The sequence below is a fragment of the Lolium perenne genome, chromosome 2 (assembly GCF_019359855.2).
Source record: "Lolium perenne isolate Kyuss_39 chromosome 2, Kyuss_2.0, whole genome shotgun sequence".
NCBI classification, from domain to species: domain Eukaryota; kingdom Viridiplantae; phylum Streptophyta; class Magnoliopsida; order Poales; family Poaceae; genus Lolium; species Lolium perenne.
This window is the reverse complement of record NC_067245.2, coordinates 280,366,545-280,438,317: the sequence shown is the minus strand read 5'-3', so window position 1 is coordinate 280,438,317 and position 71,773 is coordinate 280,366,545. Positions and strand designations below refer to the sequence as shown.

General features: G+C 48.6%; 2 protein-coding genes across 2 annotated transcripts; both read left to right on the top strand.

Annotated features, from left to right (window-relative positions):
- Positions 1–30,218: 30,218 nt before the first annotated feature.
- LOC139835820 (uncharacterized) lies at positions 30,219–43,979 on the top strand. Its single transcript, XM_071825691.1, has 7 exons — positions 30,219–30,888; positions 30,968–31,156; positions 32,724–32,808; positions 32,887–32,940; positions 33,029–33,299; positions 43,753–43,807; positions 43,911–43,979. The coding sequence occupies exons 1-7, from the start codon at positions 30,289–30,291 to the stop codon at positions 43,977–43,979; spliced, it is 1,323 nt and encodes a 440-aa protein (XP_071681792.1). The 5' UTR covers positions 30,219–30,288.
- A 16,401-nt stretch (positions 43,980–60,380) lies between these two features.
- LOC127329493 (protein ALP1-like) lies at positions 60,381–60,839 on the top strand. The gene has a single exon (XM_051356001.1). It carries the CDS (start codon positions 60,381–60,383, stop codon positions 60,837–60,839), a length of 459 nt encoding a protein of 152 aa, XP_051211961.1.
- The last annotated feature ends 10,934 nt before the right edge of the window (positions 60,840–71,773 follow it).

Sequence of the window (71,773 nt, the reverse complement as noted above, 5' to 3'; positions counted from 1 at the left end):
ATCTTCCACTCAACAGGCTAAACAGCGCCTCTGCTTTGATTCATTTTGCTTAACACAAAAGTACTACTCCGGTACTCCCATCGTCCGTGTGTTCTCCGCATGCTTTCGGTGCAAACGAACTGCTGCTCCTCGTGATGAGAGCTAATCTCTACTACTTAAAAAGACTAAAGTGGTTCCTTATTCTGCCCACACATCAATACGTCCTTCGTCCATTTCGTCGTCGTCGCACCCCTCACTCTGGCCCCACCTCAACCGAACCCATCTCTACTCCCGCACCCCGCCCTCCACTCTCTCCTCTCGCATCCGCCTCCTCCTCGTCTATCACCGCCACCACCACGCCGATCTGGCCGCCATTGCCATCTCCTCGGATGCCACCGCCTCCACCGCGTGGACCCGGCCGCCATCACCATGTCCTTGTCTGTCACCGAGGAGAAGAAAATCACGATCCCCTACCACCGCCTCTCCCATCTCGCATAGCGCCGCCGATCCCAACTCTCGTCGCGCACCTTCCATGACTGACTCCCCCTGTTGTGGGTATACTTCATGGGTGTACCATCGACAGTGCCTAGATCCGGCAAGCCCGGGTGGCCCACAGATGGTGATGAGGCATGTGGCCCATCGGGCGGCCCAGTTGCTGTTGATCATGAAGGAAGAAGTCCAGCCCAGGATCAGTAAGCCGGATCCGTACCGACATTAGGAGGAACCCGGATCCGCGGAGGCCCGTGAGGAACCCGGATCCAGTACGACGTATATGGAAGGCGGATCCTTGACGTACACGGCAAGACATTGTACCGTAGTTAGGCTATCTGTAATCCGGCTAGGACTCTCCATGTAAACCCTAGATCCGTGCGCCTTTATAAGCCGGATCCTGGGAGCCCTAGAGGCAGAACAACAACTCATTGTAACAACGCGAAAGCGCCCAGATAATTCCAGACAAGCAGCAGTAGGCCCTGTCATCGTGCAGGTGTTCCGAAGCTGGGTAAATCGCGTACCACCGTCCCGTGTGCACTCCGCCCTATGGCCCCTACTTCTTCTCCCCCTCGTGAGGATCCCTCCTCCGAGGTACCGTCGATTAGGCAACAACAGTTGGCGCCCACCGTGGGGCCTGTGGCGTCTGGAGGCCGGAACCGGGAGGGTTCCGCCGTGGGAAGCTACGACGACACCATCGCTGTGGGGCGCGTCCTCTACGCCGGAAATCTACCGATCGTCCCTCCGGATGAGTGTTGGATTCCGGCTAGGACAAACCCCGTCAAGCTCTCCATCGTCCCAATTGGCGGCATACACATCTTCATCGGGGAAACCGTCGATTCCGACGGAAACCCACTGGTAAGTAACGCAGACGCGACCGCCGCAGAGCTGGACGCAGTCGCGAAGATACGATCTGAGATGCAGGAGCTTCCCAAGGAAGATTCCGCCTCGGATCTGGAATTTTCAAAGCCCACCCAATCCGCCCCTGTGCAGGAAACAACGGTGGAAGACCAATGCAGATCCGCCTGGGTCTCCCAGGTGTTAGAAAAGCAGAGGTGCCACTTCGTACACTTCTTGGCCCATACCGCCGGTACCGCCCCTCAAGAAGACGGAGCTGGTCTGAGCAGTAGAGGCACCGGTAAAACGCCGCAGATCCGGATCGGGCCGAGCACTGTCGGAGAAAGCGAAGCTCCGGTTGAAGAGTCGATTTTGGGCCATATGAGCCCAATTACCCGATATAACCCCGCCATGGATACTTACGAGTTTAAACGCAACCTACGGGAGTAAGGTTTAGGTGATCATCCAGAAGTCGACACCGCCCGGCCCTAGCAGGTTCTCGCAACGGTAGCAGCGCTGGGACAAACTGGATCTGAAGAGCCAACCAGCCAATCCGACCCTCAGCTATCCCGCCAAGGATCTCCAATGTCACGGGAGCGACCCCACAGGGATTCTTCCTCGGAGGAACTCCTGTCAGCTGAAGAGATGGTTGCGCGAGCAGTTCTTAACAAACCTATAATCCCGGGCGACGCTGCAGACCTGGAGGCTCTAGAGGCCACTAGACAGGAAATGCTGGCCACTACCAAGAAGCTCGCCGATACCGAAGCCGCATTAAGGGAAGAAAGGGAACAAGCTGCAGGTTTGGCGGACCAATTCGACAGACAGGATCGCGAAATTACTGCCACACTCGAGCAGGTGAAGAGCATGGCAAAAGAGTGGGAAGTAAAGATGACTTATGCGCAGGCGGAGGCCGATCGAATTGTTAGAGAAGCAATTCCGCCTCGCAGAATCAACTTCGCCACGGCCCGCGAGCACCGGCATGGAAACCCCAAAGGACAACATGCTAAAAGCTGCGGAGCTGTTGAAGAAGAAGGACGAAGAGGTTGATATCAACTACCTCCGCACACTTGTCGCTTCAAGCAATGCAGCAGCAAAGCAAGGCGGATACTTCGCGCAGGTTGGAATCCAATCCGGATAACTGTGTATCTACCGCGCAGAAGGACGCCCGCGCCGATCGGCATCCCGATGATGAGTCACACACCGGATCCTCGGAGCGCAGAAGAAGAACCAGGGAACACCCAAATCCGATCCCTGTTCCGTCAAAGACACCTTCGTCAGATCCAAGAAAGGGAAAGGATCCAATGTACTCTGGACGAGATAAATATCGCAATCCTTCTCCTCCGCCTAATGGTTACCCGCGCCCCCCTCGCCGCCGTAGTCCAGCCGGAAACACCAGGCCCCCAGGGCATGGTGGGATTGTTATCCGCGACAACATGCTGCCAAGAAACAGAAACAGGGAGCGCTCGCCGGAACCAGAACAATGTTCGTGAGCCCGAGCCCAGGAGGAGTCGGAATGAGGAGCGCGGCCCAGAGCCTCGCCGGAGCCGCGACCCAGAGCCTCGCCGGAACGACCAGGGCAGCCAGCGCCATGGCGAAGGCAGCCACAGGAGCCGGAGCCAGCACCGGGAAGGCCGAGGAGAATCAGATGGCGGAAGCAAGAAATCGGACCGCCCACCTCGCAGGTCTCCCTCACCACCACCTAGCGGTGGCGGCGGAGGTGGAGGCGGAGGCGACGGCCGGAGATCTCGCTCTCGCTCACAATCTCCTCACCACGGCCCGCGCGACGCGCGGGATCGCCTTAACGAATACAGAACCGACTACATTGGTCCGAAGTGCTTTGGCAGGATGATTCGAGAGGAACCAAAGCCAAGGATGAACCTCAAGCTACCCGGAAATCTGAAGCATTATGATGGCACCGAAAGGCCGGATACCTGGATTGAGAACTACTATAATGCAGTAACCTTTGCCGGAGGAACCCCTAACATCGCCTGCCGCATGCTCCAGTTGTACCTTGTAGGTCCAGCCCGGATCTGGCTCAGTGACCTCGAGAAGAACTCCATCTTTTGCTGGTTTGACCTGAAGACCGCTTTCGAGAAACACTTCAGAGGCACCTACAAAAGACCTACCACGGCAAGCGACCTGCAAGCCTGCATCCAGAAGAAGGGAGAAACTTCAAGAAACTACCTCACACGATGGTTGGCATGCAGGAACGAGTGCGAAAACGTCGACCACACCACCGCCATGTACGCTTTCATTGGTGGACTGCAGAGGGGAGGATTGCTGAGGCATACGCTCACTCGTTTGGCTAACTCAAGCAAGCTGACTTTGGATGAGATGATCTTCATTGCCAGTGATCATACTGCCGCCGATGATGATGCAGGCGGTGATCTCGCAGCTACAGCAATCCCCCTACATCAACAAAAGAAGAACCGTGATAACGGTAGCAGCAGCAGCCATAAGCGCAAGAACCCTGATGACCAGAAGAGTGGCGGATCCGAGATGGTCGCCATGGCGTTTCAACGCGGAGGTTCAGGAGGCGGAAGAGGACGCGGACGTGGTGGCGGAGCCGGCAGGGGTCAGCAGCATGCCACTGAGGTCACAGCTGGCGGATCCCGCGCCCCGCAAACCTACGAGGAGTACAGAGAAATGCCCTGCCTGGCCCACCTGGATCCGGTTACAGGGAAGTCAACTCACACCAACCGCAACTGCAAGTGGGTCAATGATCTAAAGAACGACCCGGAGGCAGGATACAAGCGAGTCCGGAAGCACCGCCCACGCGGCAAGGGAGGCAAGGGCAAGAACAAAGACAAAGAGGAAGATAGTTCCGAGGCGATGGATGAGGATGATAACTCGCCGGATCCCAAGGCAGGATCCGCAGGTAAATCCAACCCATTCGATAAAAAGAGCGTGGGGGCTTACCACACTTTCCTTGGGACCCCAACAGTACGCGCCTCCAAGTCAGCTACCCGGATCCTGAACGCCATAGTCCCGGCTGTGCCGCAGTACGTCAGGTGGTCGGAAATCCCGTGCACATTTGATAGGAAGGATCACCCTGCAATTGTGCCAAAAGAATGCTACGCCTTGGTTGTAAGTCCCCGCATAGATGGGTATGACTTCTCCAAGTGCCTCATGGATGGCGGAGCCAGCCTGAACATCATGTACCTGGAGACTCTAGAGCGGATGAACCTCACCAAGGAACAGCTCAAACACAGCAACACTGAGTTTCATGGCGTGGTTCCGGGTAAGAAGGCAAATTCCCTCGGCAGCATCACACTTCCCGTGGCTTTTGGCGATGTTCATAATTTCCGCGAAGAAAAGATCACGTTTGAAGTTGTGCCCTTCAAGAGCTCCTACCACGTCATCTTCGGCAGGCCCACCTACCACAAGTTCCACGCAAGAGCGTGCTACATCTACAACAAGCTAAAGATTCCGGGTCCTAAAGGTATGATTACCGTATCCGGAGACTACAAAAAGGCTCACGAGTAAGAGTTAGGCGAAGCCGCCTTCGCAGAGTCTGTGATATCTGGAGAAGAGCTGAAAGGCTACAGAGCCGCGGTGGATCCGACTGAGATGCAGACCACCAAGAAGCAGATCTCCGAGCAAAAGACCTCCTTCAAGGCCGCGATAGAAACCAAGAAGCACGACCTCATCAAAGGCGACTCTTCCAAGCAGGTTTCGGTCGGAGCCAACATGGACCCCAAATAGGAAGACGCGCTCGTCGAGTTCCTCCGTGCTAACATGGATATCTTCGCATGGCAACCTTCTGACATGTCCGGAGTACCTAGGGAACTCGCCGAGCACTACCTCAACATAAATCCGGGGGCTAAACCGGTGAAGCAAGCTATGCGACGCTTTGGAGATAAGAAGCGCCGCGCCATAGGAATGGAACTAGCAAAGTTACTAGAAGCAGGTTTTGTAATAGAAGTTATCCACACCGATTGGGTCGCAAATCCCGTCCTTGTACCCAAAAAGAACACTGAAATACTAAGAATGTGCATCGATTACTCCGGCTTGAACAAGCATTGCCCGAAGGATCCGTTCCCCTTGCCGCGCATTGACCAAGTCATTGATTCGACGGCGGGGCGGAACTTCGTGTTTTCTTGATGCGTATTCCGGTATCATCAGATCCGAATGAAGGAATCCGACCAAAAGGCGACTTCATTCATTACCCCGTTTGGTACTTCATCGCTATGTTACTATGCCTTTTGGTTTAAAAAATGCAGGTGCCACCTACCAACGTACGATGCAGCGGTGCCTGAAGGACCAAATTGGCCGGAACGTGCACGCTTACATCGACGACATCGCGGTCATGACCCGGAAAGGATCCGACTTGATCAGCGACCTCACAGAAACCTTCGACAACCTCCGCAGGTACAAGATGATGTTGAATCCGCTGAAGTGCGTCTTTGGCGTGCCAGCCGAAAAACTCCTTGGCTTCATAGTCTCTCACAGAGGCATTGAGGTTAACCCGGAAAAAATCAAGGCAATCCTGTGCATCAAACGGCCAACTTGTCTCAAAGATGTGCAACGACTAACTGGTTGCGTCGCAGCAATCAGTAGGTTTGTTAGCCGTCTTGGCGAGAAGGCGCTACCTTTGTACAAAGCTCTTTGAAGAAAACAGACAAATTTGTGCAGGACGATGCAGCCGATGCAGCTCTTCGGGGTTGAAGGAAATACTCACCTCCCCACCTATCTTGGCAGCCCCAGCAGAAGTCAGAGCCAATGCTCCTTTATCTGGCAGCTACCAACAAAGTCATCAGCCTCGTCATCGTGGTGGAGCGAAAGGAAGAAGGTCATGAATATGACGTCCAAAGGCCTGTCTATTACATTAGCGAGGTACTGACGGAGTCAAAGCAAAGATACCCTCACTTTCAGAAGCTAGCTTATGGAGTGTTCCTAGGCAGCAGGAAGCTGAGACACTACTTCCAAGAGCACCCAGTAACAGTTGTGAGCAAGGCTCCGCTGTCAACAATTCTTAACAACGCTGACGCAACAGGACGTACGGCTAAATGGGGCATCGAATTATCCGCCTTCGACATCGCATACAAGCCTAGGACCGCGGTTAAATCCCAAGTCTTGGCAGATTTCGTCGCAGATTGGACAGAAGCTCCGGATGCAAGTCTGGAGCCGGAACCAGAAACATGGGTCATGCACTTCGATGGATCCAAGCAGCATCAAGGCTCAGGAGCCGGAGTCACCCTGAAGTCCCCTACTGGAGAAGAACTGCAGTATGTTCTGCAGATCCACTTCGAAGCTACAAACAACATGGCGGAATACGAGGCTCTACTACACGGTCTGCGCATCGCTAAGGAAATTGGGATCAAACACATCATATGTTGTGGAGATTCCGACCTGGTGGCACAACAAGTAGCCGGAACCTGGAATGCCAGAAACTCCGTCATGGCGGCCTACAGAGACGAAGTTGATGAGATCGCCAAGTGCTTCCTCGGATACGAAGTCAAGTACGTCAGGAGAGACGATAACACAGCGGCAGACATGCTATCCAAGCTCGGATCCGGCAGAAGCAAATTCCGCACGGCATTTTCCTGGAGCATCTCCGGATACCCTCGGTGAAGGGCGCTAACCCGGAAAACCCAGAAGTGGCGATGTCTCCGGCTAGGGAAGTGATGGCCATCATTCCGGCTTGGACACAGCCTTTCCTGGACTACCTCATCGATCAGAAGTTGCCAGAGGACGAGGTCCTCGCAAGACAGATCGTCAGACGAGCGAGATCCTACACAATTGTTGATGGACGGCTCTACAAACGAAGTGCAGCAGGGGTATTTCTCAAATGCGTCTCCAATCAAGATGGCATTGAAATCCTCAGAGAGATCCACGCAGGGGATTGCGGGCATCACGCCGCTCCCAGATCCCTCGTTGCCAAAGCTTTTCGGCTAGGATTTTACTGGCTCACAGCTAAAGAAGATGCTGACAAGTTGGTAAAAACCTGCCGAGGTTGTCAGTACTATGCTACTCAACCAAATGCTCCAGCCCAAGAGCTGAAGACCATACCTATCACCTGGCCGTTTGCAGTCTGGGGGCTCGATATGGTTGGTAAGTTAAAAAGATCATCTCCTGGTGGTTTTGAATACCTCCTGGTCGCTGTTGACAAGTTCAGCAAATGGATCGAGGCTAAGCCAGTGAGAAAAGCCGATGGTGCTACGGCACTAAAATTCGTCTGCAGCCTCGTGATGAGATTCGGCATCCCACACAGCATAATCACAGATAATGGCACAAACTTCGCTCAAGGAGAATTGAAGGATTATTGTGAGACAGTAGGGATTCGTTTGGACCTTGCATCTGTGGCTCACCCACAATCCAACGGTCAGGTTGAAAGGGCTAACGGCCTAATATTATCAGGAATTAAACCGCGCCTTGAAGAACCGCTGCGAAGAGCAGCCGGAGCTTGGGCTGATGAGTTGGAAGCTGTTTTGTGGAGTTTACGAACTACCCCTAACAGATCAATAGGGTTTACCCCATTTTTCCTGGTATATGGATCCGAAGCCGTGCTTCCCTCCGACATCATCCACGATTCACCGCGAGTTTCCGCCTACAATGAAGAAACAGCTGACGAGGCCAGACAGCTATCTGTGGACCTGATCGAGGAAGCTCGGAACTTAGCTGACCAGCGCTCCGCATCTACCAGCAGAAGCTCCGACGTTATCACAGTCGTCGAGTTCGGAATCGCTCCTTCATGGCAGGAGACCTGGTCCTCCGCCTTCGACAGGTGAAAGACCATAAGCTGCAATCTCCATGAGAAGGACCCTTCGTCGTTAGCAAAGTGCTTCATAACGGGTCGTACTACCTTGTTGATTTCCGCGAGCTGAGGGATAGACCTGCTAATTGACACCGGAAACGCAAGCGTGAGGATCCGGATGACATCTACGATGAAACAGATCGTCCTTGGAACATCGCACAGCTACGTCCTTTCTACACTTAGCATATTTTTTCCGAGTTACAAACTCTGTAATAGTTATACATGATCAATGAAATAAAGCTTATGGTTCACTCTTTGAGTCTTTTACCTCCTTTACTTGTTCATTTTAGATCGTGTATGTTTTTTTCGACTAAAACCGCAGAGCTGGATGTTTCCGCCTAGGCGTGTATGAAAGTTGTGATTTTCAAAATCGTCCTTTAGGACGTAAGTTTAAGTTTTCTGGTGGAAAAAAATTTCGTTGCGAACTCGTGGATTCCTGGTAGCGACTTCCGGCACCTAGGCTGGGGGCTTGTTTCCGCGGTTATGGACGGACGCCATTGGGCTTCGTCGCCGCAGGCGAGCGTTTCCGGCCAAAGGTTTTCCGGCTCGTGGAAGGTCAAATGAGTAAGCCGGAAAATTAACAAACCAGCACTTGCTTTCCAACATAAAACGAAACATGTGCATAAAATTAACGGATAGCAGGATAAGTGTTCCCGCCCCATGCATAGTCGTTTCGTTTCCTAGCTACTTAAGAATTTAAAGTCTTATTACAAACCCACTCTGGGGCCAAAATGATGCAACTTGTTTCATTGTCTAAACAGGAACTTTACTCGGAGTCCTCTTCTTCAGATTCCTGGTAGGCGGAGCCGTCGTCGCCACTGTCACCGGATCCGGCTTCAGAGTCGTCACCAGAGCTTCCTCCGGAATGCTCGACGCTTGACCCGGAGCCTTCCCCATAATACTCCGGCTCACCTTCCTCCTCCTCCTCCTCTGCATCGGAAAATCCCTTGGGCAGAGCGTGTTTGTTATACCAGAACGAGTGATTCACTCGCCTGACAAACAACTGCTCATAGCCTTGGGTTTCCGCAAGAAGGGCACCCATGTCGGAACCCTTGGGGGCTCCGCGTGCAACATTCGCAAAGTTGAGCGAGGGGATGTGAGCCTTGCAGGTGGCCAAGACCAGGGAAGCGACTCCGCGTGCTGAAGATTTTTGCCAGTCCTTGATGAAATCCGGCACTTGTTCCATAAGTTTGGTCATCGTATCGATGATTGTGGTTTTGGCCTTCTTCAGAGACAGAGTCTTGGCGATTCCGCGACAGGCTTCAAATAACGCGTCAATAGAAATCCGCGCTTCATCGTATGCCTCCGTCCTCTTCAGGTTCGACTTTTTTGACCACTCGAAGCCAAGGCTCGCTGTGGAAAAAGGAGGTCCAGTTCCATTAGAAAGAGAGCATATAAGGCAGTCGGAACAATGACATGGAAAAAAGCTTACGGAAGATAAGTTGGTCGATGGCCTCCGCCTCCGCTTCTAGAACCTTGTTCTTGGCTACCATGGAGATCACGCGACCTTGGCTCTTCTCTAGTTTTTCGTTCAGATCCGCCAGGACGCGGGCATGCTTATCGGAGAGCTCCTTCCTCGCCTCAGTCTCCTTGTTGGAGGATTCTTGGATGAAGGTTTTGAGGGATTCGTTCTCCGCCTCAAGCACCTTGACCTTGGCGGATAGCTCGTCAAACTTGGAGTGCTTGGCAGTCTCTTCTGCAGGTAGAAAGTTGCACATATTATGCATCCTGAACAACTATGGCAGCACAAAAAGTAAAGACCCGGATCTCGTACCTTGAAGGCGGGTCTCAAGCAGCTGGATATCTTTTTGGCTATTTTCCGCGTTCTGGCGCAGCCCCTCGATCTCCGCGATTTGCTCCAGCACGTGCACGCGCAGATCTTCGTGCAATTTCCGCGTGGTCTGCGAAGCAGCAAGGGGTTAGTCGGATATTAAAATCTTGGGGGCTAGCGAAGAATTCAAAGTCTTGGTATAAATTTCCGCCTAAAAGTACATTTTGGGAAAGCATCGGCTAATACATGTTACACAGAAATATATCACCCAATGCTTGGGGGCTAGTATCACCGGCCGCACTTCCTTGTGCTTGGCGAAAAACTCCTTCAGGCCGTCCTCCAGGTCAGCGAGTTCTCGCATCTCCTCGTCCGGCTTTCCCCACACTTTGTTCAGCATGGTGGAAACTTCCGCGTGACGCTGTGCAAGGGTAAGCTTTTGGAGGGACGGAGTCGGTCGAGGGTCGACCCGAGGCGCGTTGGTGACTTGAAGGAGCTTTACCTTTTGCTCCTGTTGATCTTCTGTGGGCTCCGCGAAAGCGGCGCTTGGTTGATCTTGCGGAGGAACAGATGAGGAGGTCCCCTGGGCGGAGTCGCCATGGTGAGCGGGATCTTCAGGAAGGTCATCAAGGTTGATGACATCTTTCGGATCCGGCTTGGAGGCGGATGAAGCCTTGGGCGGAACTTCAACCTCGGGAGTAACAGGAATTGAAGCCGGAGATGGCTTGGCTTTTTTCTTCGGGACCCTTGGGGCCTTGGGGGGCTGGCTTCCGGAGCTTCAGAAAAAACATAAAAGTATAAATAAGAGTTTGAGCGTGAAACCGGAACTTGGATCTCGGAAGTAGGCGCTTACCCGGAAGGCTTGAAGAAATGCTGGATGGCAGGTTGCCCCTTGTTGCTGGTATTAATCAGTGAAAGGTGTTTCTTTTCCGCCTCCGCTTTCCGGGTAGCCGCAGTGCTAAGCACTTCGCGGGCGCGTTTCGCATAGGGGCTGGAAGGAGCTGGCTTCTTCCTCTTAGCAGGGCGTGGGGCCTCGGGAGCTTCCGCCTCCGATGCAGCTTCCGGATCCGTGTTACCGGTGGAAGGAACCCGGAGGAGAGTTCCGAGTTCGTTTTCTTCAAGCGCCTCGAGCTAATGCAAAGTTAAACACTTAGACAAAAAAGTTTGAATGCGAAGAGAAACAATAGACTAAAGTCAAGACGACGTACCGCGGTTCCGGAACCATTCGTGTGAATGTCTTTGTTGCACACGTGAACGTGAAGTTCACGTGGGATTTTGATGAGGAGCCGGATCCTCTTGTCGATGGCGTCGGCGGAGAGATTGTCTTTTGTGGCGCGCATTGGGCCGTCGCGCCCTGTGTATTGGAACATCAGGCGGTCCCTGTGTTGGAGCGGCTGGATCCGCTTGGTGAACCAGGAAAGGGTTAAGTCCTTCCCCGTCAGCCCCTCCTCCGTCGGTTCTGAATCCGCCTGACGGCGCGTGAGAGCTGGGGCGATTCGGAAAGGTGGGGGCAGTGCGACCATGCCGGAAGCTCAATGGCGGGGCAGTTCTTGAATGGCGGCAGCTTTCTTTCGCTCGCGGGGTCGGAGACGTCCTTCAAGTAGAAGAAACCCCCCGACCAGTACCTCGCGGATTCGTGGCGGTCGGTGGGGGGGTAGACGCGGCCCGGGCGGATCATGAAGGTGATGGATCCGCATGTAGCTAGTTCGTTGGATTGCCGGATCCTCTCCTTCTTGACAGTAAAGTAATACTGGAACAGAGAGAGCTCGGGGGTTACCCGGAGATGGCCTTCGCAGAGGGTGATGTGGTTGCAGATTGCAAGCACGCTGTTCGGAGAAATGTTGTGGGGTTGGAGCCCATAGGTCTTCAGAATCTCTAGGAAGAAGTCTGAAGGCGGAAACGAAAACCCGCGCTCCACCAGTGCTTTCGTCAGCACCATCTCGTCGTCCTTAGGAGCTGGAGCTAGTTCATTCGGAATTGACCTCCAGCTTCCGTGTTGCAGGAAGCCCTCCGCCTCGAGGTTCTTCAGCTCCATCTCGGTGGTGGTGCAGGGCCACCATTTTCCCTTGGCCTCGGAGTCTCGTTGGCGAGCTTTCGACTTTTTAACGACCTCTTCCGCCTGGTGCTCCGTTTGATCCGCCCCGGAGGCTTTCTCCGGGTGAGCAGAGGTCCCTTCAGCCTCCTTGCTGGAATCCTTTGAAGGATCCAGCCGGATTGGAACGAAGGGTGGAGGGGCGGAGGAGATCGGGGTCGCCATGATAGGTTCTGAGGTCGGAGGCGGAGTCATTGAAGACATCTGAAGAAAAGGTTTTGGCGGAAACATTTTTTAGTCGGATCCGGCATCGTCAACCTAGCGATCATCCCTACCAACTACGGCAAAGGGTCGAAGCTCGGAGAACTTACCGTAATGGATTTCGCGGTGGTCGGAGTCGCCGGCGACGAGGTTTTCGTGCGGTGGCTCGCCGGAGTTAAGAACACGAAGAACACCACGGTGGTGAACTCGTTCCGGTGATGCTCCGGCGAACTTTCCGGCGGGTTCCGGCGCGGCGGAGGAAGAGCTCGCGAGTGGCGCTGCGTGGAGAGGTGAGAAAGGGGGGTGAATGAGGAGTTAGGGTTGACGGTGGATATTTATAGGCCAGAGGGACGAGATTCGTGCTCCGCATCCTGTGGTCGGAACGCAAGCGTCGCGCCGTTGGATGTGTGACACGTGTCCAAAATCCCTAGACGGTAAAAATGGCTAGAGATAAGTTACCGCACAAATCGCGCGAAAATGGCGTCGGAATTGGCGGAACCGTTTGAGTCTTTTAAAGATTCCGGGTAATTGCGCGAGGGAAAGTTGGTTCTCATTTGACGCAGGGGCAACCCAGAAACGTATTCAAAACGTCGATGGATGAAGTCCCGCGGAATGAGAGCATTTTTTCCGACTAAAAGTTGGGAAACGAAGAAAATGTGAAGTTGAGTTCTTCAAGTTTCTCCGCGTTACTGACATTGTCGGATCCCATGATGGACTAGCAAAGGCGGAAATAGCAGGCGAAACTCGGAGAACTCTGGGGGCTACTGTTGTGGGTATACTTCATGGGTGTACCATCGACAGTGCCTAGATCCGGCAAGCCCGGGTGGCCCACAGATGGTGATGAGGCATGTGGCCCATCGGGCGGCCCGATTCTTTGTTGATCATGAAGGAAGAAGTCCAGCCCGGGATCGATGGCCGGATCGCATCGACATTAGGAGGAACCCGGATCCGCGGAGGCCCGTGAGGAACCCGGATCCAGTACGACGTATATGGAAGGCGGATCCTTGACGTACACGGCAAGACATTGTACCGTAGTTAGGCTATCTGTAATCCGGCTAGGACTCTCCATGTAAACCCTAGATCCGTGCGCCTTTATAAGCCGGATCCTGGGAGCCCTAGAGGCAGAACAACAACTCATTGTAACAACGCGAAAGCGCCCAGATAATTCCAGACAAGCAGCAGTAGGCCCTGTCATCGTGCAGGTGTTCCGAAGCTGGGTAAATCGCGTACCACCGTCCCGTGTGCACTCCGCCCTATGGCCCCTACTTCTTCTCCCCCTCGTGAGGATCCCTCCTCCGAGGTACCGTCGATTAGGCAACGACACCCCCGCACCCATCAACCTTGGCTGGAGTCATGAAGCGCTCGCCAATTTCTGACCTCGTCAAGGTGCACTCACGCTCTTCATCGGCACTGTCGTCTCCTTCAGCTCTACGAGGCTGTACTCTGCTCGATCTGCATTTTTGTGGATCCTAGATCTGTATTTTTGTAAGGAAGCATCCAAACATAGGTGGCGTCAGGTAGGCCATGAATTGAAGATCTGCAGTCCGGCTAATCAGGTAGGCCGTGAATAAGGAATACCTCAGATCCTCTCCACGATAGTCTGATGAGGTGAAGTGGTTTGATTCCATTCACGCTAGAGTAACCCACACCCTATCCTACCACTTTACGTCTATCTTCTGAATCTTTCATTCCTTTTAATCAGGAAGCACCTTGCTATTATTTTGGGGCAATCTTAATAGTTCATCTATCTATAATCGTGCGGATGAGGTAAAGGTTCCCGTGACTCTGTTTACGGATGGGAAATCTACGATGGTCAACTCATCGGGAAAAAGAAATTGTGGGTTGCATTAGGGACGTCTCCAGGAAATTTTGGCCATGGCTTCCAGCAGGGTCAGTGCTCCTCCTCTTCCTGATCTACACAACCTGTAGTTTCTAACCCCACTATCCATGTTTCTGTCCATACGCGTATACCTGTACTTTGCATGCCTACAGGGAAATCATTGATTTTTAGCTGAATCAAGTAGCCACAATCTTACCGTGTTTCTATAGCTGTGTATTTTTCAACTACATGTCATTTACTCTTGTTGATAATTACAAGGAATGTTTCCTTAAATTTTGATGTGAACAATGACACTGTAAGTGTCAACACCCGGATTTTTAAGTCCGAATGCCTATTATGTCATACATCGCAATCCCAGGAATATTGTTGTTGCGAGGCATAATAGTTAAGTATCACAGTCATCATTCATTACAAACCATAAGTCTTACAAATTGCAATCACATGATCTATATTACACGAATAGTTGATCTATTGATCAACGAACAAACACAAGTTCATAGTTCAACATAGCGGAAGCGTAAGATACAAGGACTCTCTAGTCCACAGGCCAACGCTTGACGTCGGAAGGCGCTTAGTTGTCGTAGGCGTCCTGCTGGTCATCTCCTTGGTCATCTTCATACTCTGGCCATTTGAATAGCCAGGGACAAAGCCGTGAGTATGTTGAGTACTCGCAAACTAATACTAATGTAAGTGCTAGACATTCTAGTATGGTTTGCTAAGCTCTAGTTTATTTGCATAAAGCTAGTTTTAGTTCACAAAGTTTGAGAAAAGCTTGTTCAAGTGCTAACTAACTCAAGTGGGAACATTAGTGTCATTCCCACCATTCAAGTGGTGATTTCAATTCAATTCACCACAAGTCATTTCACCATCATCCTTTTCAACATCATTTTCAAAGATATGACATCGGTATGGCCTTTCCAACCGTCCGTAACCGTGGACGCGGCTATTCGAATAGGTTTACACTCTGCAGAGGTTGCACACTTGTGCCACAACATTTGATTTCATCCGTCGGGATTACCCCGAATCATCGTAACACAGTACGCGGATCATCAACCATAACCTTTCACTTACGAATCCTAGTATGAGCACCTCTCCCCATGAGCTTGGCCTCCCAGTGAAGACCAACTGTCAACCTGGGAACTGCACAGGGCTTGGGCCGGACATTCACCTCATTTCGCATCGTATCATATCATTTCTTTTGTGGTAGAGGCAGCTTTCGGCATAACCCCGATGACGCTTGTTTAGAGGAAACCCATACTAAGACGCATAAACTTCCAGTTAAGCCCTACCCATAATCAGGTATTGTGGGGGTACTTAATAATTGGAAAGGTATCGCATTCAAACCAACACCATTGTTTATCAAAAATCACCATCTTCTCTTGTTCATATTCACCTTCAAAATCATTCAATGGAATGCATCTTCATTCCAAGGTTTCAAAAAATCCTTCAAATTCACATTGTTCCCATCTAGAGTAGTCAAGTTTTAATTCATTAGCACTAGCTCTAATTCATGAGGGGTGCTAACTTGCTTTGCCTGGAGAAGACTAACTCACTACTCTAGTAATCAACTTGTACTTGGACCAAAGTTAACTATAAAAGTAACTCATTTAGAAAACAAGTAAAAACTTGTAAAGTACAAACTTGGGATGGGTTCATATAAGAAAAGATAAGAAACATGGTGCCTTGCCCCAAGGGGCTTTGCACTTTGCAAGAATATTAGCTTGCATTGGTAGTAGCTTGCCTTGGTAGTTCTCAAACTGTTCCTCCTCCTCCTCTTGGTAGCAACCTTCTTCTTCGGCGTACTCTCCGGTGCTACCGTCTAAATTTGAATACGAGTATAATTAATCACTAATTCAATGGCTATTCCATACATCACATAGAACACACAAACTACTCTATGCACACAAATGAATTAACTAGAGTGCATGGGTTGTGGGGTTTAAAGAGAATTCACTTCTTTGTATTTAATATGTAAATGATAGTTTCCATAGGGTTCTTGAGGAATAATTTCCTCTCATTGAAATCTTCTTAAGATTTAATTTCTCACACAATCATAGATGAACTCATATTGACCTAAGTCAAGTGTTCATCATCATCATTTGGGAAAATGATTTAAATGAGGTGGATCACCTCATACTATTTAAATAACACTACATTTGATTTAAATCTCAAGTAATTCATATAAGAGAGTTTGGGACCAGGGGTCCAAACATCCCATGAATCCATGTGAGACAAGTTTAAATGAAGTGTAATCCTCCACATAATTTAACTTTAATAGTTTTGGACAATATCAACTAGTTAAACTAGCCATAATATCCATTCATTAAACTAGGGCATGATCATGCAAAGTGACCACACCATTTTATTGCATAAACAATTAGTGTAAGTCAAATGTGAGCTATTAGAGTTGGAATTAACTTAATATCTATTTTAGTTGATTTTTAAGAATTATTTGAATAGGGAAAAGTCCCTGTCTTGTTATTTTTATCACATTTATTCTACAAAGAATCTGACCATGGGGCCAGTGGCATGTTGTAGAGAATTTCAGTAGCTTTCCAACAACATAAAATTCACTAAATTTGGTTTATCCAATTTGAAACTATTCAATTTCAAAGTTTGGGCAGTATTGAAATTCATTTGGAATTAATTAGACTAGATTTGAATTAAACAGGCCGGCGGGAAAACTAACTGGGCCGAAATGGTTTAAAACGGCCCAAACCAGCCCACCACGCGTCTGTGCCCGCGTGGGCTGCCTGACCAGGGGGTCCCGCATGTCAGCGAGTCTTAAAACCTGAAGCGGTATGGATGAATAAGATGCGTTGGATTAGAAGGGGATCGGAGGGCCGTGGTTCATCGTCGTCTCCGACGAGAACCCGACGTGCTGGCGGCGAGCCTAGGGGGTCGGAGGGCTTACGGCGGCTCCAGCTAGGGTTGGCAGTGTGCGCGAGGTAGATGTGGACGACGGCGAAGCTCCAGGTACAGGTGGCGGAGCTCGAGGTGGCCTGGATCAATGGCGATTGCTCCAGGGCTTCCGCGGCTCCGATCTTGCAATTGGCCTTGCTCCGGCGACGATCGAGGTGGCTAATGGTTCGAGAAGAAGTGGTGAAGGGTGGGGAGTGAGATGGTGTGCTCCGTTGCTTCCAGGGAACGTGGTATTTATAGAAGCGAGTGAGGGTTGCGGGGCAGGGTGGTGGTCGACATGGGCGCGGCGATTCCGGCGACTGGTCGAGCTAGGCGAGGTGGCGGCAGTGCTCTACGTGTCCAGGCGAGTCTAATGGCAGCGACAGCTTGGTCGGGGAGGGCCTGGCGGTGTCGCGTTTCTTCCATGTTCGTCGCGTCCGCGGCGGACCAGGGTTGGCTTCTCCGGCGACGGCGGGTGCGGGTCGTGGTCGAGAGCGTGTCCAACGACGTCGCGGTGTCGAGTGCGTGCTCAAGGCGCTCGCAGGGGGTCCAGGGCGTGGGCGAGGTGGCTGCGCGGCGCGTGGCCAGTGCGCGTCCATGGCGCGCATGGTCGCGACGCGAGCGGCATGCCGGGCGATTTTTGGGCGCGCGATCTCCGGCGAGGCTAGGGCATCTATGGCTACATGGCCGGTGCTAGGTGGTGTAGGAGTGTGCGGTGGCGACGTTTGGCAAGGTGGCCAGGGCAGAGGGAGAAGGGAGAAGAGAGGGGCTCGACATGGCCGGCATGGTGTGTGCATGGCCATGGCTTGGTCTCCCTAGGGTTCTTCTTAGGTCTACTATGCTGGTGTTAGTGAGAGAGGGAACCAGGGGACCAATTGGTGTAGGTTGGGGTAGGTTAGTTAGAGTAGAATCACTATTTGCAATAGTTGCAAATAGTGCCCGAATTTGGAATTTACAAAATTGTCCAAATTTGAAATAATTCAAAATATGAATGTGTTTGAAAAGTGAGTGTTGATATAAGTTGTATTTGACCAGAGGTGATTTGAGGTGGTGGTGGAATTGTTAGAATTCAAAAATTGGCCAAAATGGCTAAGTGAGGAATGTTCCATATGTTAAAAAGTGGAGACTTTGGATGAGCATTGCTCATGATCAAAGATGATTTTGGCATGGTGATCTTCACCAAAGTTGTTTACCTTGATGTTGACTTTGAAAGGGTGCAAAGAGTTAGCAAGAATTGGTTTGGGAAAAATGAATGGCAAGGGCTCAAAGTGGTGATCAGACTAGAATTGTCAAAATTGACCATTATCATATGTGAGTGGGATTTGTGTTTGAAATTCATTTGAATTGTGAAACTTTGATTCCCAAAGTTGTAATAAGTGTTTAATAACATTACTCAACTAGTGGTGAAGACCAAATAGGTCTAGGGTCAAAATTTATAAAAATGCCATAGAGCATATGTGAGGGTTTTTAGGGTTTTCTATTTTATGGATTTTCTTCCTCTTTGATTTATTTGGTTGGTGATCTTCATATGATCACATTAGGGTTTTAGAGCATATCAAATACAAGTAACAGCAATCATCATGGCATATCACTCAAATGCACAAGTCCTATGCATGGTACTATATGCAAAAAGAAAAGTTTTTGTTGGTTTGAAATTTTGCTTTCTGGAATTCTCTAACTTTCTTTTTATTGAAAAGTGGGGTGTTACAAACCCTTCCCCCTTACAAAAGATCTCGTCCCGAGATCGAAAAGAAAGTTAGGTACTAAAGAGATCTGGATACTCCTTCTTCATGAAGTCTTCGCGTTCCCATGTGGCTTCATCCTCGGTATGATTGCTCCATTGGATCTTCAGAAACTTGATGCTTCGGGTGCGGGTGGTTCGGTAAGCTTCTTCCAGGATGCGAATCGGCACTTCGCGGTAAGTCAGATCCTTGTTGATATCCACCGATCTGTGATCGATGTTCTTGAACACTTCGGTCTTCTCCGGGACTTCAAGGCATTTCCGGAGAAGTGAGATGTGAAACACGTCGTGCACAGCCGACATTTCTTCAAGCAACTCCAGTTGATAAGATACTTCACCTCGGCGACTGAGGACTTGGAAAGGTCCGACATAGTGGGGTGCAAGCTTTCCTTTCAGTTGGAACCTTTGCATTCCTTTCAAGGGGGATACTTTGAGATAGACGAAGTCTCCGATCTTAAAGGTCATCTCCCGACGTCTCTTGTCGGCGTAGCTCTTCTGTCTGGATTGCGCAGTCTTGAGGTACTCGCGGATCTTATGGACTTTCTCTTCGGCTTCCCGAAGAACGTCTGGGCCGAAAACTTGGCTCTCTCCGACTTCTGACCAGTTCAGGGGGGTACGGCACTTCCTTCCGTACAAGGCTTCAAAGGGGGCCATCTGTAGGCTGGCTTGGTAACTATTGTTGTAAGATAATTCTGCGTAAGGTAGGCAGTCTTCCCACTTGGATCCTTATTCCAGTACGCATGCTCTAAGCATGTCTTCCAGTATCTGGTTTACTCTCTCAGTCTGTCCGTCGGTCTGAGGGTGATAGGCAGTGCTGAAATTTAGGCGAGTGCCTAGTCCTTCATGCACTTTCTGCCAGAACCTTGAGGTGAACTGTGATCCTCTATCTGACACTATCGATTTGGGGGTTCCGTGCAGAGCGACTATTCTGGAGATGTACAGTTCAGCTAACTTTGGGCCTTGATAGGTGGTTTTGACGGCGATGAAATGGGCGACTTTGGTCAATCTATCGACCACTACCCATATGGAATCATTGCCTTTGCTGGATTTGGGCAGTCCGGTGATAAAGTCCATTCCTACGGAGTCCCATTTCCATTCCGGAATCTGGAGGGGTTGTAACAGTCCGGCGGGTCGTTGATGTTCTGCCTTAACTCTCTCGACGTATGTCACACTTAGCGATATAGCTACCGATCTCTCTCTTCATTCCGTGCCACCAAAATTGTTCTTTTAGGTCTTGGTACATCTTGGTACCTCCGGGGTGGATTGAATAAAGGGTGTCATGGGCTTCTTGCAGAATGACTTGTTTCAAGTCAGAGTCCGATGGTACGCAGAGACGTTCTTTGTACCAAAGAACTTCGGCTTCGTCTACGGTGAATCCGGGGGCTTTTCCTGCGGCTATCTGTTTCTTGATTCCGTCAATGCTAGCGTTGTCTTTCTGGGCTTCCTTGATTTGACCAACCAAGGTGGGTTGCAGTTCTATGCTGGCTAGGAATCCTTCACTAACAAGTTCAAGTCTGAACTGTTCAAACTCTTGGTGCAAGCTGGGCTGTTCATAAGCGATCATGGAGTTCAACTGACACGGCAGTCGACTCAAAGCATCCGCTACCACATTGGCCTTGCCGGGGTGGTAGTGAATCTCCATGTCGTAATCCTTGATCAATTCGATCCATCGGCGTTGTCTCATGTTCAACTCTTTCTGGGTGAATATGTATTTGATACTTTTGTGGTCGGAGTAGATCTCGCATCGATTACCCATGAGGTAATGACGCCAAACTTTCAGGGCTAAGACCACGGCTGCAAGCTCGAGGTCGTGGGTTGGGTAGTTCTGTTCATGTTGCTTGAGTTGTCTTGAAAGGTAGGATACAACCTTGCCTTCTTGCATAAGCACGCATCCAAGTCCAGTCTTGGAGGCGTCGCAATATACGTCAAAGGGTTTTGCGATATCTGGCATGATCAGGATTGGGGCTGTTGTCAATCTACTCTTGAGCTGTTGAAAGCTCTCTTCGCATTTGTCGGTCCACTCAAACTTTCTGTCCTTCTTCAGCAGTTGGGTCATTGGTCGAGCGATGCTCGAAAAACCTTCTACAAATCTGCGGTAGTATCCGGCTAATCCAAGAAAAGCGCGGACCTCGGTTTGTGTGGTTGGGGCTTGCCATTCCATAACAGTTTTGATTTTGGCGGGATCTACAGCAATTCCTCCTGCGGACAAGATGTGTCCCAGGAATCCAACTTCTTCCAGCCAAAACTCGCACTTGCTAAACTTGGCATACAACTTGTGCTGTCTAAGGGTTTCTAGGACAATCTCCAAATGCTGTTCATGTTCCTCTTCGGACTTGGAGTAGACTAGGATGTCGTCGATGAAAACAACGACAAACTTGTCCAAAAAGTTCATGAAGATCTTATTCATGAGATTCATGAAGTAAGCGGGGGCATTGGTCAGTCCAAACGACATGACATTGTACTCATACAACCCATATCTGGTGGTAAAGGCAGTTTTTGGAATGTCGGTGGCTCGAATCTTCAGTTGGTGGTATCCAGTTCTAAGATCAATCTTGGAGAAAACTCGGGATCCGGTGAGTTGGTCAAACAAGTCTTCGATCTTGGGTAAGGGGTATTTGTTTTTGATGGTGACATCGTTAAGCTTACGATAGTCCGTGCATAAACGATTTGCACCATCTTTCTTGTCGACAAACAAGACGGGGGATCTCCAGGGGGATGCACTTGGTCTAATCAAACCTTTGGCTAACATGTCATCTATTTGCTTCTTCAGCTCCACAAGCTCGGTTGCGTTCATGCTGTAGGCTCTCTGGGCTATGGGTCCAGTTCCGGGGATTAACTCGATGATAAACTCGATATCCCGATCCGGGGGCATACCGGGTAGATCATCCGGGAACACATCAGGGTAGCGACAAACGACCCTGATTTGATCCAGAGTTGGCTTGGATACACTTTGGTTGCAGGTAAATTTTCTGGGTAGTTTTTCAGAGACGTGCTCAACTACGATACCGGTGCTGCTAGTCATGGTTATGGCTTTCTTGGCGCAGTCTATCAATCCATTGTGCTTGGACATCCAGTCCATTCCTAGGACAACTTCCAAACCCTTGGTTCCAAGTATGATTAGATTTGCAAAGAAATCTACATCATGGATTTTGATTGGCACATTTTTGCAAAATTTTCGGGCTTTGGTGGTTGATCCGGGGATTTGGACTATCATAACATGTTTCAAACTGAGAGGTTGGATTTTACTTGTTGATGCAAAGTCTTCGGTGACAAAAGAATGAGATGCTCCGGAATCAAACAACACTCTGGCAGGGATGTGGTTGACAGAAAACATACCCAGTACCACATCTGGTGCTTCCTGGGCTTCTTCAGCGTTCATGTGGTAGAGGCGGCCGTTGCGATTGTTGGGGTTGTTGGGGGCGAACTTCTTGCCGGTGGAGACACGGCGTTGTTGCTGAGCAGGTGCAGCGGTGTTGCCGGCGAGCTTGGCAAGACGCTTGGGACACTCGTTGGAGTAGTGCCCCACTACACCACACTCATAACAAGTGATAGTGGTCTTGTCCTGCTTGTTCGCAACGGGAACGGCATTGCTTCCGGTTCTGGGAGCGGTGTTGGTGTTGGTGTTGTTGTTGTTAGGGGCTCGGGGTGGAGCGCGGTTGTAGTTGTTGTTGTTGTAGTTGTGGTTGTAGCCTCCTGGCTTGGAGTTTCCTCCACTCCGGTTCTGATAACCGGGGCGAGAGTTCTGCATCTGGGGTTTGTTGTTTCTCGGAGTGAAACCTCCGCTTGAGCTAGGGCGAAACTTCTGGGGGTGGCTTGATCCACTCTGATTCGCCATGCGGCGCTTGCGGTTCTCATTGGCTTGGTTTAACTTGCCCTCCATCTGGATGGCGGAGTCAACAAGGGCTTCGAGGTCGGCGAAGGGGATGTTGACGAGGACAGTCTGCATCTCATCATGCAGTCCGTTCAGGAATCTCTCCTTCCTCTTTTCAACGGTGTCGGTCTCATCAGGGGCATACCTTGACAAGGTGAGAAACTTGTCGCGGTATTCAACCACCGTCATGCGACCTTGTTTCAGCTCACGGAATTCATCCCTCATCTTCTTGATAAGACCCGGGGGTACATGGTACTTGCTGAACTTGAGTTTGAAATCCTCCCAAGTCATGAATTGACCTCCGTTCATGGCACGGGTGCTTGTCCACCAAGCGCGAGCTGGTCCAGCGAGATAGTGAGTGGCAAACAAGACCTTCTCGTTGGCTTCCACTCCGGCTACCTCCAGATTGTTCTCCATAGTCTGGAGCCAATCGTCGGCGTCGAGGGGCTCCTAGGTCTTGCTAAACACCGGAGGGTTGGTGTTTTGGAAGTTCTTGAGCTTGGATCCGGGGTGGTCATGGTTTCCATGGCCTTGGTTGGCGATGTTCTGCAAAGCGATGAGGTTGGCTTGGCGTTCGGCTCTTTCGGTTTTCCGGTCAGCAAGCATGGTTTGCAGCAGTTGCAGCATCGCGTCGTTGGTGCGATTTGGAGGGGCCATCTGAAGATGTAGAAGATTATGAGATAAGAGGGAACATTCTATGGTTCATTTTGGTTAAGTTTGAAAACAATTTGAAAACTTGTAATCTTTTCATGACAAACATAACATTCATTCATTCATGCAACACATAGTACAAACTATACACATACTCCAATGGTTTTAAGAACCATTCACATGCTACGATACACGGGACGGGATACAACTCACACCTACTATAAGTGAACTAGTGCAACTACTCCTCATCATCGACATCGATCGGGACGTAGTCGTCGGGTCCTGCCTCCAGGAACTCGTAGTCCTCCTCCTCGGTGTTCTCGTCATCCTCAAAGTCGTTGTCGTCGCTCAGGAAGGCGTCTCCTCCCCGGATGTCGATGCCTCCATCGTCATCCTCCAGCTGACGAATCTGATCCTCCTGGGCCTTGACAGTGGCCTCAAGTGACGCGATCCGGGCGCGAAGGCGACGAATCGTAGCGTCCTTCTTGGCACGCTGCTGGCGAAGGCTCTTGCGATCGTTGTTGAGTAGCTTGATCGCCTCACCCTGCTCGGTGATGTGAGCATGGGTCTGGTTCGCGTAAGCGCGAGAGGCGTCGAGGTCCCTCTGAGTCTGGTAGAGCATGAAGTCCAGGTGCTCAGCATGGTGCCTCAATTCCGGGTGCGGCTGCAGCTCCATGGGCACTCCCGCGGCATCACGCCTCACAAGGTGGGCGTAGCGAGAGGCGAGGATGCTCACCACGTTCTGTCCACAGAGGCGCGCAAGTGCCTCCTGAAGACCACGTGCGAGTCCGTCGAGCCAGTTGCTCTCACGGAAGGAGAAGAGGATCCTCTCCGAAGTGGGAGGCTCCATCTTGCCCCTCAAGTCGGCAGTGATCACCCACTGCAGCTCTCCTCCGGGCGTGTCGTCCAGCTGAACCCCGTGAAACTCGGGGTGTGGGCGCCCAAGGAAGTCAGAGAGGGCGTTGAGGTCGTGCTCGAAGATCAAGCTCCCTCCGTTCCCAAGCTGATAAAACTTGGTATTGATGGGTTCTTTCAGCGCCATCTGAAAGAGAATTGGATGAGTAAGTTAGAGAGTGCAAAGTGTGGCAAAGTTTTAAGTTGATTCAAATAAGATAGAACATGATTCATCAAATTTTGGCAAAGTCTCAAAGACAAGAGTGTAGTAAATTTTCACAAATAGTTTCTTTCATTTGATTTCAAAGCTAAGGTTTTCAGAACGCCCATTCTAACTAAGGTCTTCTAAGGTCAAACAATGGCTCTGATACCAACTTGTCAACACCCGGATTTTTAAGTCCGAATGCCTATTATGTCATACATCGCAATCCCAGGAATATTGTTGTTGCGAGGCATAATAGTTAAGTATCACAGTCATCATTCATTACAAACCATAAGTCTTACAAATTGGAATCACATGATCCATATTACACGAATAGTTGATCTATTGATCAACGAACAAACACAAGTTCATAGTTCAACATAGCGGAAGCGTAAGATACAAGGACTCTCTAGTCCACAGGCCAACGCTTGACGTCGGAAGGCGCTTAGTTGTCGTAGGCGTCCTGCTGGTCATCTCCTTGGTCATCTTCATACTCTGGCCATTTGAATAGCCAGGGACAAAGCCGTGAGTACGTTGAGTACTCGCAAACTAATACTAATGTAAGTGCTAGACATTCTAGTATGGTTTGCTAAGCTCTAGTTTATTTGCATAAAGCTAGTTTTAGTTCACAAAGTTTGAGAAAAGCTTGTTCAAGTGCTAACTAACTCAAGTGGGAACATTAGTGTCATTCCCACCATTCAAGTGGTGATTTCAATTCAATTCACCACAAGTCATTTCACCATCATCCTTTTCAACATCATTTTCAAAGATATGACATCGGAAACTGTATGGCCTTTCCAACCGTCCGTAACCGTGGACGCGGCTATTCGAATAGGTTTACACTCTGCAGAGGTTGCACACTTGTGCCACAACATTTGATTTCATCCGTCGGGATTACCCCGAATCATCGTAACACAGTACGCGGATCATCAACCATAACCTTTCACTTACGAATCCTAGTATGAGCACCTCTCCCCATGAGCTTGGCCTCCCAGTGAAGACCAACTGTCAACCTGGGAACTGCACAGGGCTTGGGCCGGACATTCACCTCATTTCGCATCGTATCATATCATTTCTTTTGTGGTAGAGGCAGCTTTCGGCATAACCCCGATGACGCTTGTTTAGAGGGAACCCATACTAAGACGCATAAACTTCCAGTTAAGCCCTACCCATAATCAGGTATTGTGGGGGTACTTAATAATTGGAAAGGTATCGCATTCAAACCAACACCATTGTTTATCAAAAATCACCATCTTCTCTTGTTCATATTCACCTTCAAAATCATTCAATGGAATGCATCTTCATTCCAAGGTTTCAAAAAATCCTTCAAATTCACATTGTTCCCATCTAGAGTAGTCAAGTTTTAATTCATTAGCACTAGCTCTAATTCATGAGGGGTGCTAACTTACTTTGCCTGGAGAAGACTAACTCACTACTCTAGTAATCAACTTGTACTTGGACCAAAGTTAACTATAAAAGTAACTCATTTAGAAAACAAGTAAAAACTTGTAAAGTACAAACTTGGGATGGGTTCATATAAGAAAAGATAAGAAACATGGTGCCTTGCCCCAAGGGGCTTTGCACTTTGCAAGAATATTAGCTTGCATTGGTAGTAGCTTGCCTTGGTAGTTCTCAAACTGTTCCTCCTCCTCCTCTTGGTAGCAACCTTCTTCTTCGGCGTACTCTCCGGTGCTACCGTCTAAATTTGAATACGAGTATAATTACTCACTAATTCAATGGCTATTCCATACATCACATAGAACACACAAACTACTCTATGCACACAAATGAATTAACTAGAGTGCATGGGTTGTGGGGTTTAAAGAGAATTCACTTCTTTGTATTTAATATGTAAATGATAGTTTCCATAGGGTTCTTGAGGAATAATTTCCTCTCATTGAAATCTTCTTAAGATTTAATTTCTCACACAATCATAGATGAACTCATATTGACCTAAGTCAAGTGTTCATCATCATCATTTGGGAAAATGATTTAAATGAGGTGGATCACCTCATACTATTTAAATAACACTACATTTGATTTAAATCTCAAGTAATTCATATAAGAGAGTTTGGGATCAGGGGTCCAAACATCCCATGAATCCATGTGAGACAAGTTTAAATGAAGTGTAATCCTCCACATAATTTAACTTTAATAGTTTTGGACAATATCAACTAGTTAAACTAGCCATAATATCCATTCATTAAACTAGGGCATGATCATGCAAAGTGACCACACCATTTTATTGCATAAACAATTAGTGTAAGTCAAATGTGAGCTATTAGAGTTGGAATTAACTTAATATCTATTTTGGTTGATTTTTAAGAATTATTTGAATAGGGAAAAGTCCCTGTCTTGTTATTTTTATCACATTTATTCTACAAAGAATCTGACCATGGGGCCAGTGGCATGTTGTAGAGAATTTCAGTAGCTTTCCAACAACATAAAATTCACTAAATTTGGTTTATCCAATTTGAAACTATTCAATTTCAAAGTTTGGGCAGTATTGAAATTCATTTGGAATTAATTAGACTAGATTTGAATTAAACAGGCCGGCGGGAAAACTAACTGGGCCGAAATGGTTTAAAATGGCCCAAACCAGCCCACCACGCGTCTGTGCCCGCGTGGGCTGCCTGACCAGGGGGTCCCGCATGTCAACGAGTCTTAAAACCTGAAGCGGTATGGATGAATAAGATGCGTTGGATTAGAAGGGGATCGGAGGGCCGTGGTTCATCGTCGTCTCCGACGAGAACCCGACGTGCTGGCGGCGAGCCTAGGGGGTCGGAGGGCTTACGGCGGCTCCAGCTAGGGTTGGCAGTGTGCGCGAGGTAGATGTGGACGACGGCGAAGCTCCAGGTACAGGTGGCGGAGCTCGAGGTGGCCTGGATCAATGGCGATTGCTCCAGGGCTTCCGCGGCTCCGATCTTGCAATTGGCCTTGCTCCGGCGACGATCGAGGTGGCTAATGGTGCGAGAAGAAGTGGTGAAGGGTGGGGAGTGAGATGGTGTGCTCCGTTGCTTCCAGGGAACGTGGTATTTATAGAAGCGAGTGAGGGTTGCGGGGCAGGGTGGTGGTCGACATGGGCGCGGCGATTCCGGTGACTGGTCGAGCTAGGCGAGGTGGCGGCAGTGCTCTACGTGTCCAGGCGAGTCTAATGGCAGCGACAGCTTGGTCGGGGAGGGCCTGGCGGTGTCGCGTTTCTTCCATGTCCGTCGCGTCCGCGGCGGACCAGGGTTGGCTTCTCCGGCGACGGCGGGTGCGGGTCGTGGTCGAGAGCGTGTCCAACGGCGTCGCGGTATCGAGTGCGTGCTCAAGGCGCTCGCAGGGGGTCCAGGGCGTGGGCGAGGTGACTGCGCGGCGCGTGGCCAGTGCGCGTCCATGGCGCGCATGGTCGCGACGCGAGCGGCATGCCGGGCGATTTTTGGGCGCGCGATCTCCGGCGAGGCTAGGGCATCTATGGCGACATGGCCGGTGCTAGGTGGTGTAGGAGTGTGCGGTGGCGACGTTTGGCAAGGTGGCCAGGGCAGAGGGAGAAGGGAGAAGAGAGGGGCTCGACATGGCCGGCATGGTGTGTGCATGGCCATGGCTTGGTCTCCCTAGGGTTCTTCTTAGGTCTACTATGCTGGTGTTAGTGAGAGAGGGAACCAGGGGACCAATTGGTGTAGGTTGGGGTAGGTTAGTTAGAGTAGAATCACTATTTGCAATAGTTGCAAATAGTGCCCGAATTTGGAATTTACAAAATTGTCCAAATTTGAAATAATTCAAAAGATGAATGTGTTTGAAAAGTGAGTGTTGATATAAGTTGTATTTGACCAGAGGTGATTTGAGGTGGTGGTGGAATTGTGTCGTCGTGGTGAACGAGCAGATGCCATAGGATGGCTTAGATTGGGGCCGAATGGACGCAAGAGGATTCGGGGGAGGGTTTGCGATCAGGTGGGAAGAGATTCCGGATGGTTTCCTCAAGAACTTGGCCAAGGCCAGAGGTTGAAGAAGAAAGACACAAGGAAGAACTCCCTCTAGATCACCATGTTCGTAGATTCACACAAGTTACAGGCTCTGCCTTCCTGCATACACGCGTACATACTTGCCCGTGAAGATGGGCTGCCCCCTCTCCTTATATAGGGGAAAGGGTGGCTTACACTGCAAGAAACCCTAATGGCATCTTTGACTGGACAAACTACTTTTCTGAGTTCTTGTACAAAGCTACTTTAAGCGCTCTTGTACAAAGCTACTTTAATCATAGATGACACCGGGGCCTTCTTTTATCATAGAAGCTGACGTCCCCCGGCTTCTTTCTCCGTCACCTCTCTCTTTGGCGCCAGGGCTCTGAATAAAGTTACTTGGCTTAGCTCATCCTTGTCTTCTTGCTCTGAAGAGAATCTTTGACCAGTCCTGCCGACAGGCTCTCCTTTCCGGTATCTTTTATACCGGGTCCCGGCATACCCCTTTGGGGATACCGGCTTAGCCTTGCTCTTCCGGATTCCTACTAGGCTTCCGGCAAGAACATTAAACCGGTATCTCGATGGCTCAAACCATCCGGTTTGGCATGCCTTTGGCATACCGGGGGTTATCCCCCCAACATTAGTCCCCGAAGCTGGTATAGCCTGGAGGATTCTATCCTACAGACCATGCCAGGTTTTCATCTTTCTAAGATACCGGTTTAGTCACTCATCTCTTGAGCTTAGTTCCGGCACCTTTACCCTTGTTCCTTTTCTTCTCTTTGCAAGGCTCGTTCCGGCATCTCTTTTTTCCGGCACCACGTGTCTTTGCTCCTTCCTCGGCGAAGTCGAGAATATATCGGGCCCGCGCTGTCGGTGACACGCGCCTTTATGGCGACGCGCCAGTGTCCGCTGTCACATCGTTTCGACTCCCGCGCACGCATTTAATGCACCGCAGCGGATCCCACTACCTCTTCGGGATCCCGCGTGCGCCTCCGTGTGGCTTCCGTTTTCGCGCGTGTATCCGTTCGCCACGTGGCGGCCCAAGGTGCGAACCGTCGCGGGCCGCGAGGCGAACCGCCGCCGCGGCCCAGCCGGTTCGCTGCCCACTTTCTCTCTCTTATATAAGCACAACTGCCCGTTCCCCTTCATCTTCTTCGCATTCTCCTCCTTCGCGCACAGAGCTCCACGCCTCTGCGCCTCCGCCGCTCTCCGTCCGCCGTCGTCCGTTCAAGCTCCGGCGCCCGGCGAACTTACGCCGCCCCTCCGCCGAACTTCGCCGTGCGGAGTTCTTTGGCAGCACCTTCCTCGCGTCCGCCGCATTTGCGCTTCTTCGCGAGCTTTTCCGTTTCGCCATCGACGGAGCTCGCCGGCGACCGCAGAGCCGCTCCACCGCCAGCAAACACTCCCCTCAGCGTCCGCGCCGCTCAAGGTTGGTATCAATTTCGCTTTACTCGCCGTTCGCTTGCTTTCCAGATCTTGAGCCTTTGGTGTTCTTATTTGCTCTTTTTCTTTGGTTTTCTTCTTACTCGTAGATCTTCACACGGGGTTGAAGTTTGGGATTCCTGTTTCTCCGCCCATCCTTGCGATGTCTGACGAGGGATCTTCCTCTGCATCCTCTTCTTCTCTCTCTCTCAAGCGCCGTAGACCTTCTCCCGGTGAATCTACGGCCTCAGATCCAATGGAAACCGATTCCGGCAACCAGCAGGAATCCGGTGACCCCCAAGAGTCCGGCGGCCACCTAGAATCCGGTAGCTTTAGCCAAGCTTCCGGTAGCCAAGAGGCCAGTGGCTCTGGTCAAGCCTCTAGCAGCTCCAGCCAATCGTCCGGCGAGGAGCCTTCCCCCACCACCCGCGGAGCCTGGATGGGCTCCTACGTTACTGAGTTTGAGATCGATTGGCTGTACCGGTCTCGGAGGATTCCGGAAGGAGTTGCCTGCCGGATTCCGGGTAACGAGATCGAACCGGATCCGGAAGACGACGAGCATGTTGTTTTTCTCGCTCACTTTGAGCGCGGCTTCGGCCTTCCCGCCTCTACTTTTTCCGGGATTTCCTGGATTTCTACGATCTCCAACCTCACCACCTTCCTGGCAACGCCCTTTTCTATCTTTCTTGTTATGCCACCTTCATGGAGGCTTACATCGGCATTCGTCCCACTCGTGAGACGTTTGCCCGTTTCTTCAACCTGCGGATCAACTCCGTCCAGGGCAAGGAGATCCCCAAGCCCAAGCCGCCCGTGCAGTGCGGCTCCTGCATCGTCGGCTCCCGCCAAGGGAGCACTTTTCTTAAGCTTTCCGGCCTCGAGTCTTGCCGCACCTGGCAAGGAACTTTCTTTTACGTGAAGAACACCGGCCGCGCTGATCGCATCAATCTTCCTCCATATCAAGCGGGGCCCCCCAGTAGAACCAACTGGAGCTATAACCCAAGGACGGAACACGCCGAAACCAACCGGGTAGTGCGTTTCTTGGCCTCTCTGAAGAAGGAGACCAACATCTGTTCTGACGATATCATCCGGACTTTCATATCGCGCCGGGTGCTTCCTCTGAAGCGCCGCGCACATAGGATGAGCGAGATGTATGGCCCAGGCGATCCTACCAAGATCACAGGCCGCGCTCTCAGCAAGAAAGACGTTGTTCTCAAGGCCAAGCAGATTTGTCAAACTGCTATGCCTTTTGCGTGGGAATGGGGCCTCCTTCCCCTCAGTTTCTCTAACCGTCCGACCCAAGAAGTAAGAGATTGCGCAATTTGGGGTTGTCTTTGCCGGTAAGTTTCTGCTTTTGCTAACCATCTTTTTTACCTTGTTTCAGGCCAGGGACCGCTTCCCCTCTATCCAGGCAGAGCCGCGAGGACCTCTCCGGAAGCGTGCCTTTGACTCCTTCGACCCGGATCCCTACATCTTTTGGAAGGATCTGAAGATGGGGAAGACTCCGGCTGCGCGCCTTGGCCGGGACCCGCCGGAGCCCACCGGAAATCCGGAGGAGCTGGTTGTGCTCGAGGTATTTTCTTTTCCGGCTTCTTATACTTTGCCATTATCGCTTTCTTGCGAATTGCTTCTTAGCCATATCCAACTCACAGATCCACGAGCGCGTGCCGCCCCTGCGCGCCGAGGCCGGCACTGAGTTTGTGGACAAACTCATGGCCCAGGGCCAGAAGAACAAGCAGCCGGCATCTACCGCCGGTTCCAGCCCATGCTCCTCCCTCCAAGCGCTTCCGGACGGAGCCCGTGGGGGAGAAAGAAGTGGGCGTGCGCCGCTACGGGCGCAAAGCGATGCCAACCGCTTCCGGGTAATTTCATTTTCCGGCTTGCCTCCTTTTTTGCTAAGTTCTTTTTCCGGTTGCTTCTTCTCAACCACTTGTCTTTTTTCTTTTTCTCAGCCCCGCTCTCAAGCTTGGCCCAAGGCCATCGGGCTCTGAGGGATCCGCAAGGACCTCAACCCCTCCTCCTCGTTCAAGCCCGGCACCATCTGGTGCCGGCACCCTCTGCCTCCCTTTCGGGGGCACAACAAATCGGGGCGTGCGGCCCCTTCACCGTCGAGATCACCGCACGGAGGAGGATCTTTCCTTCCTCCCGGAACACCAAGACACCGGCGCCAGCAACACCGGCGCCGGAGAAGAAGAAGCTGCCGGGCGGGCGGAGCCTTTTGCTCCTCCCGTCCTCGAAAAGACAACTTCCGCGCCGGAATCTTCCGCGCCGGAAGGCTCCAAGACGGGTGACGCTCCTAGCGCTCCCCCTTCTCCACGCACCATCCTCATGCCTCCGCCTGAGACTCCTCGTGCCCAGCCCTCCAAGGCCGCTCCTGGCGCGCCGCCGGCTAAGACTTCCGGGGCCTCTTCTACCGCGCCGCCGCCCAAGCCCTCCAAGCTCATCAAGGGGAAGGCGACGGCCTCCAGCGCCCCTTCGGGCGGCCAGCAGCCCTTGGTGCTGCACGTCTCCAAGGCTGCCAAAAGCGCCAGCATGAAGGCCACCGGTCTCCTCGGCCGTATTACGGAGTTCCAGCGCCAAGGCCGGGACCTGGGGCACCTCCTGCCGTACGCCCAAAAGTGGAACGCCGCGGACATCACTCCGGCAACCCGCGGCATGGGCAAGGATCGGCTGCCGGCACCTGATCCTGTCGGGGATCGGTGTTCTGAGGAGCACTTCATGCGGCTCCGGGCTGCCGTAAAAGAGCTTGACAGCGCGTGGTACGATTCCACGAACAATCTGACGGTATGTTCTATTAACTTTCAACCTTTGCCGGTTTCTCTCTTGTCTATCTTCCCAGTCCCCGAGTTTTGTGGTGAGAGCGCAGCTCTTAGCGCAAAACTTAACTTAAGTTTTTAGCGTGAAACCGGCACTGCCAGTCCCCGAGTTTCGGGTTAAACATCTTCTCCTTAACACATAATTTACTCTAGAAACGCGCAAAACCGGCACTGCCGATCCGAGTTTCGGGTTAAGAACTTTGTTCTTAGCGCAAAACTTTATCTTAAAAACGCGGAAAACCGGCGCTGCCAGTCCCCGAGTTTCGGGTTAAGAACTTTGTTCTTAGCACAAAACTTAACTCATTTCTTCTTTTTCTTGAACAGGTCACCGCTGACACTCGGAAGGCCCTCTTCGAGGAGCTTTTATGGGAGCACCGGGAGCTCGCTGAGGCACACGACAAGTGCCAAGGTGAGTTTTTTATTCTACCGGCATCTTTGCTACCGGAAACCTTTTTTCCTTGTGACACTTACAATTTCTGTTCAACAGTGATCCCGGAAGCTTCCATCGATGCTCTCAAGGAGCAGCTCGCCACGGCCCAACGTACTATTTTTTCCTTTCTCCTTTGAACTTGGTTTCTTTTCAGTTTTACTAGTGTAACCTTGCTAACACTCATTTTTCCGGTTTACAGGGGAGAAGGATGAGCTCAGCCGGCAGCACCAGGAGGAGCTAAACGCCCTCAAGACCAGCTACCAGGAGCTCAAGTCTCAGTTGATTCAGCTGGGGCTTGACCACGCCAAGGCCCTCAAGGCCGCTGAAGTGACCGCAGCGGCCAAGTTGGACGAGGCTCTGGAGAATGCCTGCAATGCCACTGTGGTGTTGCGGGCAGAGCTGGAGGAGATGACCAAGGCCCGGAAGGGTGCCGATGAGAAGGCCGCGCGGCTGGAGGAGGGGCACAAGGAGTGCGATCAGCTGATCCTGCAGACCGACACACTTGCCCTCCGTAAGTTGTTTTCTTTTACACTTTGACTACTGCATACGAGCCTTTTTTCCTTCGACCCCATTTTTGTTTCCGCTATCTTTCCGTCCGGTCTCTCTTCTTCCGGATTCTTTTCTCTCCGGTCTCTTTTTCTTCCGTTCTCTTTTTCTTCCGGTCTCTTTTCCTTAAGCTTTTTCTTTCTTTGCACAGGCCTCTTTCCGGACTCGCAGAGGTACGCCGTCAAGAAGGTCGACGCGCAGCGCAAGGACAAAGGCCAAGCGGATCTTACCGTGCCATGGACGCCCAAGGACCATCTGGTCGCGCTTAACGCGCGGGTGTCCCATATGCGCTGCATAGACCGCAATCTTTCGGACATCCACGATGTAGCTACCCAGCTATACAGGACTTTATGGCCTGGCGAGGAGGTGCCGGACACCTTCTCCCTCATCAACGACCGTCGAAAGGTGCCGGCGGGAGGATCCGCGAGTGGCGGTGCTCTGCTGCCCGCGCTGGAGCGGACTCCGCCCTCCGCGTCGCCTCGCTCCCCGGTACCCGGAGCTCAATCTGGACGCCCTTACTGGCGTGCGCGAAGGCGCAGAAACGGATCTGGACCCGATCCTCTCCGCCAAGCGGCAGGATCGCGCGTACCGCATCGCGGAGTATGCCGACATGCGCACCTTCATCCCTCCCCCTCCCGGCGTCACGGATTATCTCGACGAGGAGGAGGGTGAAGCCGAAGAAGAGGTCCTGGGCGATGCTGGTGCCGGCGATGCTCCTCCGGAAGCCCCTGCTGCATGATGATTTCCTTTGAAGTGTTTGCTCATTATATCTGTTTGTCCTGTTGCTTTAAGACAATATCTGTTAAATTCTGCCCCGGAATGCCGGGGCTTATGATGTAAAACTTAAGTTTGCCTGTGGTTGTGCTACAACATTTCCTGCCGGTAAGTTATACCGGTAGCTAAGTACTTATGAGTTTGCCTTAGCATATTTTGCTTTTGGTTCCGCTTTTATCCTGCACTGCAAAGATTTCTCAATTGCTTCCGCATCCAATTTGATGCATACTTGGTTCTTTTGCCTTGGCTCTGCCTGCCTTCTCTGGGCGTTCTTTGGCGTATGAGCACAAGGTTCTTTCACCAAACAAGCATCTTCTTGAACTTAGAAATAACTTTGAAATTTTGCAAAAAACCGGTTTAACCGGGGTTAATTAAATTTTTCAAATTGTTCTTTCCTGCTCTCCCTTTTCGCAGTTCATGTGCTTATCCCCTACCGGTTTATCTTGCTTGCCATGAAGCCGGATTGCGGACAAGCAATGAGTCGAAGACTCCGGTAGGATTTAGCACACTACTAAACCGGAAAGAAAAAACATTCAATAAGCAACCGGTAAACTGAAAAAATAGACAAGTTACATGCAACTTAAGTTGGGGTAGTCCCCGAGATTCACTCAAGGTTCCGGCATCTTTTATTCATAGCATATAAGGTACAAAAAGGAACTTCTTACACCACCACTTCAAGAGTAGAAAGGACGCAACAGAGCTACGTTCCATGGACGCTTGCTCTCCTCGCCGGACTGTCCGCCTTTCCTTTCTTCCATTCCCGTGCATCTATCAAGTAGTATGCATCATTGTGAAGCACCTTGCTTACAATGAAGGGACCTTCCCACGGTGGCAAAAGCTTATGCCGGCCTTCAGTGCGCTGCACCAGGCGAAGTACAAGATCTCCTTCTCGGAAAACTCTTGGGTTAACCTTCCGGTTATGATAGCGTCTTAGGTTTCTTTGGTAAATGGCTGTTCTTGCCAAAGCCAGCTCTCTTGCTTCTTCTAGCAAGTCCACATCATTTTCTCTGGCCTCTTTGACCTCTTGCTCGGTATAGAGCTGTACCCTTGGTGAATCATGGATGATATCGGTTGGTATCACCGCTTCGCTCCATAAACCATGAAGAAGGGAGTGTATCCGGTAGACCGGTTTGGAGTTGTTCTTATACTCCACGATGCGATGGTAGCTCATCGAGCCAACATCCCGGTGACTTTTCCACCGCATCAATGAGTCTAGGCTTGATACCGGAAAGCACCAAGGCATTCATTCTTTCTACTTGGCCATTGCCACCGTGGATGTGCCATCGAGCACAAATCCAACCGGATGTTCTTTTCTTCACAGAACCTTTTGAACTCACCTTGAGCAAAGTTGGTTCCGTTATCAGTGATGATGCTGTGCGGGTATCCGTACCGCAAAATGACATCTTTCAAGAATTTCACAGCTGTATGCCCATCACACTTTGCGATAGGTTTTACTTCCAGCCACTTGGTGAACTTATCCACCATGACCAAGATGTGAGTCATCTTGCTTCTTGCAGTTTTGAATGGTCCAACCATGTCAAGGCACCAAACAGCGAATGGCCATGTTAGCGGTATTGTCTTTAAACCGGATCTTTGGGGTATGGTTTTGCTTGGCGTACCTGGCAGCCGTTGCATTTTCTTACCAAATCCTCAGCGTCCTCCAAAGCAGTGGGCCAATAGAACCCATGCCGGAATACTTTTGCTACCAAAGCCCTTGATGAAGCATGATGCCCACATTCTCCTTGGTGAATTTCCTCAAGCATTTCTTCTCCTTCCTCCGGTTCCACACATCTTTGAAGGACACCGGTAACGCTTCTTTTGTACACCTCACCATTGATGAATGTGTAAGCTTTGGACCTTCTTTGTATCCTCCTTGATTCATTTTCGTCAGCCGGCAAGGTGCCGCTGATCAGGAATTCCTTAATAGGTTTAACCCATGATGGTATTTCTCGAACCAAAAACACCGGTGCATCTATCTCCATGCTATCTACCAGCATCGTTTCTTCCGGTATGGGTACAGCAGTCCCCGAGCCTACCGGAGCAGTCCCCGAGCTTGCCGGAGCAGTCCCCGGGTTCCCTTCATCGATATCCATGGGTACTACGTGTGACTCTGGTACAAAAATTGATTCTGATTCCGGGCTCGGCTTGATCGATGGCACTCTTAGGTGAGCCAAAGCTATTCCGGGAGGAATTTCTTGCCTAGATGAGCCCAACTTGGACAAAGCATCCGCAGCTTCATTTTCTGCTCGCGGCACATGGTGAAACTCACATCCTTCAAAGAATCCGGCAATCTTTTGCACGTGAAACCGGTACGAGGCCATGTTGGCGTCTTTTGCATCCCAATCTCCTGAGCACTGCTGTACCACAAGGTCTGAATCGCCATAGCAAATGATCCGGTGTGCACCGATCTCTTTTGCGACCTTAAGCCCATGGATTAAAGCTTCATATTCAGCGACATTGTTCGATGCCCTGAAATGCACTTGCAAAACATACCGGAGGTGGTCTCCTTTTGGTGAAGTAAGCACCACACCAGCACCTAGACCTTCCTTGAGATTAGATCCATCAAAGTGCATCTTCCAGTATTCTATCCTCACGATCCGCGGTTTGTATTGCATCTCCGCCCAATCAACAAGGAAATCAGCCAAAGCCTGTGATTTTATGGCATCTCTTCTTTCATATACCGGCACGTACGGTGATATCTGGATCGCCCATTTTGCAATTCGGCCGCTGGCATCTTTGTTGCACATGATGTCGGAAATTGGTGCTTCACTCACCACCTTCATGGGGTGCTCCTCAAAGTAGTGCTTGAGTTTTGTGGCGGCCATGTACACGCCATAAGTCATTTTCTGGAAGTGAGGGTAGTTTTGTTTTGAGAGGGAGAGCACCTCGCTCAAGTAGTATACCGGCCTCTGGACGGTTTTTTCTTCCTCTTCTCTTTCAACCACAACCACTACACTCACAACCCGGTTTGTTGCTGCTATGTATAACAGCATAGGCTCCCTTTCTAGAGGTGAAGCCAGTATGGGTGCTGTGGCTAGCATCGTTTTTAGCTCCTTAAACGCTGCGTCACTGAGGGGTCCAGACGAACGTGTCGATTTCTTCATGAGAGCATAGAGTGGCAGAGCTTTTTCTCCCAACCTCGCTTACAAACCGGCTCAGCGATGCCAAGCTTCCCAGAACTTTTGCACATCTTTTAACTCTCGAGGGATAGCCATTCTTTCTATCGCCCGGATCTTTACCGGATTAACCTCTATGCCCCGGCTTGAAACCAGGAAACCGAGCAGCTTGCGGCGGGGACACCAAAGGTACATTTTGCCGGATTGAGTTTCATCCGGAACCGCCTTAGGTTATCGAATGTTTGCCGGATGTCATCGATTAAAGTGTTTTTTACCTTAGTTTTTATCACGATGTCATCCACATAGACTTGCACATTTTTTCCAATTTGATCAAACAAGCATTTTTGCATACAGCGCGGTACGTTGCACCAGCGTTGCGCAACCCAAAAGGCATAGTGACATAGCAATAAGCCCCGTGCGGGGTAATGAACGCAGTTTTTATTTGATCTTCCTTTTTTAAGGGAATTTGGTGGAAACCGGAATAGGCATCCAGGAAGGACAACAACTCACATCCAGCAGTTGAATCAATCACTTGATCGATTCGTGGCAAAGGAAAAGGATCTCTTGGGCAAGCCTTGTTCAGGTTGGTGTAGTCGATGCACATGCGCCACACCTTCGGAGCTTTTGCCTCCGTGTTCTCATCTTTCTTCTTTTCAACCATTACCGGATTGGCCAGCCACTGTGTGCGTGACCTCCACAATGAATCCGGCAACAAGCAGCTTGGTTACTTCTTCTCCTATGATCTTTCTTCTCGTCTTCAGCGAACCGACGCAGCTGGTTGCCGCACCGGCTTGGCATCTTTCCGGACGTTTAGAGAGTGCTCAGCCAGCTCCCTCGGAACACCTACCAAATCATCGATTGACCAGGCAAAGATATTCCGATTCTCACGGAGGAAGCCGACGAGCGCGCTTTCCTATGCTTGATCAAGGCCGGCGCCGATACGAACGGTGCGCTCTGGGTAAGCCGGATCCAAGACAATGTTCTTTGTTTCATTGGTTGGCTTGAATGCCGGTGTGCCCATGTTTTCACTCATTGCCGCCAAACTTATTTGTGAGGATTGAGCCAACAACAGCTGTCCGCATTCTTTTCTTTTCCTCCGCGATCACCAGCGATTCTGCTAGGTTTGATCCGGCAGATGCGATTTCAGTGAGATCTTATAGTTTCCCACCAGTCAATGGCCCACGAGGTGCCGGCATCTTCATCTTGAGGTAAGCCGTATGAGTGGTGGCCATGAAAGCAGCCAACGCCGGTCTCCCAAAGAATGCATGGTAGGGACTGTCCGTATCCACCACCTCAAACTCCAGATTTTCCACCCGGCAATTGTCACGTCCTCCAAATGCCACGTCCACCCGAACTTTTCCTATCGGGGCACGGGACAAGCCAGGGACGATCCCATGGAACGTTGTGCGCGTTGGCTGAAGCATGTTTTCTGTTATGCCCAGCGTTTGCATGGTGTGCTTGTACATGATGTTGATGCTATCGCCATTGTCTATCAGCACCTTGCTGAACTTCACTCGAGTTTGCGGCCCTTTCATGATCGGGTCCACAACAAGAGCATATCCACCCGGATTCGGCATGATCTTTGGGTGATCCTTGGATGACCAGGTAATTTCCTGATTGGACCACATCATGTACTTGGGAACTGCCGTCATCACGGCATTGACCTCCATGGAGCGCCGGTGTACACTTTGCCGGTCTGTTGGCTCGTTGACAAAGACAACACAGCACAGATGCGGATCTTCGTAAACATTCCGGCCTAAAGGTGCCGGTGGAGGTGGCTGGTTATCATTTTGCTCCACCCGGTTAACTTGCTGGTACTGCTGCCGGTTTGGCTGCACCGGTAAGGCGTTTGCCCCGGTAAGTGGTGGTGGTGGCGGTAGCTGTTGTTGCTGCCGCGGCATGTCTTGCGGTGGCCGCGCATCTTTCACCGTTCCTTTTGCATCAAGTACTTGGTCCAGGTACAATCCTTCGTCGAGATGGTTTGACGGATGTGCCGGATTCGGCGTGTGCCACCGGCAAGGTTGATCCATGGCAGCTTCCATGGTGTATTTCGCGGGTTCTTGCCGCTTCTTCTTACGGACCCAGGGTTTCTTTTCCACCCATTGTTTCTTAGGACCTGCCCATGGCTGCGATCCGGTTTTTTGCCTCTGGCTGTCGCTGGCCTCAAAGTTTTCCTGCACAGTAGCAACTTGCTGCGGACCGTACCTTCGATCCGGAAAATCTTCCCTTCTTTTGTTATTCCGGTTGTCCCGGTGTTGTTCGTGGCGCAGCTGTTCCGGCTCGGTTGCGCCGGTTGCGTTGGGTCTCCCAACGCATAGCTATCCGCCACACGTATCATCTCTGCCAACGTTGTCGGCATGTTGCGCTGCAACTTTTGCCACAACGGTGAACCTCTTCTGCATCCACTGCTAAACCAAGCAATGGCTTGTGCCTCGATCACCCCCTCACAGGAGTTCCTTGTGGTGTTCCACCGGGCTAGATAATCCCGGTCTGTTTCGTTCGGGCGTTGCACGCACAGAGCAAGTTGCTGCGGCCTGTTTGGCCTCTGATAGGTGCTGCTGAAATTGCTCACAAAGGCCTCCTCAAAATCCAGCCAGCCATTTATGCTTCCTCGCCGGCAAGTTGTTTAGCCAGATTCTTGCCGGTCCAACCAAAAACGATGGTATGATCCTCACGGCCCAACGCCGGTTTCCTCCTCCTGCTACGGTTCCTCCACCGCCTGCAACGTATACCGCGGTCACGTAATCCGCGAGCCAATCTTCCGGCTTCGTGGTGCCGTCATACGTCTTTGTGTCACGGGGCAACATAAAGTTGCGAATCGGGTGGTTTTTCTTTCATGATCCTTGGGCCAAAACACTTTGGACCTGGAGGACCTTCCTCCTCGATCATTTCGACAAGTATACTCTATCCAGACGGTGCCTCGCATCCCGTTCCGGTAAGTATCTCTCTCCCGTGCGTTCTCCCAATGGGTTCCGGTATGCTGCCGGTCTCGTGGAATCGGCTTCATCGTGACATTCCGGTACCGCGGCCCTTGCCTGCCGATACCTTGGGGGATCTATTTCCTCCTCCTCGTACGCTGCCCTTGCAGCTCGATAGTTTTGCCCGGTCTCATATCTACCGGTATGATTGTTTCCGGCATAGCCTGCGGCGTAGCCTCGCTCTGCCCCTTGGCTTTTTCTACCGGCATCGTGTTGCCCGGCTTGTTGCTTTCCGGCAAGAACCGGATCGTACACGATCATCTGCTGCGCATTCACTTCTTTTTCTCTCCTTCTATCCGGATGGGGACGAAGCCTGCCCATGGGATTTGCTACCGGCATTCTTTGTTGAACGTGCGGATTTTGAGGCCGCTGCCTTGTTCAGCTTAGCCACCGCTCAGCATTTTGCTGCTCAATGGTTTCCAAAGCAGCTCTCTAACACGCTCCGCTCGCTTTACCAAAGCCTCTCCGGAAAGCGACTCGCACAGCTCTACGGCGGCCTTAGCAGCTTTTATAGTTTTATCCGGGCTGCTATACTTAGGCTTTTCCACGATGCTAACGTATGCGAGGCGCTCTTGCCGGTAAGAATCTCTTTGCGCAAATCTTGATCTAGGTTGCGAGCTTTTAGCCGGTTTTCCGGCATCCTAGCAAAGCATGCGCGCTAACAAGCAAAGCCATGGGCAGCGTTATACTCACGTACGGTTAGGGTCAGCTCGCGCTGCGCCCTGACGATGTCCTTGCCGCTCTCCAGCATCGTCTGGCGCTGCGCCTCCAGCTCCGCCTGAGCCGCTGCCGGATCGATGTTCTGCGCGATGGGGGTGGCGAGGACGTTCATCGCCGCTGGAGCGGTGTCTCCGGTGGCGCGGATGATGCTCCGCTGCGCTGCGCCGCGCTCCAGCGGTGGCTTAGCCGCACGGGTCGAAACCGCGCGACCGGCACCTTCAGCCGCAACCTCCTTTCCCGCACCAGCCACACCGGTCATCATTACCTCGAAGGCTGCCGGCGGCGCGGCCAGCAGAGCCATCTTGGCGGGTCCGATGCCACCAGCACCGGCGAGAGGCGCCGGCGCACGGGGACGGTGCCGAAGTAGACGCGATGGCTGCCGAACTCGATGATGCGGCCGTTCTTGGGAAGACGCCGCCGTTGGCGAAGCAGCCCGCGTTGTCGTTGATGAAGTCCATGGCGTAGATGCTCGCACCAACGCGGACACCGTACGCTCGCCGGAGATCTCGAGAACGCCCGCCCGAATGTGAACTCCATCAAGCGCCACTTCATGCCCCACGGTGGGCGCCAACTGTCGTCGTGGTGAACGAGCAGATGCCATAGGATGGCTTAGATTGGGGCCGAATGGACGCAAGAGGATTCGGGGGAGGGTTTGCGATCAGGTGGGAAGAGATTCCGGATGGTTTCCTCAAGAACTTGGCCAAGGCCAGAGGTTGAAGAAGAAAGACACAAGGAAGAACTCCCTCTAGATCACCATGTTCATAGATTCACACAAGTTACGTGCTCGCCTTCCACGCATACACGCGTACATACTTGCCCGTGAAGATGGGCTGCCCCCTCTCCTTATATAGGGGAAAGGGTGGCTTACACTGCAAGAAACCCTAATGGCATCTTTGACTGGACAAACTACTTTACAGAGTTACTGTACAAAGCTACTTTAACTGGCTACTGTACAAAGCTACTTTAATCATAGATGACACCGGGGCCTTCTTTTATCATAGAAGCTGACGTCCCCCGGCTTCTTTCTCCGTCACCTCTCTCTTTGGCGCCAGGGCTCTGAATAAAGTTACTTGGCTTAGCTCATCCTTGTCTTCTTGCTCTGAAGAGAATCTTTGACCAGTCCTGCCGACAGGCTCTCCTTTCCGGTATCTTTTATACCGGGTCCCTAAGATACCCCTTTGGGGATACCGGCTTAGCCTTGCTCTTCCGGATTCCTACTAGGCTTCCGGCAAGAACATTAAACCGGTATCTCGATGGCTCAAACCATCCGGTTTGGCATGCCTTTGGCATACCGGGGGTTATCCCCCCAACAAATTGTTAGAATTCAAAAATTGGCCAAAATGGCTAAGTGAGGAATGTTCCATATGTTAAAAAGTGGAGACTTTGGATGAGCATTGCTCATGATCAAAGATGATTTTGGCATGGTGATCTTCACCAAAGTTGTTCACCTTGATGTTGACTTTGAAAGGGTGCAAAGAGTTAGCAAGAATTGGTTTGGGAAAAATGAATGGCAAGGGCTCAAAGTGGTGATCAGACTAGAATTGTCAAAATTGACCATTATCATATGTGAGTGGGATTTGTGTTTGAAATTTATTTGAATTGTGAAACTTTGATTCCCAAAGTTGTAATAAGTGTTTAATAACATTACTCAACTAGTGGTGAAGACCAAATAGGTCTAGGGTCAAAATTTATAAAAATGCCATAGAGCATATGTGAGGGTTTTTAGGGTTTTCTATTTTATGGATTTTCTTCCTCTTTGATTTATTTGGTTGGTGATCTTCATATGATCACATTAGGGTTTTAGAGCATATCAAATACAAGTAACAGCAATCATCATGGCATATCACTCAAATGCACAAGTCCTATGCATGGTACTATATGCAAAAAGAAAAGTTTTTGTTGGTTTGAAATTTTGCTTTCTGGAATTCTCTAACTTTCTTTTTATTGAAAAGTGGGGTGTTACAGTAAGCAGGTTGCTACTGTAGCCAATCACCATATATTTCGATTTATCTGTTTGATATGTGCATCTTATCTTAGGTTTAGTGCTTTGCTTTGTTTGAATAGTGAATAAACTAATTTTGTTGCATTGATGTTCTCGCGAGTGGCGACCTTCGATTTGTTAGATCTTTAGTAAATTTGTTTGTGTTACTTCTCCAAATGAAAAAAAAACCACCATTTTTAAAATTCTATGTTCTACATCTATATTCAGTTATAAGAGTCTGCAGTATGCATGTCGTGAGAGTATTGATGGTTGCTAAATTTCCACCTTGATCAATTGTTTTAATCAGTGCTTGATAAAGTGTTTTAATGATTGTTTGTTCAATCATTTATATTAGTAGGAGTATCCGTGCTTGATCAGAACTTATTTTTGGTAGAATTGTTGTTTGCCACTGAGTTTAGTTTACTCGACAAATTGTACAACAAAGTGCTTCATAAATTTTCCTTGGTATGTTGCGCTTTTTTTTAGCAATTACTTGAATTTTAGTTGAGAGGCCAAATAATCTATCATCAATTGAATTTTCACTGTCATGATGTACTCAAACTGAAACACCTCTGGGATAGGTGCTTTTTAGTACTGTCATGCCCATATTTTACTGTCCTGATAAGCACATGATGAAGTTTGTACTATGTTTGGTGCCAAGAGTGTAGGCATACTCTTTACTGTACATGTAGATGGTACATGAACTTAATTTCTTTGCTGTTAATAAATGGATCTTCCCAATTGCTATTTCTTGTCTTCCACACCACCCGCAATTCTTCTGGAGACTATCCACCTGATGTTCCTGTAGCTGCAGCCACTCTGCTCAGTACTTCACTTGCCCCATACGCCCTTGGCAGATCCCAGTGAGATGGATTCCACTACAAATTCCCCTCCCATAATTTTGAGAGTTTTCTTGTTACTTATCATTCATGAATTGAGTTATGAATGTACTACTTACATTTGCAGACTGTCAGGTTCCGCGTCCCCTTTTTGCTCCATGACCAACCCAGTCTTTCTTTGTTTCCATACACATGATTTATCACAAAATCGGATCTGCAGCTAGAACGACCTGCGAGACTGCAAGACTGCTGGAGGAAGCAATACTCATTTACATCGTTCAGTTTTACTTCTCCGTTAGAAGCCCAAACAAAATTCACCTGGTAAATAACTCCTTGACCGTACTTTGAAATAATTTACATTTTGCTGATGGAGTGATGGGTACAGTGCAAGTGTTATGGCACAAGAGATAGTTCTACATGGGTATGTGCAAAGTGTTTAAAATCAACTATTGTGAACTTTCGATATATTTGAATGGCTGAATGTGATGTCTATTTGGCAATGTGTCAGTATTATTTGCGGTTTGTATACTTGCTAAAGCTACTGAAAATCTGAGTTGTTGAACAAATTACTTCAGGGACAATGTGAAGCTAATCCCTGAAATTTTAGTCAGGGACAATGTGAAGCTAATCCCTGATATTTTAGTGAGAGCCAAAACACTGAATCTGGTGATGAGCCCCTGGATCTTTTTTTTATGAGCTATGCATCTGCCATGTTTGCCCTGAGGCAGCGTTCACCTTGGATGTTGATAATTGCTTGAAAGGAATACCTCAGATCCTCTCCACGACAGTCTGATGAGGTAAAGTGGTTTGATTCCATTCACGCCAGAGTAACCCACACCCTATCTTCTGAATCATTCATTCCTTTTAATCAGGAAGCACCTTGCTATTATTTTGGGGCAATCTTAATAGTTCATCTATCTATAATCGTTGCACACTAAGGTCTGTAGTTTTACATACCACATGAATATTTATCCCATGAACTGTTCGTCTGCAATGCAGTTGAAGATATTTTAGGTTTTATTTCTTAAGTATGCCAATTACTCCTCTATTACGAGTGATAATTTGTTTGGGTCAGGTCTAGAGGTATACATAGGCTTCCCCATAATTTATACAATTTGGTATTCCTTAAATCACTTATTACACAATTTGGTATTCCTTAAATCACGCATTATATGGCGAAAATTCATGGATGTTTTCTTGTCTCGTGTTTTACTACGAGGGCCACTGCACGTGCTAAGAACTGTCAAATAAGGTTTTATTTTACTCTTGCGTGAATGGAATTATTGGACATTTATACTTTTGTAACATCTCAACTCTTTATGATTACCACATGTGCAATCCTCGCTGAGGACCTCCAATCCTGAAAAGATGATCTTCTGGTTACCATGATTGATACTTGAATTCATAAGTATCCAGCTCATACTAACTTTATCTGCAGTAACCTATTTTGGATGTTGATAAAGATATGAAAATCTATGTAGGTTGTCGATCATGATTTTCTTGCAACAAGTTTACCATTTCACACGTGCTCCGGCCGTGTTTCATTGAATGAAAGATGATATATTATGGTGTTCCAATAATTCCTTGTAGAAGCTGGCACAAGAGAAGGTACTAGGTGCAAATTTAGTTTCAGTTGCTTGATCACCTGCCTGTGAAAAGTAACCGTTTTTAAAAACGTTTTTACAGGCCCACTTTGTTATAATTCCTTGGAGAAACTGGCACAAGAGAAGGTACTAGGTGCAAATTTAGTTTCAGTTGCTTGATCACCCGCCTGTGAGAAGTAGCCATTTAAAAAAATGTTTTGATAGAGATATGATGGCCCACTTTGTTACTGCATAATGAAATCATCAAGGGATGTGTGGATACTTTGTGGATACCGAGAGTGGTGGGTTCTTAGGTGAGTGATTCTGCACACTGAACCTCAATCCTTCATTCTATTTTGCTTCTTACACTTGTAGCCTAAGAACAGAGATTCACTCAAAAAACAACAGCACGAGTCATGAATAGATTGCGATATTTGAATATTCTTGAAAATTAAACACCACTCGCGTGTGTAAAATTCTATCATGTACAATAGTTATGCTAAGGTAGGATTTGAGGAACTCTTGCCTGTTTAGCAAACACCAGAAAATAATAGTGTCATGTAGCAAATTTTCCCATCTTATAATACTTTTCAGAGAGAACAATAACTCTGATTCCCCTCTGATTCCTTCCTCCCCATGCCCGATTTCAGGTCTTGGTGTTTATTTGAATTAATTATGGTTGGTTGGTTTCGAATTGCAGAAGTGCTCCCGACTCTTGCTCGAGGTGAACCTGGACAAATACATGATTGAAGAGGTAAAGATGGAATTCATTTCGTTTATTCATGTGATGTTTCCATAATTTTTGTCCTTTTCGTCATGTGCATTAGATTTTGTTGAAGCTGTTCACATGTTCCCTTTCTATACAACCAAAAAAGTTGTAATATGCCATAACACTATTACTCCTGAGGCTCGGTCGTATCGACATGAATATAGAATTTCCGAATCCTAACGCAGATGTAAGTGATGGTGTGCTCATCATGATCAAATTTATACTCCCTCTCATATCAGTCCTAACCTTGAATTAAATTATTCTTTGGTGCTCTTTTAGTGTTGTGGTGATACTACTGATACCTTGATGTGTGGCATTGATCTGAAAAATTCCAGGCCTGGTTACCATTTTTATCATTCCGAATAGTAAATATGATCAAATAGAACATTTTATGTTTTCTTAGTATTGAATTTAGCAACGCATTTGGCTAATAGCTCACGTTCTCTCCGAAACACTAATGTTTCAAGTATTGTGCATCAGACCATACTGATATGTAATGTCTCCAGTGAGTTACTCACCTTCATTTCCACCTGGTTTTCAGGAGGTCTGGAGATAAGGGCGCATGTCAACCTAGGATATAGGCATAGCGGCACTCATTTTAGCATCCAGACATCACTGTCCTGTCTCGTTTTAAGTTTTATAGTGGCACATCATTAGATAAGAAGATGTGAAGGCCTGATTACCTCAAGAACTATAATTTACAACATCGTGCAACAGCCTTCAGTTGTTCTCTTGGTTCAATTATACTATTACTTATTTGGAGAACTGTGGAAGTCTTCATGTTGGGACTTGGGAGCATGTCAGCTCTTGATTTATGGTAGCAGATGTAAAATTTAATAAGTTTTAGGCTTCTCTTAGAGTTTTCTAATCTATACACTCGGTACTTGCAGATTTCTTTAAGGACAAGGTTGGAATGTGTGTATGATTAATTCATCTGATTTATGAGCTACGGCGACACTTATGTAGGCTGATAATTTTCCTTCTGTTATGATTTTTTAACCTGCAATTGAACTTGGCAGTGTCTACAGAAGATAGATCATGGATAAAACTTCTTTCTGCTTTTGACTCCAACCATTTGTATTGCGATTGTTTTTCTTTTTATGCGCATATTAATATTGACCACCTGAAGAGAGGTATTGGAACTGTAAGGTTGATTTTTTCTGAAATGAGACAAAAGCTTTGCCTTTTATAATGATAAAGGAGGATCAAACATAGACAGGCCTAGGCCTAACCAGAAACACAAAAAATGAAAGAAAATCAGGTAATTACCGTTAAGTGCTTCACTCCCGCCAGAATCAAGTTTATGCTCTCATCTTTGATTTTTTTGCATCAGCGCTGAAGGCAACGAGGATTTGTTGTTGAAGGCTTTTGCATATTTTTTCCTTCCAAATCTCCTAGAAATGAGGGTGATGGAGGATCTTAGCCCTGCAGGGTTGTCGGTCGGAGACTTTGCCATAGCAAGCCTGTAATGGAGAACCGTGACATGGCCAGACCCGAGATCCATCAATAGGGATGCACAATAAAGCCAAGCGGCTGCAGAATGCCATATTCTTCTAGAGTAGCGACACTCGAAAAGGAAGTGTTTGGCAGTCTTAGGCTAACATTTGCACAGTTGACAGAACGTTGTAAGGTTGATTCTTGGAGGAGTGAATGAGTAATAGTTGAATAACATCTTCACTACAAACTTTGCATGGTGTTTTGGTTGCAATAGACAAGTGTAATGAGCATGGGATTGTTCCACAACAGGACTTAAAAGTTCCCGAGTGGAATCATCTCAGCCTTTTGTTCGTGTAGTCTACATCAACTTATTATAAATAATATCTGTGGCAGCACATTACATATGTTAATCAATTTATCCCTCTAAAATATCTTAGAACTCTATTTAAATGCTAATATTATGTTCTTGATATTGCAGGGAAAGCAAAAGGACATGCATGAAACTGATGAAACAATGGTTCGAGTGGCAAGCTAGAAAGCAACAAATTTTGACAACAATATTGTTCCAAACTACGATTTTTCTGATAGGGTAGTTTTGCATTATAATCTTTGTGATTTTATCTGGGAGTATTGTAATGCTGGAGTTTAGCTTTTATTCCGAGTTTTCATTGATTACTAAAGATAACAGTGAAAGAGTGATGTTTATCTCATGTACTCCATGGAACTGTAATAGATAAGTAAGTATTCTATATGGACTTCTAGCACTGGATATATCATTAAAAATGTTCAGTTGGTGAATGGGTATTGGCAACTACATTTTTGGATACATTAACCTTGAAAAGATGAAGTCCAAAAAAAAATTTGTTGCCACTTTTTATTATGCTGAAGACATGGCAGAGCCTATGACTACACAATTAATAAGTGTATTGATGTATAACCTAGATTTGTAATAACTATTAACCTCTTGCATTATAGGAAAGAAATATAAGATGTTGGGTGCAATGTTCTTTTGTATTGTGAAAAAATGAAGTAGAGACGGCTGTAATGCCGATTTGTAAAATAATCTTTTTGTAGCTTTCGGACCCAGTAAACTTGAGGGCCAGCTCAAATGGGCAGGCCCGTGGGTGTCCGCTAGCCGACTAGCTCTGTCCGATTGACTCAAGCGGGATGCCGTTTCCTGCCGCTTTAATTCTTCCAGATTTGGCGGCATTCACTCTTCCCATTAAGTCAACTTAATTACCGAGGAAACAACTTAACAGAAGTCTCGTCGGCGGCATCGCCCCTGCCGCCCCATGACATGCTTTGGCCCTCTAAGCCGCGCCCTCCCCCTCCCCCCTCCTCTCCGGCTCTCCACCCCCTCCCCTACTCCGAGAAGCTCGCGTCCTCCCTGTTTGACTCTGAGAAGCTCTTGTCGCTCGCCGTCGTGAGATCACTATAGGCGTTGATGGTGGTTGCGGCATGGGTGACGGCCTGCCTGCTGGTGGAGCCATGGCGACGGGCGCCGATGGACGCGGCCGAGAGATGGCTGTCAAGACCCTTCCGGTACGACGATAGGAGGGGATTTATACGCCATGGAGGCCTCGATAGGGCGCGGCGGTAGCGGTAGGTCGCCACAGTCCGTGAATTCTGTCCTCGTGCCCGTGGGCTTTCACATAGCCGATTCAGGTGGGTTGGACTGGCGGCGCCGTGGACAACCCGCCCCCAATTACAGGCCTAGCTCATAGGCACTTAATTCAGGCATTGTATGCAACATTATTGCTCGTGGAACCACGCACGCATATGCACAACAATGTTGTTTTGTTATTGCGTTCGGTATTATTATGTTGTAGTACATTATGATATCCCTGATTTATTTTAAATTTTCATAGTGAGTTGTAAATTATATATGTGTATTGAGAAATGAAATTTGAAAATCCGTGGCAACGCACGGGCACATGTACTAGTCTCTGAAGAAAACTGAACATGTACCAACAAACCGTTTAATGAACCTGGCGGTTAATCAGTTATATACGGGTAAGAGGGAATGAAATCTCTGAAGAATTAACAAGACTACCGAGACTGTCGTGAGGGTAGAGGTGAGTGAATAAGGGCATCTCCAATCGCGCGACCCAAACCGCGCCCGCGTGTCCGTTTGGGTCGAGCCGGACAAAAACGCGGCCCAGCGCGGGGACGGACCGCAAAAGCGGACGGCCGCCGCGTCCGGAACGACGCAAACCCGGCCCAAATCTAGGCTAGGTTTGCGTGGCCGCGGATGGCACGCGCCGTCCGCTCGCGTCCGCGCGCTGGTCGCCTCGTCTCCCTTGGGCCCACCTGTCGGTGACCAGGGAGACTATTAAATGGGGACTGGAGGGGATCTGGCCCTCCACTCCAGTCCCCACTCCACTCCCCGAGCAAAACCGCCGCCATGGCCCCGAAGCGATGGTTCGCTCGACGACGAGGTGAGCAGCAGCCGCCGTCGTCCGCCGGCGTTGCGGCCATCGGGAGGAAACCAACGCGGCCTCCACATCGGAGAGGCCGCCCGCGGCGGGGCGGCATTGCCGCAACCGCTGCCTCTCCTCCTCGAGCCGAAGCCGGAGTCCTCGGAGGAGGAGCCGGACCTCCGCGCCGCCCTGATGATCTCTGCGGCGGAGGAGGAGGCGAAATGGCCGCACCTCCATGCGGCCATTCGCACCTCTGAGATGGAGGAGGCGGCGTGGCGGGAGGTCGAGGAGGCGGAGGGCTGGGAGCTCTACGCCCAGGCCCTCCAGGCGCGACGGGAGGAGGAGGAGGAGGCGGCGCGGCGGGAGGAGGCCAGGCGCCGCGCCGACGAGGAGCGCCGCCAGGAGCAGCGGCGGGGAGGACGGGCGCCGCGCCGACCAACGGTGGCGCCCGGGAGGCCGAGCGCCGCGCACAGCGGGAGAGGCGGCGGCGCCTCGGGGAGGAGGCGCTGCTCGTGCTGCCGCCGCGGCCGCGGGTGGCTCCGGACCCCCACTCGCCGTGGGAGGAGGCCTGTGGTCTCCGTGGCCGGAGTCCCCGGCGCGGTCGTGCCACAACAGCGCCTCGCCGCCCGGGGACGACGACGTCGCCGACGACGCCCATAGGGGCTAGGCGGCGCACCGGCGGCCACCGCACCGCCGACCAAACCCTTATAGAGGGTTTTAAATATTAGTTTAAATTTAAAAGCCCATATAGGGGCTTGTTTTGTTAGTTTTATTTGCCCAAAATAGGGCTATGTACAAATTTGCCCAAAATAGGGCTATGTTCAATGAAATTTCGTTTAAATTCGCATTTGTTTGTTTGTTTTCTTGTTTCTACAGTTATGCGATGCGTCCGCGCGTTGGGCGCAGCGCGCGACCCAAACGGACGCGCGGACGCGAGCCGCTGTCCACGTGTCCGCTCGGCCACCCAAACGGCCCAAATCGGACGACCCAGCGCGTCCGTTTGGGTCGCGCGGTTGGAGATACCCTAAGAGCACAAGTCGAAGGAAATGAAATGAAATCAAATAATGATAATACTTTCCACGAGTATCCAACGTCAGATTCGTTGAACATTTCAATTCCCAATTATATTTTCTGTACGTCTGACGACTCATCGCTGAGTCAGCGAAAAGCAAGGGAAGCACAAACAAACAGTTTTCTGGGATGGATGGTGTGGACGTGCAACCGCCCATGTGTCCGCTCGACGGCCCCACGCCGAGAAAAACTATGCACTTTATTCGTCCCGCCCCCACACTTCAGCCCGGGTTACTTAGGCGGGTTTGGTAGCCTCGACGTCTCTTGGCTCGCATCGGTCCACTGATTTTTGAATGTTTAGTTTCCTGAGCTGAGTCGCATTTTTGTATAGCTGTAAGGGTATTTTACCCTTATTCATTATTTTAGTAACAACTAGTTGAATGCCCGTGCTTCGCCACGGCTCCTTACCTTATACACATAATAAATATTTAAGTACGCAAAAACCACATAGCGTTTAGTTCACAAAATTCGGTGTAATATGTATAACATGCAAGGACATACATATTATCTCTCATTTATTAAAAGCCATTCTCCCTTGAGATGGCTAAGGTATTCACACGCATCATTAGGAATGTTATTATCAACTTCATGTGAGTGGTACTTGAGCACATGTATCAAAAGCTTCTTTCTCAACTCGTAGCTATCTTGCACAAGCAATATATGATGTAGAATTAATTTTTTCCATAAAAACGTAAGAATGTGAATATATAATACTCACGGGTGTAAATTGGATGAAAAAAAATATTTTACCATCCCACAAGAGCATAAAAGTGAAGACTAAGTAACCAAATAAGTTTCCACAAATAAATTGAATATAATTATCTTGGATATTAGGACGATAGTGAAGTAAATTGCTCATAATGATTACAAGAGGAAATCACCTGGGGATTTGTTGGTATTGGAATACTATGAGGGTATTTACATACCTAGAAATAAATTTTGGAACTTTAACCAAGTTGTGCTATTTCAAGAAATAAATTTCAAATATTATGTAATTTCAATTGGTACCTCTCTTCTGATAGAGGTCGAAAAATGTGTCTAAAACAGATACATGACACTCAAGTTTGTCGATGGCGAACACGATGAAGTTAACAATTAATGCGTGTGACAAATAAATCTGCAAGTGGTGATCATTAAAACACATCAATAATATTAAGAATGGACAATGACTTATCCTAATATATACAGGTTGCGGGAGGAGATAACTTCGGGGCCTATGGTGCTGGCTTATTTTGAAATATGACCATCTATTTCTATATTGTCCATCACCTGCAGAAGCGTAACATTTATAGAAATTAATTGTAAATATTGTTATCTAGAAACATGCATTTAAAAAATATAATCACCTTGGTTGATTGTGTAATAATCGATGAGTTATTTGTCTTTTTTTTTGAAACATAAAGGCCCTGAAGGACCAGGAGCTGTATTAAATCCACGCGGTTACAGACCAGATTACATAAAGGGTCTCTGAAAAACACGAAATAACAGAGAAGCCCTCGTACTTTGCAAGCAGGACCCTAGGTAAGAAAGCAAAAAAAAAAAAACGATCAGGTCTTTGATCTGCGCCGGAGAAAGGACACCGCCATCGACCGCTTCCAACGCCGCCGGGGAGCAAGCCACTTGGGGCATCGGGAGCAGGAGTTGTTAACGACGAGCCAGAAAGCCTCCCTGTGGAGGAAGAGAACCTGGAGAAGGGCCGCCTTTCGGCCATAAGATGCAGGGCAGGGCGAAGACGCCAGCATGAGTCCCCTGTTGGAGAGCAGGCTAACCGCTGTTTGAACGACGGTGAAGATGAAGCACACTCAGCTCCGAGGTTGATGCAGGTACGGCACCGTCTCTAGTGCATAGCAGCAGCACCACCGCTGTCCTCTCTCTCGCCTCCATGGCCGACCGAGAGGAGCCGCATCAGTGCTCTGCTACTGCACTAGAAGCGGCGCAGATAAGACCACCCATCAACAGTTGACGAAGAAATGGCGCGGCTGAGCTCCTCCTCGCCTCCAAGGCCGGCCAGGGGCTCGTTCACGCCATTGGTCGCCAGCAGGCGCGTTTTCCCTCCCTCGCCTCCAAGGCCGGCCAGGGAAATACACCTCCCGCCACAGTCGCTCTTCAGAAGGTGGTTCACCGCCACTCCTTTATTGGACTGAGCGTCAGTCCTCCTCTTCACTCTCCCCTCCGACCGCCGGAGAAGAAGATTGAGAAGGAAGAACCCTAGATCGGACGAGATCCAGGCGGCCAGATCTCCTCCTCCGCTCAAACTACCGGGCACCAGGGCCCCTACCGGCATACTGCCACTACATCTAACTACCCTAACTACTCCGGCGCCTTCCCTCCGCCCATCTCGACCGGCGACGCCGGTGAGATTGGCCTCGGGTCGGTCCGGCCCTCTGAGAAGGGCTCTCAGTTACTGTAGCGATGAGAGAGAAGGAGAAGGGGGGGGATGAGCGTAGGCCATTTGTCTCTTTGACCAACATCGTATCTAACCCTGTGTCGATGGGTTCTCTTAAAGCATCTGCAATACCTATCCCCGTCCCGCCCATGAACTACAATAATAACTACACATTGCAAAATTAAAATAAAAGTGATGTATATTTACGATCTCGGAACAATCAAAACAAAATTGAGTTGCCACAGTTTTGTATGTCTAGACCGGAGGCGAACGCTTATTAAAAAATAAGGAGGTAGAGCAGCACTAATAGAGCTAGAGCTGCACACTTCTCTCAGCCACCGGGGGAAAGACATTTGTGCTAAGATTTTTTTAAAGAAAAAGTCGCACTATTTGTCACTGCTCAGTGCCCACTCCCCTCACCCACTTTCCCCAATTTCACATTCTCTCCTCACCCAGTCGATGAATCTCTGAGTCACCAAGGGGAAAGATATTTGTGCTAAGATTTTTTTTTTTGAAGAAAATTCGGACTATTTGTCACTGCTCAGTGCTCACTCCCCTCACCCACTTTCCCCAATTTCACATTCTTCCCCTAACACCACCGCATGCTCGCTCATGCCACCCGTAGACACGCCTCGCTGCCTGCTCTCCCACACCTCCCGTCCTCGGCCAGCCGCTGCTCTCTCACTGTCACCCTTTCCTCCGGTGCCAAGCCACCCTGCCCTCCGGCGCATGGGTTCTGGCTGCCGGCCGCTACGCCCATCTGGTGCCGAGACACCCTGCGATCCGGCGTACAATCCCTAGTCCGTTGATGTGCCACCGCGTCCGCGATAGGCGGCGTTCGCGTCCCCGCCCTCTTCCTTGGCTTTGCTCCTCCTCACCTCCCGCTCCTACACGATTGGGCCATGGTAGGCATCGGCGCTCGCTCCAAAGGCACCACGTGCAGGGTGTCCACACCAACATGGACCGGCTCACCATGGTGCATCACCACGGCCCTCTCCTTCCTACCGCCGCTCTGCGACATATCTCTTTTTGGTCATCAACATCACCGAATCGATTGTGTGCGTTGAGCACATGGTAATCGACACTGGTATAGGGGGGAGGATGGGAAAAGGGATGATTGATAGCTGCTTGGAGGATTCATCGCCTGGGAGAAAATTTTCGTACGGGAAACCTTATATTTAGCCCATAGGAAACAAAGTTACAGGGTTGTTCAATCAGTAATCGTATATTGGAATCGTTTATGCAATTTTCATGCAAATAACCTTGAAGTAAGTCGATGTTTAAGCGGTACTCTAGGATTCTAGGTGGGACATACCTTTTTGGATGTACCTTAAAATTTCTACTATGATCCACATGTAGTATTTCATCTATCGTGTTGTCCTAGGTTCCATTTAGGTTGAAATGCTATAGATTAGGTCACCAGGTTTGGATCTATATCAAACTACCTTTGTGGCCCTCCTCCTAGCCGTGGCAGCGATTAGTTGCCATTATTAGTATCTGCTCCATTAACTCATTTACACTTCAATTAAAGCAAGAACCTCCCTGTACACATCCATTATTAGTATCTGCTCCATTGACTCAAACATGGACGATGAAGTCCTTATGGCAATGGCATCCACAACATGGCTATCACTTCCTTGTCACTGGTGGCATAACTTACCGAGCATCACATTGATCTATTTCTATGGCGTAGATGGAGACTTGGACCTCAACAGGAGACTCTCATACCAATTAGTGAATCGTCTTCTCTCTATAATCTTTCTATTCTATACCTGTGCCCTCACAGCTATCTTTCATAGTTTCATTTCCTAATGGAAATATGCATACGCAAGGGTAGGCACTGTTGCCATGCAATTCGCGCCACTCATTTTGTCTATTAATTGTATGCTTCAATTAACCACTAACAATCGATCCACTGGAACGCCTCCTGGAAAATGTCCATGTTCCTCTAGACAAGGACTCCTAGCAACCATTTTACGTAAGCAATGCAGCTAATTAATCAAACATGCATGCATGCTCGATCTTTAATCAACTGTTACTCTGTTAGGGTCTGATCCCATGAGCTCGCGGCCAGGAACCAGTCGTGCATGCGCACGTACACGACCAAGTGAGGTACTCTACAGTCACACCGATCCAGCATGGCGTCGTGCTTGAATCAGTCCTCCCCATCGTGTGTGAGTTCCGACATAACCAGCGCTCGGCGCACGCCCAGCTGCAATGAACCAAACCTTAGAGCATCTCCAGTCGCGTCAACCAAAGCGTCCCCAAAACAATTTAGGGTGCGCCGGACCAAAAAATGGTTCCAGCCGCGTCCCCCAAAGCCGAATTTTGTCCGGCGCGCCCTGATACGGTGTCCGGCGCCCCGAGCCCGTCCCCGCCCCACAGGAGACGCTCCGGGCACGCCGGACACAACGAAAAGCGAGGCGAACCGACGCGGGGCCGACGCGTCAGTGGCTCGGAAGGCTAAAACCCCGTCGCCTACGGGTCAAGCGACGTTAATGGCGTCCATGTTTTCCCAGGCGACGTAGGGACGCGTCTCGTCATGCATGGCCGCGACCACCCGCTGCCGCCGCTGTACATTAAGATGCCCTGCGGTTTGTCTCTCACCGCTCCCAAACCTTGTCTTCGCCGCCGCCCCTCCCAGATCTTCTCCTCGCCGCTCCAAACAATGTCGACCTCGTCCTCCCGCAAAATCGCCGCGGCGAACGGCTTCGGCCACGGCAGCCTAACCGTGGCGGAGGCGTGGGCGCTGTACCACGCCCGATATCTAGTCCCGCCGGACATGCGGCTGCCAAGCAGCGGCGGCTGGAAGATGGCCGTGAACGGCATTGGCGTCCCGCCGCCGCCGAAGCTGGGCACGGACCAATGGAGGGACGGCATCAAGGCCTGGCGGGCTCAACTCAACGCGGAGGAGCGGGCGGATCCGACATGGGCGGCCAACAACAACGACGCCTGGTGGGCGACGTACTTAAAGGCCAAGTACGACGTCAAGATGCACAGCACCACTGGCCTCATCGGGGGGCCCAACAGCTGGAACAAGGATGGCCGCGCCCTGTTCTGGGGCGTTCCGGGGCGCACCCTTGAGAATGTCATCCGCGGCATCCGCAACGGCGCTCCAAGGTTGGAGACGCCGCCGTCACCGCCACCGTCTCCTCGAGGAGGACCACCGCAATGGCAGCCGAGGAGGACGACGTACTCGTCCTCCTCAAACTCTTCTTCCTCAGGACCGGCCCGATCGACGCTGTCCTCGTCGTACCGCTCGGCGCCCTACAGCGTCCCCAAACGTGAGGTGAAGGAGGAGCCGGCGACGCCCGTCAACACGAGGCGTGGTGGCAGCGGCAGCCGGCTGCAGCAAGAGAGGCGCGGCGGCACCGTCCTCATCCCGAAGCCGGAGGTGAAGGAGGAGCCGGAGGAAGCGGCGCAGGCGGTGCTACTGGTGGAGTACGAGCGGCAGCAGCGGCTCATTGCCAGCAGCGACGACCCCGAGGACTGCCCAGGGCTGCGGGCGGCATGCTTGGCGTCGATGAATGACAAGGACGCCTGGAGGGGCGACCTCGACATGACGATCTCCATGTCCATCCGCGACTCCGGCAAGGAGCTCGTGGACCTCACCGACGACGGCGAGGCAGGACCAAGCGGCTTGGTGAAGGACGAGCCTGTCGACAAGCGCGTCAAGCAGGAGGTCGTCACCGACGATATGTACAACTTCCACCGGTACTACGATGCCTCCGGCCGCCGCAAGTACTTCTAGATTAGGTTTAATTTAAATTTAGTCAAATTTCATTAGAATCTATGTAAGTTTGGACGAATCTAATCGAATCTCGCTTAAGTTTAAAATTTCTGAAATTTTGTTTGGGGGAGCGACGTCCCCAAACACATCACGAACGAAACACGTCCCCAAACGCTCAATCCGACGCGTTTTGGAGGACGGTTTGGGGGACACGACTGAAGATGCTCTTAGTGCACCGGCGAGCGATGTACAGGAGGTGCTCTACGACGAGAAGATCTGGCCACCCAGCGAGGACGATGATGCAGTACGCCGAGAATTACTCCTTGAAGCGTGCACAAAGCGCGTACTAAGCTGCAACGCAAGAGCTTTGCCGCCGCCAGGGCGACGGCGAGCGCGGCGAGGTGCTTAATTTGCTTCTGCTGCATTTCCTCCCGCATGGCCAAATACGAAGGAAGATGCGTAGTATGGACTCTGGAGGATTATGAGGAGCACGAAGGCGTTAACTACTCCCTCTTCGATGGGAAGTCCATGCATTTGGCGAGGAGGACGAAGGTAGTATAACCCCTATTCCAACTCCTTGTCCGTCTCCTCAGTTGGTTTGTTAAGATAAGACGATAAGTGGAGCATAAGTAGTTGAGAATAACAAGGGAATATGTGAAGCAATCTTCTCGGTTTGACCGTGAGATCTATTTGGACGGGATAACTTTGAGGATAAAACATGTATGCGGTGTCAGTTTTGTAGTTAGGTGAAAGTGTGACACCAGTCATTCACATGTTCCACTTTAATAGTAGGAGACGTGGGGGTATTATTGTCCATCCTGAAAATGTGACACCAGGCATTCACCAGTTTGCTCTTAATAGTAGAGATGACACCGTGCTAAAATATTTGGCCTAATATGCTTATAAGGATAATCTTAGGTATTAGGCAATGAGGCGTAAATGGTGTATCAAAGGAACAAGAAGGCTAAAGGAGACTCCCCATTTCAACAACAATCAAAAGGGGGTTACAGGAGAAATCCGGTCACCAGCCCGGTCCAACCGGGCCAGCAACCGGCCAGTTCGGCCTGCTGGCCAGTCAACCGGGCGGTAACCGGGCTCCAAACGAGGAGCCAGCAGATCCGGTTTGCGCCCGGTCAACCGGGCTACTGACCGGCGGGTCCGGTGCCCCGTCCGGTCGACCGGGCGGCAACCGGGCGGCAACCGGCCACCAACCGGAGAAGCGCCAGGACGACGCAAAGGAGATCCGGTCACTGATCCGGTCTGACCGGCCTCACGACCGGGCTGTCCGGTCTGTGGCCCGGTCAACCGGGTTTGTCGAGGAAAAATGCTGAGGTGGCAAGTGGCAACGGCCAGATTTTGAAGAACACTATAAATACCCCTTCTTCTACCTTGGAAGGGTTAGGCAACATACTACAAGCTGTTCTTGAGCTCTCTCTCTCTTACTCCATTATTAGAAACACCAAAAGCCTCCGATCTCCCTCCTCCTCCACCCAAACTCAAATCCCTCCGGGGAATCACTAGAGGAGGACCCGATCTACTGTTCTACCAAGCCAAATCTCATTCCCCCTTGTATTCATCGAGAAGCTTGCTTCCTAGGGTTACTTGGAAACCCTAGGTGGGCAAGAGGAGTCCGGAAGCATCCGGGCTGTGGATTTGCTCCGGGCAAGATTGTGAAGGTTTGGAGGCTACCTCAAAGTCTACCACAAGTGAGTGAGCTATTCCTTCGTGGGATAGGCTCCGGAGAATAGGGTGAGCCTTCGTGGCGTGGGGAATCCTTCGTGGGACCTCCACCCCTCCAAACGTGACGTACCTTGTTGCAAAGCAAGGGAACACGGGAATACATCCTCGTCTCCGCGTGCTATCGGTTATCTCTAACCGAACTCCTTACTTGTGATTTAAAGCGCTGAGAGAGCCTTCGTGCTCGAGATAGTTGTATCTTCATATAGGTTGCTTCACCTAGTTTGCATTAGGCTCATCTTTATATTCCGCAAAGCCTAATATTGCAAAGAAAGAATTAAAATTTGTAGAAACCTATTCACCCCCCCTCTAGGTTTACCATCTCTATACTTTCAATAGCGCAGTTCTTAAAGCATCCATGGGACAGGCCTCGGAGGAACGCCCAGTTTGACAGTTTCTCTAGGGCCAGACCCTGGCGAAACGAAAATCGACAACGCCGTTCGCGCGGAAGCTCCGCCTCGGCATGGTGGGATAAGCCAAAATCCCAGCGGCGTTGCGCAACAAAGGTAGGGGTAACCTCCCTCTTCGGTTACCCTTTCGATTACCCCCTCCCAAATTTTCCCTTCCCCCAATTTTCGCACCAGCGGTGGCGTCGGCGACCAGATCTAGCAGCACGCATCTCCCTTCGGTTTCTGGCGTCGGACCAGGGTCCTCTTTTCCAGCCGCGGCGGAGCCTACGCACATCTGCGGTGGCTTTCGGCCGTGTTCGTCATCCGCCATGACGGAGGTAAGGGGAACTCCTCTGCTCTACTGTAGTGTTGCATTCATGCTGGTAGAACTAGTTGGGTTCGATAAGACCGTTCGTAATGCATAGATCTTGTTTGAGTAGACCGACCAGCTCCAGTTTATGTGTCACGCCACAAAACTTATCATTTGCATACAAGCCTGGATCCTGATGGTGCACAAGAGAGCAGTTAGACATGTTGCTTTTCCTCGTGTGAGTTCTGTCCTATGGTACAACGAGATCAGGAGAGGATTGCCAACCTAAACCACGTCTACAACTGCAATGATGTAGAGGCTATCCAGATCCTACGGATGAGAAGAGCCCCTTTCTATGCACTTGTGAAAACGTTCAGGACTAGAGGATTGCTGACTGCTAGCATCCACACCTCCGTCGAAGAACAAGTCGCAATGTTTCTTCATGTCGTGGGTCATAACCAGAGGTTTAGAGTCATCCATAGCACATTCAGGTGACCCACGGAGACTATCTCTCGGTACTTCCAGCAGGTGTTGTACATGGGGAGCTCAGAGGTGAAATGATCAAGTCAGCATCAACGAACACACCACCCAAGATCAAGAACAGCTACAGGTGGTTCCCCTATTTCGGGGTGAGTATAAAATCATGTTCCTTCTACCTATCAGATGTGTGGTACTGTTAGAAACATGACTGTGTGCTAATTTTTTTTACAGGATTGCATTGGGGCTATTGATGGTACTCATGTCACTGCAAAGGTACCGATATGAATGTCTCCAACATTCCGCGGGAGGAAGCAGTACACCAGCCAGAACGTGATAGCAGCTATGAATCGCGGTATGAGGTTCACCTACGTGCTTTCTGGGTGGGAGGGTTCAGCTCATGATGCGAGCATCCTGGCTGATAGCTTGTCAAGGCCTGATGGGTTGCAAATCCTTGAAGGCAAGTTCTACCTTGGAGATGCTGGATATGCATGCCGACCTGGTATTCTACCTCCATTCAGGAAAACAAGGTACCACTTCACCGAGTTCTATGCGAAGCACCGACCTCAGAATGCAAAAGAGTTGTTCAATCTGAGACACTCAAGCCTTGGAGTCACCATTGAGAGTGCCTTTGCTGCAATGAAGAACAAGTTCAAGGTCCTTGACCAGAAACTGTTCCACGCTTTTGACACTCAAGTAAAGCTGGCCCTTGCTTGCTGCATTTTTCACAACTGGATCTTAGGTTGAGGCGAGGATGAGTTCTTCGAAGAGGTTGTTGATACGTCTCCGACGTATCGATAATTTCTTATGTTCCATGCCACATTATTGATGTTATCTACATGTTTTATGCACACTTTATGTCATATTCGTGCATTTTCTGGAACTAACCTATTAACAAGATGCCGAAGTGCCGATTCTTTGTTTCTGCTGTTTTTGGTTTCAGAAATCCTAGTAAGGAAATATTCTCGGAATTGGACGAAATCAAAGCCCAGGGGCCTATTTTTCCACGAAGCTTCCAGAAGTCCGAAGACGAAACGAAGAGGGGCCACGGGGTGGCCAAACCCTAGGGTGGCGCGGCCCCACCCCTGGCCGCGCCGGCCTGTGGTTTGGGCCCCCCGTGCCGCCTCTTGACCTACCCTTCCGCCTACTTAAAGCCTCCGTGACGAAACCCCAAGTACCGAGAGCCACGATACGGAAAACCTTCCAGAGACGCCGCCAACGCCGATCCCATCTCGGGGGATCCAGGAGATCGCCTCCGGCACCCTGCCGGAGAGGGGAATCATCTCCCGGAGGACTCTACGCCGCCATGGTCGCCTCCGGTGTGATGTGTGAGTAGTCTACCCCTGGACTATGGGTCCATAGCAGTAGCTAGATGGTTGTCTTCTCCCCATTGTGCTATCATTGTCGGATCTTGTGAGCTGCCTAACATGATCAAGATCATCTATCTGTAATTCTATATGTTGCGTTTGTTGGGATCCGATGAATAGAGAATACTTGTTATGTTGATTATCAAAGTTATATCTACGTGTTGTTTATGATCTTGCATGCTTTCCGTTACTAGTAGATGCTCTGGCCAAGTAGATGCTTGTAACTCCAAGAGGGAGTACTTATGCTCGATAGTGGGTTCATGCACGCATTGACACAGGACGGTGACGAGAAAGTTCTAAGGTTGTGTTGTCTTGTTGCCACTAGGGATAAAACATTGATGCTATGTCTAAGGATGTAGTTGTTGATTACATTACGCACCATACTTAATGCAATTGTCTGTTGCTTTGCAACTTAATACTGGAGGGTTCGGATGATAACTTCGAAGGTGGACTTTTTAGGCATAGATGCAGTTGGATGGCGGTCTATGTACTTTGTCGTAATGCCCAATTAAATCTCACTATACTCATCATGATATGTATGTGCATGGTCATGCTCTCTTTATTTGTCAATTGCCCAACTGTAATTTGTTCACGCAACATGCTGTTTGTCTTATGGGAGAGACACCTCTAGTGAACTGTGGACCCCGGTCCAATTCTCTTTACTGAAATACAATCTACTGCAATACTTGTTCTACTGTTTTCTGCAAACAATCATCTTCCACACAATACGGTTAATCCTTTGTTACAGCAAGCCGGTGAGATTGACAACCTCACTGTTTCGTTGGGGCAAAGTACTTTGGTTGTGTTGTGCAGGTTCCACATTGGCGCCGGAATCCCTGGTGTTGCGCCGCACTACATCTCGCCGCCATCAACCTTCAACGTGCTTCTTGACTCCTACTGGTCCGATTAAACCTTGGTTTCTTACTGAGGGAAACTTGCCGCTGTGCGCATCACACCTTCCTCTTGGGGTTCCCAACGGACGTGCCAACCACACGCATCAAGCAAATTTCTGGCACCGTTGCCGGGGAGATCAAGACACGCTGCAAGGGGAGTCTCCACTTCTCAATCTCTTTACTTTGTTTTTGTCTTGCTTAGTTTTATTTACTACTTTGTTTGCTGCACTAAATCAAAATACAAAAAAATTAGTTGCTAGTTTTACTTTATTTGCTATCTTGTTTGCTATATCAAAAACACAAAAAAATTAGTTACTTGTTTTACTTTACTTAATATCATGCATGTTTTTATTTCACTAGTTTGGCATAATGGACAAGAATGATCTTCTTATTCTATTTCCTGATTTAAAACATGGATTGTTTGATGCGAAAATTAAAAAACCTATGGAATCTTATTTGCATGCTGGTAGTAATATTAGTATGAACGCTTTGAACACCATTGTTGATAATAATATAGAAAGTTCTAAGCTTGGGGAAGCTGGTTTTCATGATCTTTTTAGTCCCCCAAGCATTGAGGAGAAAATTTTGTTTGATGATACTTTGCCTCCTATTTATGATAATGATATTGGTCTTTTAGTACCACCTGTTATGGAGGATAAATTTGATTATGATTACAATATGCCTCCTATATTTGATGATGAGAATAATAATGATAGCTACTTTGTTGAATTTGCTCCCACTACAACTAATAAAATTGATTATGCTTATGTGGAGAGTAATGATACTTTTATGCATGTGAATAAGAATGCTTTATGCGATACTTATATTGTTGAGTTTGTTCATGATGCCTCTGAAAATTATTATGAGAGAGGAAAATATGGTTGCAAAAATTTTCATGTTACTAAAACACCTCTCTATGTGCTGAAATTTTTGAAGCTACACTTGTTTTATCTTCCTATGCTTGTTACTTTGCTCTTCATGAATTTATTTGTGTACAAGATTCCTTTTCATAGGAAGCATGTTAGGCTTAAATTTGTTTTGAATTTGCCTCTTGATGCTCTCTTTTGCTTCAAATACTATTTCTTGCGAGTGCATCATTAAAACTGCTGAGCCCATCTTAATGGTTATAAAGAAAGAACTTCTTGGGAGATAACCCATGTGTTATTTTGCTACAGTACTTTGTTTTTATTTTGTGTCTTGGAAGTTGTTTACTACTGTAGCAACCTCTCCTTATCTTAGTTTTGTGTTTTGTTGTGCCAAGTAAAGCCGTTGATAGAAAAGTAAGTACTAGATTTGGATTACTGCGCAGTTCCAGATTTCTTTGCTGTCACGAATCTGGGTCCACCTCCCTGTAGGTAGCTCAGAAAATTAAGCCAATTTACGAGCATGATCCTCAGATATGTACGCAACTTTCATTCAATTTGAGCATTTTCATTTGAGCAAGTCTGGTGCCATTTTAAAATTTGTCAATACGAACTGTTCTGTTTTGACAGATTCTGCCTTTTATTTCGCATTGCCTCTTTTGCTATGTTGGATGAATTTCTTTGATCCACTAATGTCCAGTAGCATTATGCAATGTCCAGAAGTGTTAAGAATGATTGTGTCACCTCTGAATATGTTAATTTTTATTGTGCACTAACCCTCTAATGAGTTGTTTCGAGTTTGGTGTGGAGTAAGTTTTCAAGGATCAAGAGAGGAGTATGATGCAACATGATCAAGGAGAGTGAAAGCTCTAAGCTTGGGGATGCCCCGGTGGTTCACCCCTGCATATATTAAGAAGACTCAAGCGTCTAAGCTTGGAGGTTCCTCCCCTGAAACTATATTTTTATTCCATCACATCTTATGTGCTTTTTCTTGGAGCATCGGTTTGTTTTTATTTTTGTTTTGTTTGAATAAAATGGATCCTAGCATTCACTTTATGGGAGAGAGACACGCTCCGCTGTAGCATATGGACAAGTATGTCCTTGGTTTCTACTCATAGTATTCATGGCGAAGTTTCTCCTTCGTTAAATTGTTATATGGTTGGAATTGGAAAATGATACATGTAGTAATTGCTATAAATGTCTTGGGTAATGTGATACTTGGCAATTGTTGTGCTCATGTTTAAGCTCTTGCATCATATGCTTTGCACTCATTAATGAAGAAATACATAGAGCATGCTAAAATTTGGTTTGCATATTTGGTTTCTCTAAGGTCTAGATAATTTCTAGTATTGAGTTTGAACAACAAGGAAGACGGTGTAGAGTCTTATAATGTTTTCAATATGTCTTTTATGTGAGTTTTGCTGCACCGGTTCATCCTTGTGTTTGTTTCAAATAACCTTGCTAGCCTAAACCTTATATCGAGAGGGAATACTTCTCATGCATCCAAAATACTTGAGCCAACCACTATGCCATTTGTGTCCACCATACCTACCTACTACATGGTATTTCCCACCATTCCAAAGTAAATTGCTTGAGTGCTACCTTTAAAATTCCATCATTCACCTTTGCAATATATAGCTCATGGGACAAATAGCTTAAAAACTATTGTGGTATTGAATATGTAATTATGCACTTTATCTCTTATTAAGTTGCTTGTTGTGCGATAACCATGTTCACTGGGGACGCCATCAACTATTCATTGTTGAATTTCATGTGAGTTGCTATGCATGTCCGTCTTGTCTGAAGTAAGAGAGATCTACCACCTTATGGTTAAGCATGCATATGTTAGAGAAGAACATTGGGCCGCTAACTAAAGCCATGATCCATGGTGGAAGTTTCAGTTTTGGACATATATCCTCAATCTCAAATGAGAAAATTATTAATTGTTGTTACATGCTTATGCATAAAAGAGGAGTCCATTATCTGTTGTCTATGTTGTCCCGGTATGGATGTCTAAGTTGAAGAATAATCAATAGCGAGAAATCCAATGCGAGCTTTCTCCTTAGACCTTTGTACAGGCGGCATAGAGGTACCCCTTTGTGACACTTGGTTAAAACAGTGCATTGTGATGATCTGGTAGTATAAGCTAATTAGGACAAGGTGCGGGCACTATTAGTATACTATGCATGAGGCTTGCAACTTATAAGATATAATTTACATGATGCATATGCTTTATTACTACCGTTGACAAAATTGTTTCATGTTTTCAAAATCAAAGCTCTAGCACAAATATAGCAATCGATGCTTTTCCTCTATGGAGGACCATTCTTTTACTTTCAATGTTGAGTCAGTTCACCTATTTCTCTCCACCTCAAGAAGCAAACACTTGTGTGAACTATGCATTGATTTCTACATACTTGCTTATTGCACTTATTATATTACTCTATGTTGACAATATCCATGAGATATACATGTTACAAGTTGAAAGCAACCGCTGAAACTTAATCTTCTTTTGTGTTGCTTCAATGCCTTTACTATGAATTATTGCTTTATGAGTTAACTCTTATGCAAGACTTATTAATGCTTGTCTTGAAGTGCTATTCATGAAAAGTCTTTGCTTTATGATTCACTTGTTTACTCATGTCATATACATTGTTTTGATCGCTGCATTCACTACATATACTTTACAAATAGTATGATCAAGATTATGATGGCATGTCACTCCGTAAATTATACGTGTTATCGTTTTACCGCTCAGACGAGCAGAACTAAGCTTGGGGATGCTGATACGTCTCCGACGTATCGATAATTTCTTATGTTCCATGCCACATTATTGATGTTATCTACATGTTTTATGCACACTTTATGTCATATTCGTGCATTTTCTGGAACTAACCTATTAGCAAGATGCCGAAGTGCCGATTCTTTGTTTTTGCTGTTTTTGGTTTCAGAAATCCTAGTAAGGAAATATTCTCGGAATTGGACGAAATCAAAGCCCAGGGGCCTATTTTTCCACGAAGCTTTCGAAGTCCGAAGACGAAAGCGAAGAGGGCCACGGGGTGGCCAAACCCTAGGGCGGCGCGGCCCCACCCCTGGCCGCGCCGGCCTGTGGTTTGGGCCCCCCGTGCCGCCTCTTGACCTACCCTTCCGCCTACTTAAAGCCTCCGTGACGAAACCCCCAGTACCGAGAGCCACGATACGGAAAACCTTCCAGAGACGCCGCCAACGCCGATCCCATCTCGGGGGATCCAGGAGATCGCCTCTCCGCACCTGCCGGAGAGAGGGGAATCATCTCCGGAGGACTCTACGCCGCCATGGTCGCCTCCGGTGTGATGTGTGAGTAGTCTACCCCTGGACTATGGGTCCATAGCAGTAGCTAGATGGTTGTCTTCTCCCCATTGTGCTATCATTGTCGGATCTTGTGAGCTGCCTAACATGATCAAGATCATCTATCTGTAATTCTATATGTTGCGTTTATTGGGATCCGATGAATAGAGAATACTTGTTATGTTGATTATCAAAGTTATATCTACGTGTTGTTTATGATCTTGCATGCTTTCCGTTACTAGTAGATGCTCTGGCCAAGTAGATGCTTGTAACTGCAAGAGGGAGTACTTATGCTCGATAGTGGGTTCATGCCTGCATTGACACCTGGGACAGTGACAGAAAGTTCTAAGGTTGTGTTGTGCTGTTGCCACTAGGGATAAAACATTGATGCTATGTCTAAGGATGTAGTTGTTGATTACATTACGCACCATACTTAATGCAATTGTCTGTTGCTTTGCAACTTAATACTGGAGGGGGTTCGGATGATAACCTGAAGGTGGACTTTTTAGGCATAGATGCAGTTGGATGGCGGTCTATGTACTTTGTCGTAATGCCCAATTAAATCTCACTATACTCATCATGATATGTATGTGCATGGTCATGCTCTCTTTATTTGTCAATTGCCCAACTGTAATTTGTTCACCCAACATGCTGTTTGTCTTATGGGAGAGACACCTCTAGTGAACTGTGGACCCCGGTCCAATTCTCTTTACTGAAATACAATCTACTGCAATACTTGTTCTACTGTTTTCTGCAAACAATCATCTTCCACACAATACGGTTAATCCTTTGTTACAGCAAGCCGGTGAGATTGACAACCTCACTGTTTCGTTGGGGCAAAGTACTTTGGTTGTGTTGTGCAGGTTCCACGTTGGCGCCGGAATCCCTGGTGTTGCGCCGCACTACATCTCGCCGCCATCAACCTTCAACGTGCTTCTTGACTCCTACTGGTCCGATTAAACCTTGGTTTCTTACTGAGGGAAACTTGCCGCTGTGCGCATCACACCTTCCTCTTGGGGTTCCCAACGGACGTGCCAACCACACGCATCAGTTGTCACTTTTGATGAAGTAGAGACCGGCCATGGCGTGGACGTAGGCGACAATTATGCCTGTAAGAAGAAGAGGCAAGAGTGGGCAGACACAATGTGGGAAGCCAGAGACAACACCACCATCTGAGAAGAAGTGAAGAAGAACCCCCCTATGATCCCCTGTTTCTCGAACCTCTAATCGATCCCGGTATGTTGAACAACCCCATTATGATAAACTGTCATTCGTAGTAGCTAGGGAGCATCGTGTTATGAACTACCATTCGTACTAGCTAGGACTGATTTCGTGAACTGCTAGCTTCGTAAGTTTGCAACTGTCATGAACTGTGATTTATGTGTGATGGGAGGTGAGAGCATGGTAAGGCTACCCGTTGTAGAGAAGAGGTAACCTTAGGCATGCCTGGATGGTACCAAACATGCCTAATCTCATCTCCATCGAGATTTCGGGTTGGCTGCAGGCAAACAAATAGAAAGGCCATTTCGGAGCTAATGCATCCCGACCTACCAAACAACCGGCCAATTCTGGCGTGTGGCTCGTTCTGGACGCGCGGGTGTGCTTGCACCACTACGCTAGTGAACCAGGATTCGGGCCCAGGCTACCAAACGCGCCCTTAAAGAAAAAAAAGACATAAGCTATGACAGTCGATCAGTTAAAGAAAAAAAAAAGATGTAAGCTTGCATCGCTATTATTGCAAACATAAGTTACTCCCTCTGTTTCTTTTTATTAGATTGCGTTTTAGCATTTTTTAAGTCAAGCTCTACTAAGTTTGATCAAAACTCTAGAAACAAATATCAACAACTATAATACCAAATACGCATAGTATGAAAATGCAATTTATGGTGATTCAAATACTATAACTTTTACATTGTGGATACCGATATTTTTTTCTAGATATTTATTCAAATTTTACAAAGTTTTACTTTGACTAAACCCAGAACACGAACTAGTTGTAAACGGAGGGAGTACAAGTGAAACTTTTCTATTTGTAAACGAGATTAGAACTAAAAAAAATCAGAATATTACACTTTCTCATGATTCGTGCTAGTAGTTATGAGTGGAGATATGAGTTGCAACCGCCTAAACCTTTGTAGTGTTACTTGTGAGTTGGAATATGGCTTAGCGACATCAACTAGTCGCCCCGTGTATATATTACTGCACATATTTTCCACCAAATGCCTCGGCTAGTACTGTACTCCATAATTTGTTTCACCGGCCAGTGGATTGGAGACATGTTTGTGTTATTGTGGCTTAACTTGGAGAGGATGAGACTCAACATCATTGCAGTGTTAATGATTACATACAATGCTTCACTGTTAAGCCATCCACATAAGCTAAACCAGGCGAAAATCTCGAGAAAGCTGTCTCCTCAAACGAAGCCTGCCTCCAACCCTGCATAAATTATACTCCCTCGTTCTGTAAAGGTTGTCTGAGATTTCGTTAAAATTTAAATGAGATGCTAGTTAATGTCTAGATACATATCGCTTGCTCCCCGCCTACGCCTAAAACTTTTTGTAGTGCCGCACTCTTTGGCCAACATGTGTGTGGCCGAGCTATTTTTATTTGTAAATTCAGAAGCATATGTAGTTTGGAAAAAAAGAGACATGTTTCAAATAAATAGTATCAAGAAAACTCACCCGTTCTGTAACTTATAGTAACTACATAATTTAGCATGCACCACAGCTCCTAGACTTCCTTTACGGACAACTATATAAAGTTGAAAAATAAAAGTGGCACCTACTGTTATAATCGAGATGCACAATAAACGAAGAACGAAAAGTAAAACACTGCAGGGGACACGAGATTTTAACGTGGAAAACCCTTGCAACACACAAGGGAAAAACCACGGGCGCCAGCCAGCAAAACTTCACTATTTCGGTGGTGTTTACAAACGCCGTGGGTGTACAATGATGCGATGATACCCTAGCGGCGGCTTACAGGGAAAATATATTTCGGCCCAAGCCTCCGGCGACGGGCCTCGCTCCGCTCGTCAGAAGTTAGCCTCCCTTTAGTATAAGAATTTGGATCACAATATAACAAACTCCACCTTGAGACAAATTTCTTGTAGCATGAACTTCAACAATCACCTGAATCAACAAAGAAAACACTTGCTAGCGCCAATAGCCACTTGGGCTAAACAGTTATACCAACCAAGCTTGAGCAAAGCTCAAACTTGGACACAGGGACAGGCTTAGTCATCATATCAGCAGGATTGTCATGAGTACTAATCTTGCATACCTTCACTTTACCTTTTGCAACCACATCTCTGATTGCGTGGTACTTAATATCAATGTGCTTTGTCCTCTCATGGAACATCTGATCTTTAGTAAGATAAATAGCACTTTGACTGTCACTGAACAACTTAATGCAAGAATTATCTCCACAAAGCTCAGCATATAAACCTTTCAGCCAAACAGCCTCTTTACCTGCCTCAGCAATAGCCATGTACTCAGTCTCAGTAGTAGATTGTGCAACAGCATCCTGCAAAGTAGCCTTCCAGCTAACAGCACATCCACCAACAGTAAACACATAACCTGTGAGGGACCTTCTCTTATCCAAATCGCCAGCATAATCTGAATCCACATATCCGGCGAGCCCCTCACCAATCCTGCCAAACCTCAAGCAAGCTTTTGATGTGCCGCGAAGGTACCTGAAAATCCACTGAACAGCTTTCCAATGTTTTTTACCAGGATTAGCCATGTATCGACTGACCAAACTCATAGCATATGACAGATCAGGACGTGAACAAACCATGGCATACATCAAGGAACCAACAGCACTAGAATAGGGAACTCGAGACATGTACTCAAAATCATCTTCAGAGCTAGGACATTGCAAAACTGACAACTTGAAATGAGAAGCAATAGGAGTAGTAACTGGCTTTGCATCATGCATATTAAAACGATGAAGAACTTTCTCAATGTACTTTTCCTGACTAAGAAACAACAAACTAGACTTTCTGTCCCTTTTAATTTCCATGCCTAGTATTTTCTTAGCAGGACCAAGATCCTTCATCTCAAACTCACTACTTAATTGATTCTTTAAAATAGTGATCTCTTTCATGCTCTTGGCAGCAATCAACATATCATCAACAAATAGCAGCAAATAAATAGGTGATCCATTAACAAACTTGATATACACACAACTATCATACTGAGATCTCTCAAAACCATGTGTAAGCATAAATGAATCAAACCTTTTATACCACTGTCGTGGCGACTGTTTCAGACCATAAAGGGACCTCTTTAATTTGCAAACAAGATCCTCCTTACCAGGCACAACATAACCTTCAGGTTGGTCCATATATATCTCCTCATCCAACTCACCATGCAGAAAAGCAGTCTTTACATCTAGCTGCTCAAGCTCAAGATCATGCATAGCAACAATACCAAAGAAAGCACGAATAGAACTATGCTTCACAACCGGGGAGAATACATCATTATAATCAACACCTGGAATTTGGCTGAAACCTTTTGCTACTAACCTTGCCTTAAACCGTGGAGGCTCATTAGGAGACAAACCTTCCTTTCTTTTAAATATCCACTTGCAGCGGACAGCCTTCTTTTGTTTAGGCAAGTGCACAACATCCCATGTGCCATTCTTCTCAAGCGATTGCATCTCTTCTTGCATCGCACCTACCCACTTCTCTTTATCAACCGAAGCAATGGCTTCAGTATATGTAGCTGGTTCAATATCATGCTCCACCTGTTCAGCACAACTCAAAGCATAATCAACAATATCACATTCTTGAATTAATCGGGTAGGAGGTGTAATATTTCTCTTAGGGCGGTCAGTAGCAATAGACCGTCCTTGTCGCTGAACAAAAGGTGGTGAAGGTGGAACATCATTATCATCATTGTTGATTTCAGGAACCATATTTTCATTCTCCTTTGCGTGCTCCACCTGCACGCCAATTCTGTGCTGCTCATCATCAGAAACATCAGGAGAATTAATAGCATCAGAAATATCAGTAGACGGACTATCATTAAACATAACCGCCTCATTAAAAACGACATTCCTGCTCAACACAATTTTCTTAGTTTCAGGATTCCATAATCTGTATGCCTTAACTCCTGAACCATAACCAAGGAAGATGCACTTAGCAGCCCTTGGCTCCAACTTTCCATTATCAACATGAACGTAAGCAGTGCAACCAAAAACTCTCAAATCTGAATAATCAGCAGGCG

Bases quoted from the DNA above. Each gene is read 5' to 3' on its own strand.
- LOC139835820 (XM_071825691.1), top strand. From the start codon at position 30,289: ATGGAGGCTTACATCGGCATTCGTCCCACTCGTGAGACGTTTGCCCGT. The intron at 31,157-32,723 runs GTATTTTCTTTT...TTTCTTGAACAG, and splicing joins AGGAGCTGGTTGTGCTCGAG to GTCACCGCTGACACTCGGAA. The intron at 32,809-32,886 runs GTGAGTTTTTTA...TCTGTTCAACAG, and splicing joins GGCACACGACAAGTGCCAAG to TGATCCCGGAAGCTTCCATC.
- LOC127329493 (XM_051356001.1), top strand. From the start codon at position 60,381: ATGTCTCCAACATTCCGCGGGAGGAAGCAGTACACCAGCCAGAACGTG.